At 38.2% G+C, this 72089-nt stretch overlaps 1 protein-coding gene across 1 annotated transcript; it reads right to left on the reverse strand.

The window, feature by feature from the left end:
• Window positions 1-12692: 12692 nt before the first annotated feature.
• RAP2A (RAP2A, member of RAS oncogene family) lies at window positions 12693-56276 on the reverse strand. The gene is made up of 2 exons (XM_081307771.1): window positions 55681-56276; window positions 12693-16434 (listed from the first exon to the last, which is right to left on the reverse strand). The coding sequence occupies exons 1-2, from the start codon at window positions 55992-55994 to the stop codon at window positions 16197-16199; spliced, it is 552 nt and encodes a 183-aa protein (XP_081163897.1). The 5' UTR covers window positions 55995-56276; the 3' UTR covers window positions 12693-16196.
• Between the last annotated feature and the right edge of the window lie 15813 nt (window positions 56277-72089).

Here is a 72089-nt window from a genome sequence, read left to right on the forward strand (position 1 = left end):
ACAATGTATTAGGATTTATCTTTTCTCAATAGCTATAATTATAACAATATATTGTCACAGACTCCTATTTAGAAATGACACAGAAACCCATAAATTAACAAGAGCTTTATTTACCAGGTTTTGCAAATGATGCTTCAGTGGACAACTCTGTAAAATCTTGAACTAATATTTTAATCTACAGAGATTTGGATATAATTCGTGATTTGCAATCTATGAATAGGCTTCAGAAGAAGTGCATTTTTATTAAGTTATAGCTATTTGGGAATGGGGAAGCTGTTTTTTGGCATTTATGGTAATATTGGTGAATCAGAATATTCAGTTTACCAGAAAATTCAATTTCTAACTATTTTAGCTCTACAAGAAGAAAGAGGCAGAGCAGGGTGGGATGACCTGGGGAATCCATTAAGCTTCTGTGTAGTACAAAGACCAGCAGAGGCCAGTCTAGAAAATCTAGCTCCAAACACACTCTCTGGACTTTGAGTCCAATTTTAACCACTTGCTTTTCGTGAGCTCCGTTCTGGACTCAGTTTGTCTGTGTTGCTGTAGATTGAATTGTGTTGCTCTCTTTTCAATATAACACATTTTCAAATTGCATATTGTGTTTTAATTCTCTGTTTAAAACTTTATCCCCTAAATTTAGTTTTCTGGGGAAAAGCCTGAATTTTCCAATTCTAGCCACAGCAATGTCAGGAATAATCTTAAAACAACTCAGGATTTCACTATTTTGTAGCTGAGTAATAGCATGGCAGAGGTAAAATAATGTGACAATATCATACAGTTAGGAAGAAAACTGGAATTTCCACCAAGATTTGAATGTCTCAAGGGCAATATTTGTTTCCTCAATAATATACAAAATTATCCTACGTGCATAGGCACTCTATAATTTTCATTAAGGAGTCTCCATGAATAAGAATTCAAATAACTGTGACCATAAATAATTTTTAATTGAATTTCTTTTTGTAGGAGAAATATAAAAAAATTACAAAACAGTTACATTGTTTGCAGCAATTAAAACAAACATTTATAGATATGATTCTAGGGATTATCCTGTCATTCCCCTAAAAACACATTAGGTCTATTAGTCTATTCTTTAATATTATGAATACTGTAGAATAATTAACATTTTCAAAGAGGACTCTAGGTGCCAAAAATATTAGTTTTAAGTTGATTAAATCACATTGAGGCAGGAGGTAGACATATATTTTATTTTATTTAAAAAATGTTCATATATATATTTTAAATTTTTTGGTTTTTGACAGTCTAACTCTTTGAGATACATTATTTTATTTTATTTTAAAATTATTTTTTTTAGTTGTTGATGGACCTTTATTTTATTTATTTATTTATTTATATGCAGTGCTGAGAATCAAACCCAGTGCTTCACACATGCTAGGCAAGAGCTCTACCACTGAGCCACAACCACAGCCCAAGTTATATTACTTTAAGTAACATGTTTTCTACTATAAAACAATAAATATCTTATTGTAGAATATTTGAAAATATAGGAAAGCATAAAGAAATTCAATAATCCCAAAATAATATACTATATTTTCTTTTGATCATATATAAATATCTATATGGCTTTAATTTGTAAAATTGGGATATTACAGTACATACATTCTTTATCCTTTTCTAATTATTTTACTATGTCACTTATAATTAGTTGCATAAATATCTATAGCCTAAAATACTCTGTTGTGGATAGATCATGTTTTACTTAATGGTTTTCCTTTCAAATATTTGAGTTGTCATACAGCAATTAATACATTTATTTCTATCTCGTTTTTCCTTGTGTTAGATTCTTAGAAATAGGATTACTTTGTTAAGTGATAAAAACTCTTGGCAGGTATTGTTGAATTCTCTCCAGTAATTTTCAGCATTTGACACCCTAGATCTCCTCAATACACCATGCCCAGAATGGGTCTTATTGCAGAATGAATTTATTAATAATATGACTTCATTGTAAATTATTTGCTTTATTGGTTTTCAAAAAAATACCCCTCTTTTGGCTTATGGAACTATAATTGGCATTTATTTGTGTATATTTATGTGTGTTTCCTTTTAATTATACTAGTTTTCTAACCAACTTTCTTTGACTTTCCAAATAATTGTGTATCTGTCTATAATATTTAAAAACATTTTTTACTATGTCTTATCTCTTTTTTGTATATTTCTCGTTTTATTGAATTGGATAAAACTTTGAGAACAGTGTTGAATATTGACAGCATGGTAATCATAAGGGACATTTCTTTTTGTTGTTTACCATATCAGAATTATCACTAGAATTTTGCCATTAATGTGTGTGTGTGTGTGTGTGTGTGTGTATGTGTGTGTGTGTGTGTGTTCACTGTGATAACTATAAGAAGAAAGCAATTGGTGTAAATTCCACCTTGGCTCCGTCACTGTCAGTTTTCAGTACTGTCATGAGCATTTTAATGGGGAATTGGAAACAAGTATATGGTCCCTCAAAGTTACAGCTATTTTAACTCTGAAATTGAACACATAAATTTTAAAAAGATTTTCAACAAATGGTGCAATATATTATTGCCCAATTAACTTTAAAATTCAATTCATTTCCCTAAGCATCCCAGTCTTCTGAGATGAGATTATAATTGGCTTTTCCTAATTAGATTTATCCCACACTCCATTATTTTCCATTATACTTGCTATTTCCACCTCCCACTAGAATTTATAACATTCCTGACCAGGACCCGAGAAAGTCAAACTTGGAGTTATGGAACAAACTCTTGAGCTGAATGCGCCACCCCTTTATGCCCTTGGCTTGGAACCCATTGATTGCTACTGTGGAACAGGAGGCCTTGAATCTGACCTTGTGTCCTGAACATGTACTCCCTGGGTATAGAAACTTCATGCTTCAACCTAGCTAGAGGACTAAAGGGTTGGGATTTCCTGAGGATAAAAATATATGGGCTTAGAGTGGTAGATACATGTCATTGTAGAGTTGTCAAAACCCATGGAAGGTATAATGCCAAGAGCGAACCCTAATGTAAAATATGGACTTTAGGTGACAGTGACATCCACTGTGGGCCGTTTGACTATAGCAAAGGTCTTGCTTGGTGCAGGCTGCAGATAGTGGGGAGTGATGGGTACAGGACAGGGGCATGTGAAAACTCTGTACTCCTATTCATCTGTTTTTGTGAACCTAAAGCTACTCTGAAAAGTTACGTTGACTTCAACATACATTTAGCATTAGGGTCCCAACTGTTACCCTGCTTTCACCCCCAGAGAGGCCTAGGACTTGTCTCTGCTTCTGTTGAATCAGTCTAGCACCTTCCCGTGTGACACCTTGTGTCATTGTTTAGGACCCTACCTGTCATGGGTCTAATTTCTTAGGACTGCTCTCTGCTCCCCAATCTGCCCCCCTCCCTTCCCATTTCTTTTATCAACTTGTATCCCATGCCACGTTCCCCACAGTGAGAGATGGAGGGGTGCCCTGATGTAAAAGAACTCTGAGTCCTTTCCTCATTCTCTACATTGCAAAAAGTTCAATTACCACAGTTGATATCATCTCTGGGCCTGCATCAGGAACAAACTAAAATGCTCATCTCCCTAGACTGCTCTAGATAGACTATTTCAAACTCTGCTCCTTTATAGAAAAGTCAGAAAATCATTCTATGAACATTGAACATTGATAAGAACAGTTTAATGAATAAATAAGTAACAGATCACAAGACTAACAACAGCACAGTCCCACTTTGTAGCCGATGGTCTCATTTGCTTTGTCACACAGGGTGCCCTGCCCTCTGGGGCATCCAGCAGAACATCTACCTCGAATCTCCAGAATTCTTTATTTTTATCTCAAGAACACCATCTACACATCACTATAATAAACATACAAAGTAATAATCAACAAAAAAGACTCAGGTTACAAAGTGAAATGTTAAGAGGTTACTTTGGTGTGATAGGAGGTGTTATTTACTTTCCAAATGTTCTTCAATTAATATATAATTAATAAAAATAAACACTTTAAAAAGAAAAAAAAAGAACACCATCTATAGCATAGTTTCGTTTTCCTCTTGGCTTTGACTGCCAGGAAACTCAAAACCAAACATGAAGAGCTCAGTTTTCAAAAATCAGGACCATTTGGTGTGCTTTTTGTAAAATAACTTTAAGCCCGCCTCCCCCTTTATTTTCCCACAATATATTGACTTTGCCCTTATTTGTAAGTCAATTTACACGGAATAAATTTTTGCAAGTTCCACACCCCGCCTCCATATTGAAACATTAGAATTCTTTTTATATGACATTTCAGTTCTCAGCATGAGTGTCTCGGGCTTTGCAAATTTTCAGTGGTCAGTCTAAGCATGTGCTGCGTTCCTCTGCCATTTGAAACATACCTGCATCATATAAAATCAGGAAGTGCAAACTAACGCACGTGTTAGTTTAACTCAAATATAGTTGGGAATTAAAATTTTCAGAAAAGCACATCACACAATGAATTCACGAGACAGGTGGAAACAACCTTGGTTATTAATTATAGCATTTTTCTAATATGATTATTATCAGCATTATTATGACTTTCTTTTTCTGATTGGAATATATTTTTTAAATATGTTCTTCTTCATAGTGTAGCCCAGGAATCAGCTGGACTTGTTGCACATATCTCTTGTTCTGTTTGAATGTGATCATGGGATCATGGAGAGTAGCCAATAAATCTTTGACGCTCAGGCGGCCTTTGGTTTAACTGTCCTCCTGTATCTGTTGTTAATATTGGGTTAATCGCAGCACGGAATTTGCCAGATGGCGACAGTAGGCGTGTGCCCCATAATTTTTCATTCAGTCTTTTAACAGCATCTTGTCTATAATAACGCTTCAGACTTGTTGAACGAATGGTTGCAAGAATGAAAGAATGGATGAAGAGTAAGACAAATCAGATTCAAACTTAAAGATGAGCTCTGGTCAGGCTGTGGAAGGGAGAGGAATTCCACTGTGGACAAGTCAGATCCACATTAGGAAGCATCTGTTAAGAGAACCTGGATCTTCCCTCAATAGAGGAGTGGCCAGGATGCTGTTGTGGGCTTTTATCAATCCTGGGAACAGATGTTACGTAAAACTGAATCCCCAGTGAGGACCTCTGTAAATCTGGCCTGAAGGATTCCAGGCACCTGAACTGCATCCCTGTGCCAACGGTTCTTCCTTATTTTCTAAAGAAAGGGCTCTGGGAAAGAAGCGATGGCAGAGAGAATCCAGGAGTTCGACAGCCACGTTCCACCCCACATGTGCAGGACCTGCTACATCAGCATAATGTAGACCCATATTTGGGGTCCCTTGTTCAGATCTGAATTTCAGCATTGCAACAGTTAAATGGAATACGGCTTCCTTCTAAGCTCAGGGCCACTCGGACTGCACCTTGCAGATCTTTAAAGCTAGCTCCAGAGGCAGATGAGTTCTTAGTCTCCTATTGTTTCTGAACAAATAAAGTTGAATAGCTCTGATGCACACCAATTTTTATTAGAATGTGGAGTTTTTAATAGAATTTTCTGTCAGGATGGAAGCAGGCTAAATCTGTGCTGTCCAATACATAGCCACTGCCTATAGCCATTGAGCTCTGGAACATGTGGCTAGTAGGACTTAAAATCTGGCTAGTGGTATTGAATAGTTGTATTTTAATTTCATTTTAATTAATGTAAATAACTATGTGTGATGTGGTCAATGACTGCCATATTGAACAGAGCCATTTAATACTCCACAAAACTACAGACAATAAAGAAAATATTTCCATATAGACAGAAACCATAACAAAGAAAAGAAAAAGCAAACAATACCTTTTTTGGGGGGAGAGAGGTACCAGGGATTGAACTCAGGAGCACTCGACCACTGAGCCCCATCCCCAGTCCTATTTTGTATTTTATTTAGAGACAGGGTCTCACTGAGTTGCTTAGCACCTTGCTTTTGCTGAGGCTGGCTTTGAACTCAGGATCCTTCTCAGCCTCCCGAGCCGCTGTGATTACAGGCTTGCGTCATGGAACCCAGCTAAACAATGTCTTATGTTAATGGTTTGAGAACTGACAACAACTAAGTTTGCATGTTCTCCTGGCAGAAAGTTGCAGCACTGCTTCTAAACTCAAACAGAACAAGAAATTTCTTTAAGGCATGAAACTATGAAACTTGGAGGAATTCCCTGCCTCTGAAATTTCCAAAGGATAGAGTTTCCATGGCAATAGACTTTAACTAAATGTAATTACAAACAACTAACTAGGGTATCTATATTGTTCCCTTCTAGCACATTTTACCTTTAATTATATTTTTCAAAGCCACTGGTGTACTAATATGTCAGACAATATTCCTTCAGGATTGAGGCTGACGATTCATTGTAAGGAGAAAGAAAAGAGAACGCTATCATTTTAAAGGAACATTAAGAACTTTGCAGATCGAATGGAACAAGAAGAAAAGATGTATTCTTTGACTATTAGTTGAAATTCCTTTGCATAGTGAGAAAATGAGCTGTTATTTTATGTTTTCCATTTAGGATTACATTTCCTGCCAGGCCTTATCCTCAAAGGACTCTCCCCTCAGGTCCCTTCCAAGAAGTCCCTGCCCTGGCTCCCCAGCCCTTCCTGCCGGCTCTTCCCTGCCACCCCCGCCACCCCCGCCACCCCCAGCCCTCCAGCCCTAGGCCATAGCCACGAGCAGCTTTGAGTGGTCCCAACCAGGAGTCCTGACAGACACCATGGAACAGTAACAATCATCCCAATGGTCATCCTGGCTTAAAGTTAATGCCAAGCAATTAATCAGCTTTGTTGAATATAATATTTATGGAGAAGATGGTCATCATTTAAAATAAGATTTTGTATAATGATCACTGCTGGTATGTGTGAATAAGAATTTGAAAGCATTTTTCCCCTTCATTTTTATTTCATTTTGTTTTAGTTACAAGTCAAATGTCCTTGGGTGTTAGAGAGAAATGCGGGGGCTTGCTGAAGCCAGCTGCTCAAGTGAGCTAATTCCCCTCCCAGAAAATCGTTATTGCAAGATATCCGACCAGAGCGACCACCAGACCAGCGTCATTCTCGGTGGAGACAGAATTAATGACTTAAGGAGCAACTGAGATTAGGAAGTGGAGGAAATCTAGCAGTGGGGGGGGGGGGGCTGCGGAGGGTCCTCATGACAGAGGAGGCAGCAGGAAGGAATGAAAGCAGGGAAGGCGTGGGAAGGAAGAGGACAAGGAAACCAGACTGGTGTCTACCAGGTAAGTCTTGTCTATCTTAATCTTCACTCAAGATGTCTAGGTACATTCTCCAGGTGTTTATTTGCACTTGCCTTTGTCCCAGGGAGGCAGTACCCTGGGCTTCTTTAGTTGGTATGGCCACCTACAGGCCACAAAAAATCAGAAGTCCTGCTAGGTGGGCAGTGAGTATCCTGAGCATCACTTGTGTTCAAGGAAAGCCCTAACTCCTCCGCAGGAATGAGTACAGCAGGCAGAGTCCTGGAGCAGAGAAAGATGAGCCAAACCGATCTGGATGCATTCCCCTAGGAGCGGGACCCCGTTTTCTCTTTTGAGAGTCTAATATGACAGAGGTTTACCTATAATGCACTTGTGAAAGACTGGGGAGCAGGAAAAACGTTAAGAAGCATTGTTTCCACTGTTTTATTTGTTTTTTAAATAGTTGTTTAATTTGATTATACCTAGAATAGCTCCTTTTGCACCGACCATTTTGTCTTTGAACACACTGACTTTTTGAAGTATCCAAAACTATCATGTGCATTTGTCCAATTTCATCCCCATGTCTACATTCAGGTTAAGAATGCCACACAGATGACATGGGTGCTTCCCTTTATGTCACAGAGGTGGGTTTTGTCCTGTTGTTGGTGGAGCTGGGTTGATCACTAGGTTCAGCTAGGTCTTGCCGCTCTTTCCCTTAGCAAATAAAAAGAAGCATATGTGAAGAGACACTGAGACCATGTGACTCTTCTTTCCGCCCAGTGGTCTCAGCATTGCTGATTCCTGTCTGAATCATTTTTGTGGGGGATGTGAAATGATGACTTCTTGATTTTATAAGTCCTTCTAATCTATTAGCTAATATTCTTCTGTAAATGGCTAATCCTCAGTATGTTTTAATATCATTATGAATTCGTGGATTCAGATTTTTCTTAACCTTTTTTCTGCCAGACATTATACCTTTTTTCTTGAGATATTTACCAAATGTGAAATAATAATCCTCTGAGGAGCCAGACAAATAATTTGGGGTATGTAATGTTTCTATCATCTCTCTTGAGATTACCTAATCCATAAGAGCCCATGGAAGACTCCAAGAACCTACTTGACTTTGTTTAACCGAGTGTCTCTCAAATTTATTTGACTGTGGAATCTTTTTTCCTATTCAACACAGACTTAATATTTAATGAAATGCATGTGGGGAACTCTGGCCAAGAGCAAAAACTGTCAGTTAAATGTTTAAATATTTCATCAATAATATGAAACAAAGACTGTTTAATGATGATAGGTGTGTCACTGTTCAACAAATTCTATGATTAAATGAGTTATTCTACTATTATTTTCCTCACAAGGTCAACTCTGCATACCACTGGGGTCAGGAACAATCCTAAAATAGGTATAATTTCTTAAAAAGAACACAAAAACAACTAACCATCAAAGAAAATATGAATCCATTGATTTCATTAAAATTAAGAACTTCTTTTGATCAGAATACACTAATAGGAGCAGGAAAAGGCAAACTTCAGTCTAGGATGGTATATTTAAAAACATGCATCCGGAAAATTTAAATAACTCCTACAAATATACAAGAAAAAGACCAAATAAATCTTCTTGAGTTTTTAAACTCAACTAAAAGGGCAAAAAACACAAACAGGTGCTTCACAAAAGGGGATAACCAATAACCATCAAGCAGATGAATGTTAATGACTTTAGAAAAATACAAAGTAAAAATCAATAACATGCTACTAGACAACCCCCAGCATGACTAACTTGACTGACAGCCCTAGGTGAGGGTGGGAGGTGGGGGTTCTGTGAGGCACCACCTAGAGCTCCCTCAAAGGGCGACTGTTGGCCCAGCTCCAGAGAGTGCTAGAGGATCACTCTGATCCTTCAGAGACTGCCTTGGCTACATCTTGTCCAGGTCACAGTGACAGATGGAGGAAGAGTACAAGGTCTAGCCATCTGGGCCCAACTCAGGATGATTCTGAGAGGCCATCCTAGCTCCCCCTCCCCCACTGCCAGGTTGTCATTGGCCCTACCATGGCTCAGCTTCTCCATCTGCCCAATCTCCTCTTACCACTCGCCCCAGGAGTCAGTCGCAGGGCTCTGTAGTGAACATTCTGCAGAGTAAGCTCCACATCAGCAGGACTGGAATTCTCACGTCTCGGAGGGTGGTTAACAACCACTCAGAGAAAACTATCCAAGTCTACTAAAACCCAACAAGCATACCTGACCCAGAAGTCTCACTCCTCAATTGATATTGACCTAGAAGAGGGCAATGTCTCCACCAAATGTCACGTTTGAGAATGGTCATAGCAGCTTTCTTCATAGCGGACCTAACTGAAAACAACTCAAATGTCCACCAACTGTAGGTTGCCCCTTCCTCCCTTCCATTCTCTCTCCCTCCCCCGTCATCCTTCACCTCCCTCTTGAGACCAGAAGGGCAGCCCTAGGCTTATTGACCAGGTCAGCTGGACAGAGTTTCCACAGCAGGGTTTGGAGGCCAAATACCGAACAGCAGCATTTTCCAAATTTTGCTTCATAGCACATCCCTATGTCTTATCTGAAGACAACACCCTGAGGTCAGGTTAGTTTTGGAAGATCACTAGAATTTATCTCATTTTTTTTTTTTTTTTAAGATGTGGGATGTACTAGGCAGGGCTTCCCAAACTGACTTGATTCTAGAATCATTTTTCTGCAAAATGTCTCAAGGCATAAGGCCTCTTTAGTGCACACTTGGGATAATAACTGAGATAAACAATGTTCGCTGGCTGGAACATCTTGTTGGCAGATCCTCCCCTGGAAGCCAGATTCACAGATTCTGAGTCATGGCTATTTCACTTTCTCACCCTGTGGGAATGACCAACAAAGGACTTTTACATGAATCCCCTAGTAGCTTTTGTTCACAAAAGTGTCATGTCTTACCTAGCCTTACTCATATTTTGGGACTCCCCATAAAAATTCCACTGTTCTTCCATTAGTAGTATTTAATTTCTTGGGTTTAGTTCTCCACCAAACAATAATTTATCTAAATTGCTGTAAATATCTGTGAAACACTCACCCCTCATTCATAAGAGGATGTTAGAAAGCTTTCTCATCTTGACATTTTGAATTAAAATTTTCACTAAAATCTAGTAGCAAAATTTAACTGTAGACATGGATCTAGCATTTTTCTTGAAGGCAGGGTCTGACACACAGATTCCTTGTCCTTCTTCAGCTTTGCTGCTGTTCCCAAAGTGGCTTGGGGCCTTTCTCATAGATCCTATTAGCCTAAATTCTTCCTCAGGAAGTAGACCTGTAGCCCCGCCTACCACTAGACACCCCAAGCTCTCAGCATGGACTAGCTCAGGTTGTGACATGATCCTTGGAAAGAAAGGGGTATAGCAGTAGTCTTTCTACAATTAAGAAAGGTACAAGCCATTTCTTGCCAGTAGGCTAAATCTGTATCTGCCTCGAGAGACAAAGGAGAGACAGACAAGACTAGGATGTTCTTGCTCTCAGGGGTTGTATGTGCCCATGTCTGCTGCACAGGGTGGATGCAGGGTAACCCTCCAGTAACAAGAGCTGGATGAGCCTGGAAAGAGCAAATTCCATCTGCTCAAAGAATCAGCAGTGGGGAAAGGAGGTTCAGAAGCTTGGCTCTGCGCCTCACCTTCACTATGTTGACAGCTGTGTCACCTCTGGATCTTAGTACTCACGGCCACTGTTTCTCCTGCGTTAATAGCAGTCCATTTGTCCTTCTAGCCAGGTGTGTGCATCTGCCCCTGCATATGTACCTATGCGCAGAAACATGCTGAGAGGGATTTGCATCCAAGGCTAAGGTGGTTGTTCTGGGGCTTTGGAAATGGGGGTGCTATTTCCCTTTTTTTCTGTGAGCTTTTCACTAATACTGTCTTAAATTTTTAAGGCTAAAAAAATAATAAAATTTGTTCATTATACGATCATCAATGTAGAACATAATTTTTGATAAGTTTTTGAAATGAGAGGGTCTTGTAAGAAAATCCCCATCAACCAGACCAAGAATTATTGCTTCAATTCCTTTTCCTAATCCACTGATGCCGAATAGTCTCTTTGTATTTAATCTTTCATGGCAGACTGACCTCTACCATTTCCTCTGCTGAAGAGGTCTGGAGAAGTCCTTAGACAGTAAAATGGAGACTATTTAGTCTAAAAAAAACATAGAAAGAAGTAATACATCACTATACCTTGAAGAGAGGCAAGTCTTTTGAAACAATACTTCACATGTGTGCAGGTGAGAACAAAAACCCTTCAGCTAATACTAAAAATACTCTGTATCATTAGTATTTACATGGCAATAGAGCTATCTTAAATTAAGAAATGAGGTCAAGAGCCTTTCAAGTGCTTCTGTGACAATATCTTTTGCTTCACAGGTCCTAGAGGTTAGCTGGGTTCCTAACAGGGTGACACTTCATTCTGTCAGCTATTTAGATTTTCATTCATGGAACTCTAACAAACTATAAATGTAAAACTTGAGAGAATTTCAAAATATTATTTTTCAGGCTGAGCACAGAGGCACATGCCTGTGATCCCAGGCAACTAAGAACCTGTCTCAATATAAAATGAAAAGGGTTGGGGATGTAGTTCAGTGGTAAAGTACCACTGGGTTCAATCTCTAGTATTGAAAACAAAACAAAATACTATTTTTCAGCTTTAAAGACATTTTCTCAATTGAAATTATAATTAGATAAGTTTAAAACATTATTCCTTGATAGTTATAAATAGTTTATGAAAACTTCAAATGAGATTATGAAGCTAACCAGCAGATATTAACTACTAAAATAGAGGCACATTTTCTTTTAAATATCTGAGATTCTGTCTACAGTGCCTCTGTTATATTCATTCAGATTATTCTTATATTCTAAAACAATGAAGCTTCTCAACTGGTGGAATGTTGCCAGGGCATTTGACAGAGTCTGAAGGCAACATAACCAAAAGGCATCATTTAAATTGGCTGAGGGAATGAATGGGAGCCTTATCGCAGCAGCTGAAAGCCGCATACAATTAACATCTGTCAACTTTCACAGGGCCCCAGATAGAACAGGCTGCCTACAGCCCTGCAGAGCCAGCAGCCCCAGCCTCTGGCCCTGCAGACCCACATGGCCTGTTACAGCCTCTGGTTGTCACTAGAACACTGAAACATTTTGGTGATGTAAGCAGGATCATAAACCAACTGCTAATTAATGTTAATTATCTAGAAAAATTCTGTTAACTTTAGCATCAGGCAATCATAAAAAAATCACTTATAAAGATACATTTATATTCATTCAAAATGACTCATCTAAAAATTTTCCTCCTGTTACTTTTATTTTTCAAGGTTATGGAAATGGCCAACCATTATTTGATGAATTCTCAACTTAATTCAGCTTAAATATTTCCTTAGGAAGAGTACTAAATTCATTACATGACAAATTTGTAGTTGTTTCTGTATGAAATAAATAATTTCACTCATGAGCATGTTCAAAACAAAAAACAAAACCAAGAGTTTCATTAAATAAATTTATTTGTTAAAATAATTTAACTCCAAATACAACTGTTGAATTTGCATTGAGTTATAACTACAATTCGTGTTTTAATTGAAATGTCAAGGTTTAACAACTGACATTGTTACAAAACAATAAACTGTTGTTCAATTTTAAATGGTCAGTTGTATTAGAGTTGAACAATTAACTGTGAACTATATCTCTGGGAAACCCCAAATCAATAATGACAAGTCTGTTTTCAAAACCTACTGCAGTCATTCTTGAAACCCTGATCAAGATTTAATAGATGCACAATGACAAGTTAAAAAAAGAACAAAGAAAAAGACCCCCATAGTCTTTAACATCTGATTGGCTAAAGAGACAATTAAAGCTTAACCAGCGCTAACACAGGACTATTGATAAGAATAAAATCCAAAAAATAAAAAATAAAAACCCAACAGCAACAAACAAAACAAAACACTTTCACATTCAGATACTGACAACATTCACACTGGAAAATCCACCCTTTAAAACAAACACCAGACATCCTTAGGCAACATTCTTTTATACCGAAAAGCAAATATCAGTAGTTTTACCACAGAAAAAATGATGGCAACTGCAAAAGTTCAGTCCTAATCTACAAACCGAAGGGGAAAATCATCAAAGCACCTTTCAATAGTTTAAGGGAAGATTTTATGTAATACTTCTGATCAGATGCTGGCTTGTTTTGTGTAAGGTGAACAAAATGAAAGGCATCAGTTACCATCACTATCACAGCTTAAAGGAACCCAAAAGTTGCAACATTAAAAGAAAAAGAACTTAAAAAAATGCTGCCTTTGAATCAAAGTCAAAAACAAAAGAAAACCTTATCACAAGAGCTAAAGAAAAAGTGGGTCTTTGGATCAAACCATAATATTTTTAAGGCATGTTAGAAAAACTTCCACTTAAGTAGTTGCTAGTCTGATCAGGGCATAAAATAAATAGTGACCCACAGTCACCAACTCTCCTCTGTAGCCACTATTTTTTTCATGTGCCAACAAGTGTAATCTTTCTGTTCTTGAGCTTTTTATTCCCATCTCAGCAAACACATTCATTCAGGCCGAGCTGGATTCCTGCCAGAGGAAGGCTGACAGGGTAGAGGAGGGGCTCCCGCTCAGGGACCACTTATGCTCTGTCACTCCCACAGAGGGCTGCGTGGCGGGCGACACTGGTCAGGGAGCCGAATCAGCTTTTAGTAACATCCTTATGGTAAAAGTCCACCTGGTCTGACAAACCCTTCTCAGGAAGCCCCAAATTTTCACCTTTTCCACCTAACATGTTGCCAGACCTCTCATTTTCTCAACCTATTTTTCACATCTGCATAGCAATCCATGATAGAAAAACGTGGAATCTGTACAGCTGATTCTAATATGTAGTCTTAGTTATCATAAATTGCTATGAATTATGAAATTCTAAGAAAATAATCATTACTAGAAGTTAGAGGCTTCTAAACTCAACCAATTCATTAATAAATATTTCTACTTCAGTAGATAAACCATCTTTGTTGAATCTTTGATTTCTCTATGTGTTTGAGTTAAATCAATTTTTACACAGTGAAATCTGTTTCAAGAAAATTGGTTAAAACTTTTTGCCCTATAAACAAGGTGCTTCATAATCGAAGGTTATAAAAAATTATACTGAAGAATGTAAATATTCACAATTCAAAGATTTCTCTAACAACCAAGGCCTGGTTTCACCCACATTATTTCTTCAGTTTTCTTCTCTATGAAAAATACTATCAACCTTTATTTCTATCTGTAAGCCTAATGCCAGTTACTAAACACTCGGGGGCTACCCACGATTTCAATGATGTATAAAAGATACTTAAATAATTTCAAAGGAAAAAATGTTCTCAATACACTATATTCTGCAGTATAGATTCTCAGTATAGGCAATTATCTCCGACTTGTGCCAAATTCTTAGGAACGATAAACACACATGCACACACAAACACACACTCTTCCCTCAGTTACACACATAAGACCAGAGGTTACTTGCACAAGACTGAAACCAAGAAAATGTGGGGTGGTAGGTATATTGCAGGCTCAGTGATATTGCAGTTCTGAAGGCCAAATTTATCTCCAGAGGGCGGGCTCGAGATAATCTCTTCAGCATTTCTAACTCTGAAGTGAGGTGAAAACCCTTCTACACTTGATTGTAAAACTTCGGAATAGGTTTTTCCTGTGCCATTACTCATGCAAATGATAAATACTTCACGGCTATGAAAACCAAAAATTCAGAGCTTGAGCACCTTTTCAAAACAAAATATTCACTCTAGCTTTATTTGCCACTTCAGTAATCAGGGCAAAATTGTTATAAGAAAACCTTTATAGAATTCTCCAGGCAAATTAAAGATAAAAGGCTTTTTGTCCCTAACCTTCCACTCTATAATTTATGTTCTACTTTTAAGCCCAAATTATTTCACATGGTTATTCAATTTTTTAAATGCCTGCAATAAAGCTCTGCTACAGCAAACTGGATTTCCAGAGCAGGTTAGCCAAGGTCACGTCATAACCAGAGCCCTTAAAGGCAAGGAGGAATTGGCTGCTTTAATGAACGTAAAAATGCCAGATATCTGTGCTGTCCTGTGCGGTTTCTGCGAACGGGAACCTGTGGCTGCAACATGGCTTCAGTTTCCTCTCGTGGTGGTGCTAGTCATCTACTCAGTGCTGCTGTTAGTAAGGCTAGGCATCTCCCCCTCAGCTGCTTCCTTCTTGTTCAGTAAGGAAAGGCCAGCCCTGCTCAGGCAATGGAGGCTGGGCTGGGAGTTTTCACTTGGATCCAACCCTCCTGACGGCCTCCATTTCCGTGGCCAAGCAGGTGACTGAACGGATTCTAGAGCCAGGCTGGATTTCCACACAACCTTGTTCTGACTTTTGCTCTATCAAGGATTGATGCACGAGTTAGTTCCATGTCACAAATTAGGAGAACATCTATAATTAAGCGTCAACTTTGAGAGACAGAAACGTGTCAGCTGAGCAAGGCTTCCCTGCGACGCTGTGGCAGGCCAGCTGTTCTCTCACTCGATGGAATTCACTGTTAGAGACTCCATCCCAATTCCTGAAATCAGTACTCTCGTAGGAAAATATTTCTCCTTTACTTATTTTTTTTAAAGAAGACAAAATATTTTAATTGTTAAGTGGTCATAGGAATTCTTCTGTTTTCTCCCTTATAATTATTTTAAATTTATACAACAGGTGCTTCCGTCAACTCAGCGACAATGCCGTCAACGTTTTCAAACGAGATCGCCCTGTAGATGGATGGGCTATGCCTTCAAGTTGCAGATGCACAAAGGAGACTGAGGACGATGGTGAAACTGTAGGTACTGAACCCAAATGTACTCAGAGACATCGGCTGACAGTCACTGCTCGTTTGTGAATAGAGCTGCAGTGCACTGGAGATTCACACTATGCATCCTGCCAACTCTGCGATGCAGTAGACGAAGTTTCTATCGCCTACAATACCGGGCAAATGCTGACCAGGACAGCCAGAGTTGGATGCTATTGTATGTTGCAGGCAGAACAGCACGGATCATCTTTGTCAGGCTGAGCAGCATAGTTCATCTGCCTCACGATTTCTGCAAAGAGTTCGTCCACCATTGTTTTACTCTTGGCAGAAGTCTCCATAAAGGGGCAGCCCCACTCTTCCGCGAGGGCTCGGCCTTCATTGGAGGACACTTCTCTCTCATTCTCCAGGTCCACTTTGTTCCCAACCAAGATGACTGGCACTTTCTCATACCTACAAACAAACAAATCACACATAACGTAGCAGTTAGCATGGAGTTACACAGGTAGAATGAATTTTCTCTTTCCCACCAAATTCCACCATGGTCTCTTCAGTTGCATGAAAAAGTATTTGCACTACTTGGCTTGACACCTACCTGAGGGCATTTTGAAGATGCTCTCAGAGTGGATCATAAAATGAGTTTTTCGAAATGATGTTTTTGATTAATCAATTAAACATCCTTTAAAAGTCAAGTTACCTTTCCAGATATAGTTGGGAAATCATTCTCAGAATCTCAGACTAACTCCTCTTAGATTAATCTGAAATATTTTCTGTTCTAAGAGATGCTTACTCAAAATTTCAGTGATCATGTAATAATTAGCTTTAGTGAGTAAACAAACAATTTATAATTGTCAACATTTTACTATATTCTGTAAGTATTCAAAACCAATAATGTTCTAAGAGTCCCTAAATAATAAACCAAAATAAATGGAAATCATTAAGATGAAAACCACCAAATATGACAATATCCCATCTCTTTATTAAAAGACTGTTACAGATTAGTTAATTGAAAGAGCTGCAGTGAAACAATTGAAAGAGAAACAATTATGGTTCTTTTTAGACTGATAAGTATTAAACATTTCAATCATTAGCCTTATTCAATGTTATTTATCTCTTTCCTTTTTAACTAGAGTGTCTCTGAGTAAATATGTTTGGAAAAAGTTAAATTGATAAAGCTGGTGATAAGAACAAAGAAAAGAGGCCCTAAATTATTTTGAGACATAAAGATGATTGTCTTTATAATGGCTGCTCCAGATGTCATAGTGTGGGAAATACCTGGTGCTGATCTGCACATTTACTGTGCGTCATCTAAAAAAATGCAGCTAATGTATTTTCATAAGACTGTTTTCACCTTAAAGGTCATTTCAAAAGGGTTTTCTGTGTGTGTGTGTGTGCTTTTTGTGATTTCTAGTATCAATGGGGGGGGCAGTGGGGGTGGGGCACGCACCCATGTGTGTTCCCCTAAGCAGAATGCATCTCTGATTTATAGGGGACCAGCAAAACTGCACACCAGTGACACCAAATGTGACCAGACACAGTTCATCAGTAAGAAGAGGAAACCACCACATAGTCAAGACTTTACTGAGGCAGGATTCGTCAGTTTTCATCATTCAGGAAACTGAACAATAGGCAGATAGTTACTATTTGCTATAGTACTTGAACAATTTTATCATCCTATCAAGATGGTTCTGTACTCACTCTAATTTGCTAAACCAAACTCAAAGAATCTCACTTTCTCTTTGGCACTAGATCAGACTAAGAATGGCCTCAACAAGAGGGCATACTGCAGGCAGTGTGCCATTTAGCAATTTAAAACAACAACAGCTTAAAAATGAGTGGGAATAACATCAAGGGTAAATCTTGAATTTGGATATGATCATTTTGTAGGAAATAGATCTGGACAACTCCAATTTCTATCAAAGGACTCTGAATTTATAGTCTATCAACTGTACCTTGTGATTTCTGGTCTTAGATCATGCTGAGAGCTCTGAACACATGACACAAGGACATTGAACATCTTCTAGGACTCTTACATATAAATGATTGTGTGGACCTCTTGGCCTCTAGAAGGACAATTGGCAGAGAGAATGAAGCTGCGCTACAGAGCACCACCCATCAGCTACTCTGCAAATAAGCCCTCTTGACTGACCTGTGCTGCAGAGAAGCTGGAGGAGCTCTGCTGCCAGCCCCGTCACAATGTCAGTTCTCATCTGTTTACTTGCAAAGATATAACTGCATGTCTTTCTCCTATGGAAGCTCACATGGCTCAGCATGCTTTACACGCTTTCCTCATCAGTGAAGTAACTGAAAACATTACTACAATTAAGGAAAATGTATTGGTTGAATTTAAGTTAAAAAATAATTTCAATTTCTGTTAATAATAATTAATAATAAAGAGGAAGGAGATATGATATTACTTTCCATTTTAGTTAAGAAACAAATACTTTAAGAAATACTTCTGGGTTGAAATGCAGTATTAGACCATGTTTTATACTGAAAGAGAAAATATTTCTTATACTCTTAGTTTAAATGCGCAGGATTCATTACAGTATGCAGATTGTCAAAACTTGCAAAAATATCAAATTATTAAGTTGTATGATACAACTTTAATATACAAACGTGTGTAAACACCAAGTTTTAAACCAAGATACAACTTGGTTAAACCAAGAATTTGAGTAACCTTTACCAGTAGTCTTATTCTCAAAAGGACCACCACAACATTGCAAACACAGGTCCACATAATAACATTTAATACTGTAGATGAAAACTCAGTCAGTATCAGAGAACCTGTCTATTCTATATACAACTTAGCTGTCAATGGTCTTTTCTAAAATCAAGATGCTAAAGACACTATAAAAATGCAGATTAATATCCTCAGAAGATTTTTAAAACCAAGTACAATCTTTAGGGGGAAAATTATGTAGATTTCAGAATACCAGATGGTGATAAATTTTGTCTCTCTTTCTGTTAACGTTAAAATTTGGGACAGCAGAAAATATTTTAAACTATGATTTGAAGGCTCTGCTCCCAGCCCTGCCAATAAGAGGTGGCAGGACTAAGCAAATCATTTCCTCCACTTATCTGTATTACATTTCTTCATCAGTGAAAAAGGAAGGAGAGTATCTGTTCCCACTTAACACACAAGGTTACTATGAAGGTCAAATGAGATGATGCTAAGAAATGAAGTACTAGACAAAAGCAGGGTGGTGTTTCTTTTTCTTTTCTTTTTTTTTCCCCCCAGGGGATGTTTCTTTACTCTCAAGAAATGATAAATGGCAAAGGGTTAAGAAGCCAGTGAAACTCATCAAAGGTGATAAAGTTCCTGAGGAGGAGCTAAGCAAGTCAGGGAACTGGAATGAGGTAAACTAGGCAAGAGAGATGGAGTTCAAAGCAATACCAAAGCACTGGCCGGTCCCTTCTCTCTCATACCTGTTGAGCCTCATGGTAATGAGGAAAAAGAGCAGAGAAACATTCTCAAAAAACTGGGGACTTAGGAAAGACAACACTGATACTTATGGGGAGGGAGCTCAGAAGTCTTCGGGTTGGCATGACAGATAAGGTCTGGTTGGGAAGTAAGATCTGGAAGAACCTGGATCCTCCCCAAGAAAGGGGGTGAGAAGAGGCAAAGCCACCTGCTGAAACAACAGAGGAAACTGGTGTTGCTGCAGCAACATGGTGTTTCCTTAAAACCCCCAAATAAGACCAGGACTTCAGTCTCAGAAGTGTCTCTAGCTAGCGCTGTGAATTTAGATTAACTTAATCTCTTGGTGCCTCAGTGTCTTATAGTCTAAAAGGAGCTAGACTAGATCCTTTCCAAGATGGGCTGAAACTCTGCGGTTAAAAATCACTACAGACGTGGGGGCCACACCTACAATCAACACCTATCATTTACCAGCTTAATGGCTGAGGGCTGGGTCCTGTTCTAAGAACAACATCCAACAGGCTCATCTTTAGAAGAGATAAGTGCACAGGAGCGAAGCCAAAATGTAGGGGACCCTCCTGAGCTCTTGTGGGGCCAAAGCGTTTTCGATTCTACCAGTAAAGCAGCTGCTGCCAGGGCACTCCGACTCACAGGCAGGAGTCAGAGATGCACCAGCACCTGAGCCGGCATGCTTCCCTGACAAGGTCGCTCTAACACAATTATGGGAGATGTTTATAATTAAGTGAATACCAAAGGCCACACTGAAAACTGACTGATGTGACATACCTAACTGGCGGTACACACTCAATGAATCATACACTTATTCTTCTATTTAACACATACCTATTTGCTAAAAGCCTACTATGTGCTAGTACCATTGTCCCCACTTATAACATGTCACACTGATTATAGTCTAGCAGAGGACACAGACACCAACAATAAACGTAAGTAAATTACAGGTTTACTAAAAGGTAAAAGGAAAAAGAAAACAGAAATGCAGATCAGGGAGCATGCTGGGGGCACAGGCCCCACTGGGAATGTGGCATGTGAGCTAGGAAATGAAGGGTGTGAGAAGCAGGGACCAGGGAGAACACTGCAAGTGGGCTGTGGCTCAGACTCTGTGGAGCTGGTGCTCATGCCTGGTGATTCAAGGAAGGGCAAACCATTCTGTGAGATGATGTGAAGAGCCCCTCACAACTCCTGCAGGGCTCCTGTGGTGTAGGAAACATGTTCAGGATGGAGGATCTGGGCACCAAAAGTGGCCTCAGAAGACAAATATGACATCGAGGGCAGGGCCTGCTCTTATTATTTAGGAAGACTGGGCACTTAGCAGCGATGGCAGTTCTTTGCACTTCATGTTCTATTTTCATTAACGAGTTTGTGGGCTGTTTTTATTTCCCTTCTCTTTCTAAACTTTCTGGCAATGAAACCGAAAATGTAAAATTCCCAAACTACTCAAATCAATGTCTTATCGATAACCTGGTTGTGAGCAGGATCCATCTTGCCTGCATCTTGAGCATTAGCAGGTGTCTCAACAATGGCATATTGTCCTTGGTGGTGCCCTCAAGAGCAAGACCAGGGTCAGACAGTGGCTGTCCAAATCACGAACAAATAATTCTGTTCATGGTCTATGGACAAACATTTGTTTTATTGACATGAATCTCTATACTGTTTATTGTATTCATGAGCATGAATAAATAAAAACAGTTCTTTTAATGGGTGCTTAACCGGTTGAATGAAACCCCACTTAGTTGTAGAACTGATGGTCCTCTCCGTGCACAGCTTTGTAAATATCAATACCTCAAAAGCATCTGATGTGTCATCAATGGACTTGATTTTCTCCATCTCATTCCTGTCCTGATGTGTGTGTGCATATGTATACTGGTGGTATCTAAACCTGGCTGATCATCAAAACAACCTAAAATTGAAGAATAATACTGATTCCTGGGCCCCACTCTGGAGTTACTAAATCTGAAGGATCAAGAAATATAATACACACACGCTCTGAAGACTGATTCTGAGCTTCAGAAAGTTTAGGAATCACTGGTCGCATCTATGACCTTGTGACCTCAAACATTGCATGTGTAAAGCTTATGGCTTTAAATTGTGGCAACTGCAGAATGGATTCCTCCTTCCCTTCATTCATTCACCAGTGATCAACTGTAGTCAGATGTCACCACTATCAGCTCTTTCCGCTCTCCCTTTAAAGGCACGAGACATGTTAAAAGGCTGAGGCAGAAAGCCAGCCTCAGCGAGGTGCTAAGCAACTCAGTGAGACCCTGTCTCTAAATAAAATTTAAAAAGGGCTGGGGAATCTAATCATAGAATTTGGAGGGAAATGGATGGCATTAGAGCAGATTATGCTAAGTGAAGCTAGCCAATCCTTAAAAAACAAATGTCAAATGTCTTCTTTGATATAAGGGGAGTAACCAAGGACAGGGTAGAGACGAAGAGCTGGAGAAGAAGAATAACATTAAACAGGGATGATAGGCGGGAGGGAAAGTGAGAGTTAAGGGAAATTGCATGGAATTGGAAGGTGAGCCTCAGGGTTATACACAATTACATATAAGAGGAAAGGAGGAGTAGGAGAAAAATTATATAAGTGGAAGAAACGATTTATAGTAGAGGGGATGGAGAGAGAGAAGGGGAGGGGAGGGGAGGGGAGGGGTGAGGGGACAGTGGAGAATGGGATAGACGGCAGAATACATCAGTCACTAGAAAGGCAATTTGTAAATCAATGGAAGTGTAACTGATGTGACACAGCAATCTGTATACGGGGTAAAAATGGGAGTTCATAACCCACTTGAATCGATCTGTGAAATATGGTATATTAAGAACTATGTAATGTTTTGAACAACCAACAATAAAATAAAAAAAAAAAAGGGCTGGGGATGAGGCTCAGTGCTTAAGTGCCCCTGGGTTCAATCCCGGTTACCAAAAAATGAAACAAAACAAAAAAAGAATGCCATCCTTCATGAGAATTGTGTCCTACTACTGTATTCTTCGTCATATGCAGGCTGAAGTACAATTCTCTTTGAATTGAGAAATGAGAATCAGAAAGGCTTTTCCAAGTCCCCTTGTTCAACTTTCCACCCAGTGTTAAAATCTCAGACTAGGAGAAAAGTCAACACACCTGATGCTTCAATCACTTTCATGACACCCTTGCCTAAAGGCAACCTGCTTTGTCCTTTCTTCCAGTTTTGTTAAATGTTAGTAATAAAAGTCAGAGTTTAACTTTGCCCCTGAGTAAGGAGACGTGGTCTGTGACACCCTGTCCCTGCTCATGCGTCCTAGTTCTTTTGCCCTCTAGTAGAAAACTTTTCTTTTTTTTGTGCAAGATTTAAAAAAAAATAAATAAAAATAAGAATGGTTGGAGAAGAGCCACCTGCATGGTCAGGTTTGGCCTAGACCACAGTTGAAACCTTTTCTTTACCCCAAAATAAAAACAGGTTTTCTTCTTTCTTTTCTCTGCACAAATTAAACAACATTATCATGATTAAAAAAAATCCTAGCAATATTTACATAGGAAAACAATCTCAGTTTCACTTTTGTGAGAATGATTGCTATAAATTTTTTGTTGTATATCCTTTCAGACTATTTTCCTACACACATCTATATAAATGCAGATATGCATTTTATAAAAAAATATATTGCAATTACTTTGATAACTTCAATTTTTACTCAATATTATGGAGTTTTCCATTTCAATAAATGGCATATACTATCTTAATGGCTGAATAGTATTCCAATTTATAGAATCCATAACTGTACCATAATTTAGTTATTCTTTCCCTTTTAGTGTCATATAAAGCTTCTCTAACCACCTTTTGTCTAATATAAACGGCAATCTGATGAACTTACCTAAAAGTATGACTTCTGTCTCAAAGACATGTAAAATGTATGTGTATATATACATGTATGTGTGACTTCTGCATACTCTGTGAACCAGAAAAACCACATTTCTAGGTGAGTGCATCAAATTGTCCACACACACAGCTTCAGTGGACATCCAGAAATGTATACTACAACCAAGAGTGCTTAAGTTTTCAGAGCTGTTTCTCTGCCTTCAGGATTGATATTTTTCAATCTTCCCAGAAAGCATTATGGGAGATCTGAAGAGAGGACTGCTTCTGGCTAGCACTCGAATGCTCCTACCACAGCTTGCTAGCAGAAACATCAATACTCTTTTAAGAGTAGAAAACATGCATTAAATAAGGCTGGCCTCTTCCTCCAAACTTGTTTTGAAGTGACTACATACTCCACTGAAATAGGGCTGTTTGAGTAACTGAATAATGGAAAGAGTCTTTTGCTCTTTCTCTTATTCCAGAATGCATGCTGAAGAAGAACCAAGAGAAATTTGTAAATGTTATGTAAAAATTATGTACCAGGAGTAATGATACCAAGAAAATATTCAAAGATATTAGAGATATCACACCAGTGTAAAATAATCTGCTTTCATAGAAATTACTACAGTTGATATTGTACCAAAGCAGATTCCTACCAGTTTTATTGACATGGACCAACTGATGATAGAAATGCATCTCACAGGCACATTAAATGCTGCATTAAAAAGCCACTTGAGGTTTATGGCCAAAATGGCAGAAGTCCACAAAAGTCTTTATCTCTGGCTGATTTCAAATAAAAATTCAGAACAAAATACTAAAATCAAATAAAAAAGAAATCTGTTTTTCTGACAAATGAAACTGGGAAAGGGCTCCCTAAATTTCATAGGGTATTTTCCCCCTTCTCTTTCTCCTTCCCCTCCCCCCATTTTTGCCTAGAAGATGAACCCACTTGTGGGACCATATGGCAGTGCAGAAAGCTAAAACTCTGAAAGAAACACCACATTTTTGGCTAGAAGGGCAGGAAAATGAGCCTCTGCGGTCTGAAGCATGTGGGAGGAATCTAAGAGAGGACAGAGGTAGAGAAAGAGATTCTTAATTCTGTGTTAATCAACATGAGCTCAAATGATTTTTGTATGAGTGGGATAGACTAAAGGGAGTATAATAAAGGTTTTGAGGACTGAACCGAAATTTAAACCACTGCTTGAGTCTCAAATTAGCTCCAGAGTGGTGCATGCACAAGACACGACAGTGAAGGTTTTGAAAACAAGACTGACACTGGAACATTCTCCTGAAGGAGAGTTTGAGTTTGCACTCTGAACTGAAGTGTGTTGGTTATCTGCTAAAAAAACCAAAATTTTCCAGAAGACTGCCACAGGACCAAGAGTCTAAGCAACATAATACTAAAAATGTCTAATAGGATCTAAAATCACCAAACATACAAAGAACCAGGAAAACATCACTAATTCTCAAAGATAAAGACAATCAGTAGATGTGACATAACATAGAGGTTTATATCCTAGATCTTAAAGAAGCATCCTAATCCAAAAATATGAAATCCAAAATTCACTAACATTTGAAAATCTTTGGACAACAGTGGAGTATTTTTTATTTTGGGTTAGGAATGTTCAACCAGTAAAGCCTATGCAAATATTCCAAAACCAACAACAAAAACACCCTCTGAAATGTGAAATATTTCTGGTTCCCATCATTCAGATAAGGGACACTCAAATGGAATAACTATGTTCCTTGAGGGAAAGGCAAACACTCTTGAAAGGAACAGAAAGATAAGATGTTCTCAGTAGAAATTGTAAATAAGAACCAAATGACAATTTTAAAACTGAATATTATAGTATTTGAAATAAATCATTATTGGACGGGAAGAATGGGGTAGACAGAAAGAGCTGGTGAACTTAAAAAGAGAGAATAAAAATTATCCTCTTGAAAAATAGAGACAAAAGATTGAAAAATAGACAAAATGGACAGAACATCAGGAATCTGTGGGAAAATATAAAACATTTAACACGCATGCCATTGGAGACAATAGAAAGAAACAGACTGGTTCAGGAAAAAGAAAAAAAACAATGAAAAGAAATAATGTCTGGAAACTTTTCAAACTTAGTGAAAAGGATAATTTTACAAATTACTGAAGATCAGTGAGTCCCAAACAAGATTAATTAAAAGAAAACCACTGTGAGGCACAGCATAATCAAACTACTAAAACCAAAGATAAGATAAAATCTTGAAAGCTGCCAAAGAAAAGAAATGTATTGCTTATGAAAGAACAAACAAAATAATCAGAGTTCTTACCAGAAACCACAGATGCCAGAAGACAGTGGAACAATACCTTTAAAATACCAAAAGAATAAACAAAAACCTTATCAACAGAATATTGTATCAGTAAAAATAAGAACATTCTCAGATAAAGGAAAAATAAGAGAATTTATCACTAGCAAATCTGTTCTAAAATAAATGCTAAAGAAAGCTATTCAGGCTAAAAAAGTGATATCAAAGGAAAAATGAAATTTCTGAAAAAAAAATTAACATCATTCGGGAATGGTAAATACCTGGGTAAGTATAAATATTTTTCTCCTCTTAAGTTTCATTAAAATATACATAAATGCTTAAAACAAAAATGATAACATAGTCTTTTGGTGGGGGTTGATATAGGCAGATATATATGAAAACTACCATTCAGGGCTTTGGTCAAATTTTGTCTTTAAAATCATCCCTTATTCTCCGTACTTGGTTCATTTGTCTGAGCTTAGATATATATGAGATAATTCACACATATATATTCAAATACACACACATGCACACACACACACACACACACACACACACACACACACCTATCTTTTGTGGGGGCGGTATACTGGGCACTGAACCCAAGGGCACTTTACCACTGAGCTATATCCCTAGCCATTTTTTTTTTTTTTTGGTACTGGGGATTGAACCCAGGGGTGCTTTATCACTGAGCCACGTCCTCAGCCTTTTTTAAAAATATGTATTTCTATTTGTTGATGGGCTTTATTTTATCTGTTTATTTATATGCAGTGCTGAGACTTGAACCCGGTGCCTCATATATGCCTCATATATGCTGAGCCACAACTCTAGTCCAGAAATTATTATTATTATTTTTTGGTACTGCGGGTTGAACTCAGGGGTACTTCATCACTGAGCCACGTCCCTAGCCCTATTTTGTGTTTTATTTAGAGTCTCACTCAGTTGCTTAGCACCTTGTCATTGCTGAGTCTGGATCTGAACTCGCAATTCTTCTGTCTCAGCCTCTTGAGCCACTGGGATTACAGGTGTGCGCATGCGCACAGTGCCCAGCCCAGTCCTTTTTAATTTTTTATTTTGAGATAGAATCTTGCTAAATTGCTTAGGGCCTCGCTAAGTTTCTGAGGCTGGCTTTGAGCTTGCAATCCTCCTGCCTTAGTCTTCTAAGCTGCTGGGATCACAGGCATGCACTGCCATGCCCAGCTTATTCATATTTTAAGTTACAAATTTGGTGTTAACATGTTTTCATGAATTAATTTCCTAGTTCTCCATTAATCGACCAGGCAAATAATATAACTAAAGATGTGGTAGTCCTTACCAAGAAAATAATGATTAATATGTAGTAACATGGATAGACCAATATTTCATGAAGTGAGCAAAAATGATTTTTAAAGGAAGTAAATTCTAAGCAGAGACTTGAAGGTTGAGAGTTGAGTTAGCCACAGGAAAAAACTAGGGATGGAATATTTTAGACAAAAGGAAAAGCAAATGTAAAAGGAAAGGAAAGTGCTAGGTTTATTCAAGAAAGAAAAAGGAGAACAGCTGGGAGACAGCATAAAGAGGAAGGGAAAGAGAAACAGAAAGGATAATGGAAGAAAGAATGTGTGGTCTCACTGACTAAAGTAAGGCACAGATTCTGAGAACAGGAGAAAGCTACTGCAGGTCTTTAAGCACGGAAGATACATGGCATGTGTGACAAGAGGTCACTGCGGTTAATGAGAAAAAATGGATTTTAGATGCACAAGAGCAGAAGCAGTAAGACAGGCGATGATGCAGTGTTCTAGGTAAGGGATGATGGGGCCTGGAATTGGCATGATGACCAATGACTGTGGAAAGAAGTACAATACAATCCCGTGTCTCTCAGTGATGGGGACTTGTTCAGAGAAATGAGTTGCTGGTGGGTACAGCCATCTACTCACTGTGCTTTATGGTATACTCCATCCTCTATGTGGTTTATCACTGACCAAAACATTGTTATGGGATGTGTGACCACAGATTTTGGAGGCAGCACAAAGATATGATAACGGACTGGTTAAGGGATACAAAGTAGGGAATGGTTTAGACCACACACACACACACACACACACAGAATAAAAAATGATTCATAGGTAATTATCAATTTTACAAGTATAGCTTTATCTCAGGACTAAAAATGTTAGACTCCCAAGGGGAAATACTACATGCCTCTTATTCTTATTACCTGCTGTTTCAAATGCACTGTGATCGTATTTGAAAACTGTATTTGTTATACAAATCACAACTTACAAAGAAATAGTGTATCATGGAGTTCTTAATAAGTACGCTAAAAAATAACCTTGTCCTAGCTTAAACTTCACAAAATAATTACTTTCTTATAGAAGTGGCTATTTCCTTTCTTGGGTGAATAATCTATAAAAGTTTAATTTTTCACTTATGCTAATATATTAGTCAACTTACTTCATATTGACCTTAAGACTATTTCTGGATTTCTCCAGCTGTCTATACTGATCATCTGGGAGTCTTTTTAAAGATGTTTCAAGATAGAAACTTTTTATTGTGTAAGATGAAAATCATTTGCCGGTACAGTGGCTCACACCTGTGGCTCGGCAGGTTGATAGGCAGGAGGATCCCAGTAGAAGCAGTAAGACAGGCTTTTTTTTTAAAAGAAGTCAAAGTCAGCCTCAGCAACTTAGTGAGACATCACATGAGTGGTCCCCAAAGGAGATCCTTGGGCTACAGTTTCCCATCAGGGACTGGCAAGCACTATACCCCACTTCCAGCAGCTCGGCCCCTAAGACCAATTCTCCCACCCGAAAACCTTCACTATCCTGAGGGTGGAGATATCAACAAACAACAGACAACCCACCTATTGGATAATAAAAGTAAATAATACAATAAAAAGTAAAAATGGTTCGGGATATGGCTTAGTAGTTAAGCGCTCCGGGTTCAATCCCTGGTACAAAAAAAAAAAAAAAAAAAAAATCATTTACTTCTCAAATTTTGTCTTGTTGAAAGTTTATTTTTTTTTCCACAAATTTCTACTAATAGGAAGAGAACAGGATTTTAACCTTCAACTTTTTCCAAACATTTGGGCATTTCTTTCATTTCTAAAAGTTAGTAAAAAAAATGATTAATTAATTAATAGTAAAATTAATAATAAAAAACAAATTATCTTTTTAATGTTATTTCAGAATTATTATTTTGATTAAGTCTTTAGAAATCTTGGGAAAATATTATATTGATCAACAAGGAGCCTCAAATCTTTTTTAATAGAAGGGATAATATAAGAAAATAAAAACTTCAACACTTTCTTTTTAGGCCCTCTTAAGAAAGAAAAAGTAATTATTGTGGTATATTTCACTATGGGCCCTTTCAATATTATGTTCTCCTCAGGCCAAGCATTCAAATTTAAAAAGGATAGTTTAGAAAATTTGGGTGTTGGAGAAGCAGAGTTCAGAAGAGGAGAGGGCAGTGAATTGGTAAGTGCAATATCATCATCCTGGTGTAAGCTACAGAAAAGGTGTTCAGTACCCTACCTGACCAAGTAGGGTTTATTTTAGGGATGCAAATCTGGTTTAAAAGAAACAAAATCAAAGAATCTACCAGATGAACAGGCTAAAGAAGAAAACTCACATGATAGTATTGATTGACACTGAAAAACATGATAACACCATACCTGTTCAAAATCAAAGCTGTCAGAGAAATAGAATAGCAGGGAACTTCCCCAATTGGATAAGAACATCTACTATCATACTTAGTGGTGAAAGACCATTTTCCCCTTAAGACCAGGGACAGGGCAAGGACATGCACTAGCATCACTCTTACTCTCCACAGCATGGGGAGCCCTAGCCAATTCCACAAGCAGAAACTCAAGGAAAGAAAATAGACATATGAGCCAGATAAAAAGAAGTAAAACTGTATTTCCAGATGACACTGACTGTCTATTTGGAAAATCCCAAGGAATCTACCACAAAACAAAAATAAAACCTCTCCTAGAACTAATATGTGAGTTCAGATTGAGATGAACACACAAAAATCAACAATATTCTTGCAGAGTAGCAATATAAACATGTACAATGAAATTAAAAATTATACCACTGACAATAACTCCCAAATCATACAGGCATAACTCTAACAACCATGTGCTGATCTTGTATGCCAAAACTATACAATTCCTGAGAAAAGAAATTAAAGACCCAAATAAATGGAAAGACATACTATGCTCATGGACTGGAAGATCTGACATAGGAAATAAGTCAATTCTCCCACAAACTGATATATAAGCTTAACACAATTCCAACAAGGTTTTAATTTTTTTTTAGATAAAAGCAAGAATTTTCTTAAATTTACATGAAAGGCAATTTTGAAAAGGAAGAATAAAATGGGTAAAATCATTATACCACTTTCAACGCATTTTATATACTGCTCAGTAATCAAGACTGTGAGATATTGGCTGAAGGACAGACATTGATCTATGAAACAGAAAAGAACCCAGAAATAAACCTATGCAAATATGAAAATTAACATTCAATAAAATTGCAAAAATAATTCAATGAAGGAAGAATAGCATTTTCAACAAATGCATGGAACAATTGGTTATGTTAAACTAACTATACAAATGTCAACTCAAAATGGATCATGACTTAAACATAAAATGCAAGATGATAATACTTTTGGAGAAAAACAAGAGAAAATTTTCTTGAGCTAAGGCTAGACAAAGAATTCTTACACTTGAGATTAAAAACAATGTATAAAATGAAAATCTGATAAATTTGATTTGATCAAAATCAAAACTGTGCTCTGAAAGAACAAGATGCAGACTGGGACAAACTATTTCAAGCTACACATCTGACAAAGGACTAATATCTAGAATACATAAAGAACTCTTAAAACTCAACAGTGAAAGCAAACAATCCAATTAGAAAATGGGAAAAAGGAGTTCTTGTAACAGTCTCTTCAACAGCAAGCAGAAAATCAGTTGACAAGAATGACAGTGAGCTCAATTTTCACACATCTCTGCCTTTTCCCAAGAACAGGAGGAAATGGCCAAACCCCAGAGGTAAAAGCCAACCGAGCCTTCATAGGCAGTGGCCACAGGATTGAAACGGGGCATGGGAGAGACAGTCAGGACCCACCCGTTGCATTGGTCACCCGGCAAAGGGAACGAATGGTCACCATTTGCATGGGATACCACCATGGCAGAGAACTGACATCACGGGCGGAGAATATAACTTCATTGAAACCGGCGACAGCATTAAATAAATGTATAAGAGTAAACAATAACTCAGCAGTCAAACAGAACAAGAAGTAACATGAGCAGCATAAAAAAGCAAGGAAGAAAAGGAGTACAAACAATGCAGGACAGCCTAAATATTCAGGAGGACCTAGAGTCATCAGAAAAATGGTCATATAAAGAACTCAAGGAATACCTTAGACAGATGGAATGGAACCTTAAAGAGGATACGAGACAGCAAATTCAAGCAGCGAAAGAACACATTGAGAATGAATTACATAAACAGATAAAAGAAGAAGTTAAGCATCTTTATCAGGAGATAGAGATTATAAAAAATAATCAAACAATAATTCTAGAAATGAAGGAAACGATAAACCAAATTAAAAACTCAATTGAGAGTATCACTAACAGAGTGGAGCAGGTAGAAGCCAGAACGTCAGATAATGAAGACAAAATATATCATCTTGAAAAGAGTCTATCCAACTCAGAAAGGCTGGTAAAAAATCACGAGAAAAACATCCAAGAGTTATGGGATAACATAAAAAAATCAAACTACGAGTCATCAGGATAGAAGAAGGGACAGAGATTCAAACCAAGGGAATGAGTAACCTGCTGAATGAAATAATTACAGAAAACTTTCCAGAAATAAAAAAGGAAACAGATATACAAATTGAAGATGCATACAGGACACCGAGCACACAAAATCACAGTAGACCAACGCCAAGACACATTGTTATGAAGATAGCCAATATACAGAACAAAGAAAAAATATTAAAAGCTACAAGAGAAAGGAGGCAGATTACATTCAGGGGTAAACCAATAAGGTTAACAACGGATTTTTCATCACAGACACTGAAAGCAAGAAGATCCTGGAACAACGTATTTCAAACACTGAAAGACAATGGATGCCAACCAAGAATTCTGTATCCAGCAAAATTAAGCTTCAGGTATGACAACGAAATAAAAATCTTTCATGATAAACAAAACCTAAAAGAATTTGCAGCCAGAAAACCAGCATTGCAAAGCATCTTGTGCAAAACACTACACGAGGAAGAAATGAAAAACAACAACCAAAATCATCAGTGGGAAGTGCCTCGGTAATGACAGAGGGCGGGGGGGGGGGGAAGCTTATCATGGAGAAACAAACTAAATTTAAAAAAAAGATAAATAATCAAACATGGCTGGAAGTACAAACCATATATCAATAGTAACTCTAAACGTTAATGGCTTAAACTCTCCAATAAAACGACATAGGCTGGTAACATGGATTAAAAAAACAAATCCAACAATATGTTGTCTCCAGGAGACACATCTGATTGGAAAAGACATAAACAGGCTTAAGGTGAAAGGTTGGGAAAAAATATACCACGCACACGGTCCTCGTAAGCAAGCAGGGGTGGCCATCCTCATATCGAATAAAATCGACTACAAGACTAAGTTAATCAAAAGGGATAAGGAAGGACATTATATACTGTTAAAAGGAACCATTCACCAACAAGACATAACAATTATGAATATTTATACACCAAATAATGGTGCTGCGATGTTCATAAAGCAAATTATCCTCAAGTTCAAGAATCAAATAGACCACAACACAATAATTATGGGTGACTTCAACACACCTCTCTCACCATTGGACAGATCCTCCAAACAAAAGTTGAATAAAGAAACTATAGAACTCAATATCACAATCAATAACCTAGACTTAATTGACAGATATAGAATATATCAACCATCATCAAGTGGATATACTTTTTTCTCAGCAGCACATGGATCCTTCTCAAAAATAGACCATATATTATGCCATAGGGCAACCCTCAGTAAATATAAAGGGGTGGAGATAATACCATGCATTTTATCTGATCATAATGGAATGAAACTGGAAATCAATGATAAAAGAAGGAAGGAAAAATCCTACATCACATGGAAAATGAACAATATGTTACTGAATGATCAATGGGTTACAGAAGACATAAAGGAGGAAATCAAAAAATTCTTAGAGATAAATGAAAATACAGACACAACATATCAGAATCTATGGGACACAATGAAAGCAGTTTTAAGAGGGAAATTCATCGCCTGGAGGTCATTCCTCACAAAAAGGAAAAACCAACAAATAAATGAGCTCACACTTCATCTCAAAGCCCTAGAAAAGGAAAAGCAAAACAACAGAAAATGTAGCAGAAGGCAAGGAATAATTAAAATCAGAGCGGAAATCAACAAAATTGAAACAAAAGAAACTATTGAAAAAATTAACAAAACTAAAGTTGGTTCTTCGAAAAAATAAATAAGATTGACAGACCCTTAGCCATGCTAACGAAGAGAAGAAGAGAGAGAACTCAAATTACTAACATACGGGATATAAAAGGCAATATCACAACAGATGCTACAGAAATACAGAAGACAATTAGAAATTATTTAGAAAAGCTATATTCCAATACAATAGAAGATAGTGAAGACATCGATAAATTTCTTAAGTCATACTATTTACCCAGACTGAGTCAGGAGGATACACACAATTTAAACAGACCCATATCAATGGATGAAATAGAAGAAGCAATCAAAAGACTACCTACCAAGAAAAGCCCAGGACCGGATGGGTATATAGCGGAGTTTTACAAAACCTTTAAAGAAGAATCAATACCAATACTTTTCAAGTTATTTCAGGAAATACAAAAAGAGGGAGCTCTGCCAAATTCATTCTATGAGGCCAACATCACCCTGATTCCGAAACCAGACAAAGACACCTCAAAGAAAGAAAACTACAGACCAATATCTCTGATGAACCTAGATGCAAAAATCCTCAATAAAATTCTGGCGAATCGAATACAAAAACACATCAAAAAAATTGTGCACCATGATCAAGTAGGATCCATCCCTGGGATGCAAGGATGGTTCAATATACGGAAATCAATAAATGTTATTCACCACATCAATAGACTTAAAGATAAGAACCATATGATCATCTCGATAGACGCAGAAAAAGCATTTGACAAAGTACAGCATCCCTTTATGTTCAAAACATTAGAAAAACTAGGGATAACAGGAACTTTCCTCGACATTGTAAAAGCTATCTATGCTAAGCCTCAGGCTAGCATCATTCTGAACGGAGAAAAATTGAAGGCATTCCCTCTAAAATCTGGAACAAGACAGGGATGCCCTCTCTCACCACTTCTATTCAATATAGTTCTTGAAACACTGGTCAGAGCAATTAGACAGACGAAAGAAATTAAAGGCAGAAAAATAGGAAAAGAAGAACTTAAATTATCACTATTTGCGGAAGACATGATTCTATACTAAAAGACCCAAAGGGTCTACGAGAAAACTACTAGAACTAATAAATGAATTCAGCAAAGTGGCAGGATATAAAATCAACATCCATAAATCAAAGGCATTTCTATATATCAGTGACAAAACTTCTGAAACAGAAATGAGGAAAAACACTCCATTCACAATATCCTCAAAAAAAATAAAATACTTGGGAATCAACCTAACAAAAGAGGTGAAAGATTTATACAATGAAAACTACAGAACCCTAAAGAGAGAAGTAGAAGAAGATCTTAGAAGATGGAAAAATATACCCTGTTCATGGATAGGCAGAACTAACATCATCAAAATGGCGATATTACCAAAAGCTCTCTATAGGTTTAATGCAATGCCAATCAAAATCCCAACGGCATTTCTTGTAGAAATAGATAAAGCAATCATGAAATTCATATGGAAAAATAAAAGACCCAGAATAACAAAAGCAATTCTAAGCAGGAAGTGTGAATCAGCAGGTATGGCGATACCAGATTTCAAACTATATTACAGAGCAATAGTAACAAAAACAGCATGGTACTGGTACCAAAACAAGCGGGTGGACCAATGGTACAGAATAGAGGACACAGAGACTAATCCACAAAGCTACAACTATCTTATATTTGATAAAGGGGCTAAAAGCATGCAATGGAGGAAGGATAGCATCTTCAACAAATGGTGTTGGGAAAACTGGAAATCCATATGCAACAAAATGAAACTGAATTCCCTCCTCTGGCCATGCACAAAAGTTAATTCAAAGTGGATCAAGCAGCTAGATATCAAATCAGAGACTCTGCGTCTGATAGAAGAAAAAGTTGGCTCCGATCTACATACTGTGGGGTCGGGCTCCAAATTCCTTAATAGGACACCCATAGCCCAAGAGTTAACAACAAGAATAAACAAATGGGACTTACTCAAACTAAAAAGTTTTTTCTCAGCAAGAGAAACAATAAGAGAGGTAAATAGGGAGCCTACATCCTGAGAACAAATTTTTACTCCTCACAATTCAGATAGAGCCCTAATATCCAGAGTATACAAAGAACTCAAAAAATTAGACAATAAGACAACAAATAACCCAATCAACAAATGGGCCAAAGACCTGAACAGACACTTCTCAGAGGAGGATATACAATCAATCAACAAGTACATGAAAAAATGCTCACCATCTCTAGCAGTCTGAGAAATGCAAATCAAAACCACCCTAAGATACCATCTCACTCCAGTAAGATTGGCAGCCATTATGAAGTCAAACAACAACAAGTGCTGGCAAGGATGTGGGGAAAAGGGTACACTTGTACATTGCTGGTGGGACTGCAAACTAGTGCGGCCAATTTGGAAAGCAGTATGGAGATTCCTGGGAAAGCTGGGAATGGAACCACCATTTGACCCAGCTATTGCCCTTCTTGGACTATTCCCTGAAGACCTTAAAAGAGCGTACTACAGGGGTACTGCCACATCGATGTTCATAGAAGCACAATTCACAATTTCTAGACTGTGGAACCAACCCAGATGCCCTTCAATAGATGAATGGATAAAAAAAAAAGTGGCATTTATACACCATGGAGTATTACATAGCGCTAAAAAATGACAAAATCATGGAATTTGCAGGGAAATGGATGGCACTAGAGCAGATTATGCTTAGTGAAGCTAGCCAATCCCTAAAAAACAAATACCAAATGTCTTCTTTGATATAACGAGAGCAACTAAGAACAGAGCAGGGAGGAAGAGCAGGAAGAAAAGATTAACATTAAACAGAGACATGAGGTGGGAGGGAAAGGGAGAGAAAAGGGAAATTGCATGGAAATGGAGGGAGACCCTCATTGTTATACTAAATTACATATAAGAGGTTGTGAGGGGAATGGGAAAATAAACAAAGAGAGAAATGAATTACAGTGGATGGGGTACAGAGAGAAGATGGGAGGGGAGGGGAGGGAGGATAGTAGAGGATAGGAAAGGTAGCAGAATACAACAGTTACTAATAGGGCATTATGTAAAAATGTGGATGTGTAACCGATGTGATTTTGCAATCTGTATTTGGGGTAAAAATGGGAGTTCATAACCCACTTGAATCTAATGTATGAAATATGATATGTCAAGAGCTTTGTAATGTTGTGAACAACCAATAAAAAAAAGAAAAAAAAATAAAGGTCCATCAACAACTAATAAAAATATTTAAAAAAAAGAAAAAGAAAATGGGAAAAAGGAATGAATAGACATTTCACTAAAGAGGAATTAAATGGAAAATAAGCTCCTGAAAATATGTTAAAATATGTTAGGGAATTAGGGAAATGTAAATTAAAAGCACAATGAGATATTTTGACCCATTGAATATGTAAAATAAAAAACAGAGACAACACCAAAATGACAGCAAGGCTGGAAAGAATGTAGATCACTCCTACATCACTGGTGGAGTGTAACAGAGAAGAGCCACTTCAGAAAACAGTCTGGCAGGTTTAAAATTAAACCTGTAATTATCATATGAATGAGAAATTGTACCCCTGAGCATTTATTTCAGAAGACTTCTGTTCACATAAAATCTTTATTCATGACAGCCCCAAATCAGAAATAACCAAGGTATCCTTCAACAAGTGCAAAACTGGCAAATCCATCTGAGGAATGCTACTTGGCAATAAAAAGGGATGAACTATTAGTACATGTAACAGTTGGACAAATCTCCATGGATTTAGCTGATAGAAAAGAGCCAGTCTCTGAAGGTTACATTTCTATATGATTCCAATTATAAAACTTTCTGAAATGGCAAAATTACAGAAAAGAAAAACAAATGGTTGGCAGGAGTTAAGGGTGGGGAGAGGAGACAGAGCTGGGCTGGGGGCGGGGCGGGGTTAGAATGGCTGCAAAAGGGAAACCTGAGTGACCCTGTGGAGATGCAAATATCCTAGATCAATGTCAGTATTCCATGATGTTGTACTACTGTTTTGCAAAATGTTACCACTGGAGAAAATTGGGCAAATGGTACATGGAATACATTATTTCTTACAATTGCATGTGAATCTACAATTATACAAGCTTAATTTTAAAAAGGTATGATAATCATGTAAATTATGCTTTATAATAATAAAGACTTAAGTATAAAAAGGAGGAAATTTTACAATTAAGTTTCCAGTCAGTACAAAAAGGTAAAAACAAAACAACGTGGCTATAAATTTTCTTTCTTTTTATGTGTGTGTGTGTGTGTGTGTGTGTGTGTGTGTGTGTGTTTTGCTGGACTTCGTTAAAATTAAGAATTTACTCACTAAAAGAAACCACTAAGCTGGGGCTGGGTTGTGGCTCAGTGGCAGAGCACTTGCCTCGCACATGTGAGGCACTGGGTTCGATTCTTAGCACCACATAAGTAAACAAAATAAAGATTTATATATATATATATATATATATATATATATATATATATATATATATAAAAGAAACCACTAAGCAAGTGAAAAAGTAACGTAAGCCAATGATTGGGGAAAGGTGATTGCAATATATATACATATGCAAACACACACACACACACACACACACACACACACACATGATAAAGGATGTATTAGAAATATAAGGAATGTCTACAAATCATAAAAAAACACAATCCAATTTTTCAGATGGGCAAAAGATGACACCCAAATAACCATTAGCATATGAAAAGGTGCTCAACATTTTTACACCCAGGGAAACAACATCTAAAATCACAATGAAATATCTAGAATCCCACCAGATTAGCCAAAGCTAAAAGACTGACAATATCCATGTTGGTCAGGATGTGGAGCAACTTTAACTTTTACTAGTGGGAAAGCAAACTGTTTACAACTACTTTGGAAAACCATTTAGTAGTATTTACTAATACTGGACATATGTATTTATGAACTAATAATCCTATTCCTATATATATGGCCAGAGTGTACAGGTATTCACCAAAAGACATGTACTAGGATGTTCACAGCAGGTTTACTTATAGTAAGCCCCATCTAGAAACTACCCAAATGCCCATCAACAGAACAATCATAGTGCGTTCACATGAGGGGCATACCGCTCCTCAATTAAATAAAATTAATTACCACTACTCACAACAACATGGGTAAATCTCAAAAGGAGGACTTGAATGACAGGAGTTCAATAATAGGTAAAACTAATCTATGATGGTCTCTGCATATGAAAGTAACTGGAACGGAACATGAGGGAGCCTGCTGTGTTGCTTGAAACGTCCTAAGTCTTCATCTAGGATTTGGTTACACAGCTAGATGCACACTGTGTGACCAAATCTCAAGATTTGTGTTCTTGAGAGGATAAAAGTTACACCTCAATTAAAAAATTGAAAAAAATCAGAAAGATAAGTAAATAAAAAATTTCCTCATTTAAACAGAATAAACTTCAAGACAAACTGAGGGCATATACATGTGAGTAATGGTGGTTAAGCTGTGTAAGCTACATGATTAGGCTGATCAGTTTATTACTCAGCCAACAATGCTAATCAATTTTAAATTCTGTCCAAGTCTTGCACTACTTAATTTATATCAAACAATGGCTAAAGATTAAAAGCATAAAGAATACTAACATTAAAGGACAGCATGTTACTACTGGAAATAAAAATGATAATAATTTGAAACATTTTCACCACTTTCAGATCTATAAACTGCGTTCACAATTCCTTTCATGAGTATCAAAATACCACAGTACTCCAAAAGTCTGTTAAAAAGAGAAAATATAATGATGATTACATTTAATTTGGTCTTTTATTATTAGAAGCAAACACAACCCATGCAGAAATGTGTTATTTGTAAAGAAGTGTTTGCAACTAGAAGCCTAAAACCTTGTCATTTAGAAACCAAATGCACGAACTGTCTAAATAAGCTAGTTGATAGTCTCTCTCTCTCTCTCTCTCTCTCTCTCTCTCTCTCTCTCTCTCTCTCAAAATACATAATATTTAAGATATCCAAAATACGATGGCAGAAAGCAGTTGTTGATCTATATTTGGTACCTACATGTGTAGCTAAAATCGACATTTTAATGACTTTCAGTCACCAAATCAAAAACACATCATTTAAAAATCTGCCAACAAAGCATGCTGCTTCTTATCTAAACAGCAGGGGAAACCCAAGCTTGGGCACATACACAAGGAAGAGCAAATAGCTTTCATCTATCCAAAGGAAGAAGGTGTTCAGAAGGTGTTCAGAGGTGAGACATGCATTTATCTTCAGTGAGAGCTGAAATCTGAAACCTGTGCATTCAAAAATAGGCTTGACTACTGTACTTGAAAAGACTGAGTTATGGGTTTAGGAACATGCAAGCCATTTGAACTGTTACCTAAATTTATATCTGGATTAGACTATAGTACATATCTTCTCAGAACCCTTCATTTCAGAAACCTTGACAAAAATGTTTATGGAAAAAAAAACACATGTTGGCCTGTCATGGTGGTGTATGCCTATAATCCCAATGGCTCAGGAGGCTGTGAAAGAAGGATTGCAAGTTCAAAGTCAGCCTCAGGAATTTAGCAAGACGCTGTCTCAAAATTTAAAAAATAAAAAAATGGACGGGGGATGTAGTATCCCTGGGTTCAATATTTGGTACAAAAAAGAAAAAAAGAAAATCACATGCATAGGATACACATTTAAGATTCAATTACATTTACTTTTTTTTTTAAGCTATCCCTAAATGAAGAAGACTTAAAGATGTTTCAAAATTGGAAGAGCTAAGACTTTCGGTAACTTTTAAATTACAAACAGAAAAATATTTATCTGGGAGACTTATTGTACTGTTACAACAGAATCTCAAAATATGCATTTCCAAATCATTACGAACAAATAGCACCAAATAAAACTCCTTAAAAAGCCTCAACATTGAATTTTTACAATATAGCTTTCTGGAAAACTAAGGTTATGACACCAATGCAGTTAACATTCTTCTTCACAGTGATAAACTCAGGAGAGGAAGAAGAGCACATCAATTTATACATGACATGTTGTACTTGGCTGGGTCACTGGCATGAGATTCACTGGTGGTGTCTATTAAAAAGGTCTTTAGACTTAAACCAGAACTATCAGGCTACAGATGGCAAAAGCAAACAAATGCACAGGGGAGAAAGGAGACAGTATGGCCCTTGAGGGCAGTCAAAAGAGAGTGGCAGGTTACAAATATTCTGGCACAGTTCAAGCCAACACTATAGTCAAAGAAGTTAGAAACTGTGGAGCAAGGGAGAGTGGGTGGGAAGCCAAGGCTCTAACAGCCTCTAATTGCCATCAAGTACGGGAGAGGCTGTAAGGACAGGTCTAGCTGGGCAGTGATTACAGGGGAGGGCAGAGCAGGAATTACTGGATGTGAGAAACTCTCTCTTCATTTTCAAACTCATTACAAAAAGCTTTTCATTTCCAGAATAACTCAAACCCAACGTACTACAAGTTTTCTAACTGGTTTCATCTCCATTTCTCAACCCTCTTTCCTTATATGCCACTTTCACAATAATTATCTCAAAATACTGCTTATATGCCCCCCCCCCGCCCCATACCTACCCTGTGAAACTAACTATGTGGTGGGTCTCCAATGCTGAGGTAAAGGCCCACCCCTAGGTCATGGCCAAAATCAAGATACAGTGCACTACAAGCCAGTGAGAACAGAATTTGGATTTGGAGAACCTAGAAGTCCCAGCTCTGCTTCCATGAGTCTGTGATCTGACCTTTGTGAGTTTCAGTCTTCTTATATTTGAAACAAAAATATTAATATATTAAGAAAGAAGATGACAATAACATCACTAATAACAGCTAGGATCTATAGAGGGCCTGGTATGTGCCAGACTCCGAGCCAAGCAGTTTATATGAATTATCCATTAAAGTATTATGGATACTGTAAAATACTACAGAAATGCTAATTATTCTTTTCTAAATTTTCTCAAACCATCTGTTAGCAAGACAGTTCTAGAATCTTAATTGTAGTGATACAAGCTATAAAAATGTACCAAAACTGTTACTTAGTATTTTATCTCCTATATCTGGCTTCCATTCCCCAGCCATGTATGGAAACCAAATCTGAAAGCCATTAATCCCTGTGGAAGACTTGAGAAAAGAAAATAGGTAGCATTCCCCTCTAATATTATAAGTTGACAATTTATATATTCTCCAAATACAAGTCTCTCTCCTTATTCTATTGATCTTTCTGCTCCAAAAGTTGCTCAGTCACTAGATAGGAACTACAGCTGTTAAATTACTAGACAGAACCATAGCTGTAAAGTGCTAGTAAGACCATGTGGGGTAACAAAAGAGGGGAAAAATGAAAAAAAAAAAGAAAGACAGACCACCACAACTCTATACAGTATTAGGAATTCTGAGTTTAAGTCTTATTTCTGCCATAAACAAGCTGTGCTGCCTTTTGAGTTACATCTGAGACTAAGGATGGTGAGACACATGAATGTTTCATATGTTGCTATGTCCCCATGTTGGAACTGCTTCTTGATGCTTATAGACACACAAAATAGAGGGAGATAATGAGTGACAGTCTTCTAGTGTGACAAGTTTTTTCATGTAGTCCACAGTGTTTCAAGTAACATGCAAAACTTATCCAAAGGTCACCAGGCCAGTGCTATCCAGAATGCTTTATTCATTTTCATTATTCCTTGCATTAGATGCTGGAATGCTCAAATTGATTTGAGATGTAAAGAATCTCCTGAGATTTAGAGGTGGGGGGATGGTCAAAAGACAGAACCCAATGACCTGAAGGGAACTTTGATCATAAATTCAACAAATATTAACTGGTGTTTTCTATGTTTCAGGTGCTGAATGCCAAAATTAGAGCAGAGTATCACCAAATACATAGGTTTTTGTTGTGGTTGTTGACATAAATGGAATATGTCAACTACTTTTTTTTAAATTTTTTTGTAGTTGTAGATGGACAGAATGCTTTATTTATTTTTATGTGGTGCTAAGTATCAAACCCAGTGCCTCGTACATGCTAGGTAAGTACTCTGCCACCTAGCCACAGCCCCAGCCCTGTCAACTGCTGTCATAAACAATATACATAATGGGTGAAGAGAGAGAAGGCAATACAAACTATTATAACCAGTTGCAAAGGGCATACATAACCTTAATATGTTATCTTCTTCATAAAATTAAATGTGACCTTCAAATCATAGTCGTTTGGGCAAGAGCAGAACAACATTAGATATATAAATTGCAGGGGCAGAACGTAGGTGCCACCTTTTAAGAGTTAAGATACAAAAAAAAAAAAAAAGATACATTCATTCAAGTATCACTTATTCATCTTCAACAAATATTTTTGTAAAGATCTTTAAGAAGAAATTCAGAGTCAATAGTACTCTTTCACCAAAACAATTTCTAAAGTATCAACGCTTACTGAAAAAATAACCCAAACTAATAAATGCTGCATTAAAAACTACCCCAAAAGCTAATGGCTTCAAATAATAATTTTTCTATGTTTCATAATGTTGTGGGTCATGAATTTGGGCAGAATTTAGTTGGTCAAGTTTCTGTTCTCCATCATACTAACTTGGGTCACCCAGAGGTTCAGTTAGGGAGAGTGGGGCTCCGCTGAAGGCTCAAAGTTGGCTCTACCTCAGGCTCAGCACAATGGCAGAAACATCTAGAAGGCGTCTCCGTCCCCCTAGCATGTATTCGCAGGGGAGCTGGCCTTCTTACAAGTCATCTCAGGCTTACACATAGGTGGACATTGCTAGTTCTTTTAGAGGGTAGGTCCCAAACTGGCTTCCATCACTTCTGCCAGACTCTTTTGTTCGAAGTAGACACAAAAGAGGGAGAAAATACTTTCTGCTTCTCAATGGAAGTTGTATCACAGAACCTGTGGCCACTTTTAATCCAGCACACTTAGTGAAAGATGTTCCCTTTCAAAACTGAGCAGAATTTCCAGTTCATGAGGACTAACAAATTAACAAAAGCAGTAGAGGTTCTGACAAGGTCAAAGAAATTGTTTATTTAGACTAGTTAACACAAAATCATATGGGAAAATGAAATTTTCTGTCAAGATTCTAAAAACAGAATTTAAGGTAAGAGTAAAGAGTGAACATATAATTTTTCATCCAAAAAAAATTATCATCCAAACTGAGATATTTTTGAGATGGAAAGGGGTACTGTAGATGTATGTGGAGGACAACAGGCATAACCCTGAAGAGTCCCAAGTAAAAGAGACATACGGTTACCTTTAAAGAAAAATAAACATGGCACTTACTCAGGGGCCACTCGTGGGATTGTCAGAAGCCACTGGGCATGGTCTACGAAGAAAAGCTTTAGAACCAGGATATGCTGATGAGAGCAACAGAAGAAACCTCCTTCCCCAAGTAAGTAGTCCCTACCTCCAAAAACATACCATATTTCTTTCAATGAAGTCAGATGATGTGCTCTTGGTGGTCTTAGGAATACACATTTTCTGTCTTAAAAAATAGCATTTAAAAATGTCACTGGGAGGCATCTGTCATAATTAAGATACTGGTTTGTTAGGCAGCACTCTGGCTGCCTCTCTTAGGGTAAATACTGTGTGGGTTCCAGGGCTCTCTGTGAGCCCACACACAGCGCCAGAGGATCCTCCAAGCCTAGAGCATCGGTAGATGACACTCCACTTACATCTTTCCTCAATAAAGGTCACAGCACTCCAAGCCATTGAGAACAAGGGCAGATAGACAATTTACACAAATATTACTGTTCCTTAATGCCAGACTTCTGAAAACAATGGAATTACCCATTGAGAAATTCTTTTCTCATTTCCTCTTAAAAAATAAACTAAAATATTAAATCTTGTTAATTCTCTAGCTTTCATATATGTACATATTAACTTTCTAGTTAGCTTTTCTCATGTATGTATGTATATATGTATTTCTAGCTAGCTTTCAAACGTGTATATATTGAACTACTTAACAAACAGCATCTGGTCCTTCACTTTACCAAACAATATTGCTCATAGCCAAAGTTTGTTTGGATTATTGGTTCCAAAAGCAGAAAAAGAAACAGAATAAATGTATGTTGGTCATCTGTGGAAGAGGAAAACTATATTTTGGATAGGAAGGAAAATGTACTAAATATACTACTGTGTTCTGAATGTTTGTCACTCCAAGATTCCTATGTTGAAATGTAATCCCAAGGACACAGAATTAAGAAGTGGGAACTTTAGGATATGATTAGGTCACAACAGTTCTGTTCTTATGAAAGAGATTAATGGTTTTATGAAAGAGGCTTGAGGGAATCATTTTGCCCCTTCCATCATAAGATGATGCAGCAATAGGTCATCTGTGATACTGAATGTGCTAGCACCTTGATTTGGCATTCCAGCATCCAGAACTGTTAGCAAAAGATTTCTATTGTTATAAATTATCCAATCTAAGGTATTTTATTACAACAGCCTGAAGAGACTAATACATATACTAAAGATCTGTCATTAATCCTTTAGACTAATTTCTGACCTTCCATAATGAGTTAGAATGAATGAAAAATTCCTTAGAAAAGGTGGCCTAGAAAAGGCAGTGTCTTTGGTGGAAAAATATTTTTAATCTTAGAAATCAAATTATTTTAAAAACTGTATTTCTTACAAGTCAACACTGTCAAATATATATTCATCAATAGTACATTTTGGCATATCAAGTGGATAAAGATAGTATCTTGTACTTATTTTGTATAATGCCCAGGGCAATGTTATGCAAATGAGGTGGCTTAAACCATATTTTTTGATGTTGACAACGATGATGATTTTTATTCAAAAAGATAAAACTTTTCTGAAATTGATTTATTAAAAAGCTGTCAACACTTAACTATATATAACTAGTCAGAGAGATTACTAAAATTATCTTCATTCCATGCAGTTTTTAGTATTCATAAAAGGATCTACTGCCATTATCGACTTTTTTAAAAAAGAAAAACATTTAATAAATACTAATGTGCTGATTACTTTTCTCATAGTGTTTTATATTTAAAATACATGTACTAAAAATCACTGCAATCACATTTGGTGCTAGCACTTAAAACAGAGAAGAAAACAACAGAGAAAAATGGAAATGTGGTGCCAGGTTAGGTATATAATTTGTCTAGATACAATAAAGCTATTAAGTCTTATTCCTAAGAAATTATGTGGCAGCACAATGTTTTATATATAAAGAATCCAGTCACAGAGGTGAAAGCCACTAATCCCAACTACTCAGGAGGCTGTGGCAGGAGGATCACAAGTTTGAGGTCAGTCTGGACAATTTAGCCAGGTCCTAGTCTATGGACACAGCTCAGTGGTAAGTCGCTTTCCTAGTAAGTGCAAGGCCATGGGTTAGAATCCCATGGGGACGTGGAGAGATAAACGCTTGTTTGTATGTTTTTTTCTATTTCTGTGATTTTTTGTTGAAACCTTATTGTTGATATTTTAGGGTTACTATGTAAAGAAACACTTTATGTTCACTATTTATTATATCATACCCATATTACAGATTAGGAAATTAAAATGCAGAGAATGTTAACTTGCTTCTAATTACACAATTAATAAGTGTCAGATCTCAGCTTTAACAATATTAACACTGCCTTTAAAGATGAGACCAACATGTACAATAAAATACTGTATTACAGAATTATATACAATAGTTGTGAAGTTCATTGGAAACTTGAAGATGGACATATTTAGAATTCTCCAATTATAGAGGAAAACACTCTAAGATTTCTTTTAGAGATAGCAATAAAGACATCTAGTAAAGAAGAAAACACTAATATGTATTGAATTATTAATATGATGTAGGAATTCCACATTTGAATTATTAATTTTAAGGGGATGGAATGCATGAAAAATAACACTTCTAAATGTTTTAAGTAGAGGTTTATAATGTTTCTCTTGGGCAATTTTATGAAATGACTTTAAGATATCAATAATCATGATCTTCATTTATTTTACAGAATCAATACCATCTTGGACCAATGCACCAGACTTTCCCAATCCTTCTCCCAAGTAGTTACGATAATGGAGAATCCTGCAATCACACATTTAAGCCTGAGTATTAATTACAGGTTGCATATTTCTTACCCCAAATGCTTGGGACCTGAAGTGTTTCAGATTTTAGAACTTGGCATATGGTATCCTGGGACAGAACTCAAATCTAAACATGAAATTCACTCATGTTTCATGTACACCTTATACATATAGCCTGAAGGTAACTGTATATAATATTTTTAGTACATCTTCATTTTGACTGTAATTAGTCACATGGAGTTAGGAGTGGCATTTTACACTTGTGGTGTCACATTAGTGCTTAAAAAGTTTCAGATTTGGGGGCATTTCAAATTTTGAATTTTGGGGTCAGGAGTGCTCAACCTGTACCACATCCCTTAAAGTTTCCACAATGTATGGGCTATTCTGAATGAACAAGATTACATGAGAAATTCATCCTCATATTTCTAATATGCACAACAAAGAACATGCTAAATGCTTCCTCAAAAGACATAATTTGTGTATCTTTAGTGATTAATTCTACCTTTCCTCTGGTACCACCTGCTAACTGATGTCAGGGGAAGTTTCATTTTCAAATTCTTACATAGCATAGTAGGATATTGCAAAAGCAGGAGGGAGAAGATAAGAATTGTTCCAAAATATTAAACAGCTCTATTTAGTGTTCTCAGAGGAAAAGGATACAGGATAGTAGCTTCCAAATTATGTGTGATGAGATTACTTTGATGGAACTTAAAAACAGTGAATAAGGGGAAAATGCAATACAAGCAATATAGCAAATTTAACAACTATTTCATGAAACAATGGTTTCAGCTATATAGATTTATACTTGCATGTACACTGTATCACCATATCAAAAGTATTTCCCACCAAGGGCCCTGATAAGGAGATGTGAAAACCATTGCTGAGTGGACAACACAGGTAGGCAGAGTTTTTAAAATACTTTGGTTTTTGACACATAACATTTAAAACATGAAAATCACCAATTACCCTATTGTCCCTAAAATATCATTTTTGTTGTTTTAAAAATGTAAATATATTAGAAAAAGCAATCGACAAGTAAAAACTCCACATATCCAATTCTACCAGTGAATACGTTCCAGCAACATGAATAAGAATGTATAAAATTGTGCTTACTTTACCAGCTGTAATTCATTTTAAACAGCTTATTCAGAGAGTTTTCAACCATGTATGATTAGCAGTAAATTTCCAACATTAAGTAAGTAAATGTATCAAACTTCCAAAAACTTCCAATAATGATCTGCTATTAGTCTTCCCAAACCATGACTTCAATATGATAAGCCCATGATAATTCAGATACCCAATAACCTGTTATGATCACAAGCTTAAAAATCTTATTTCATATCATTAGCCTTCAATTTAAACTAAAATTTATTAAAAATCTGGCTAATGTGATTTTTTAAATTTCTTTTCTTATAAGAAAAAAAAAACAGTGAAGTAGTTAGAATATTAGGCCCAATATTCCTAGAAAGATTTCAATCTTTTAGAAATACAAACCTAACTCTATTTAGTGTTAAGAATATACCATGATAAGATCTTAGCAACTTGAAACATTCTTTTTCAGATATTTTGATTTCTCTAAACTTTACCAACATACTTACACACTTTAATGAAACACAGTTGTCTAAAACCATTACTGATATCATTCTACCAAAGGGCTCAGTTTGATTTGGTAAAGCATTAAAAAATGTTAAGAAACTAAGTCTCTCTGTGTCACACTGAGAATAATTTTTAATGAAACAAACCACAACTGTGCCAAGTAAATACAAAGGCAAAAATATATAATAGATGGCATATATCTACACACCATTAAAATCTCATGATAGGGGTTAGGGTTGTAGCTCAGTAGTAGAGTGCTTGCCTTGCATGTGCGAGGCACTGGATTCAATCCTCAGCAACACATATAAATAAATAAAGGTACTAAGTCCATCTACAACTAAAGAAAATATTTTATGATAGAGATTTCCTACAAAATACTATGTCTATAGATCTATAACTATTCAGTTTCTGTAAGTTTTATCGTGTTTGAGTCGACTCATATTCAAACTCTAATAATTTCCCCAAAATGATTTAAAGAGTTTTTCATTTTTTTATATGCTATAGGCCTGAAAAATAAATGTAAGAAACAGTAGGTAAGAATAGATAGGAACAGATAACAAGACAAAACAGAAGCAAAGAAAACCCAATAGAATGAAGTCTCACATCCTTCCCTAAGGGAATTCTGAAGGGATAATTACTAAAAGAAAAACTGTGAAAATAAAAAATATCCTTGAACAAATTCCCTAAGAAATCAAGTACAATGTAGATGGTTTTAGGTAATGATCCTTGCTTCTTAGAAATATGTGTAAACATGTGATATATGCACTTTAATGTGTCCTACACACTTTCCCTTCAGCAATGAAGCCACTCAGTTGTTCTGCCCCTGGGAAACAGGCAAATGAAAAGACTCCAACAGTGTGCCCTTTCTGCTGGTTGTCTCTAGGCTCTTTTTCCTTCATCAGTTCCCCTGCCTCCTATTTAATGTTTATTTCTCATCTGACTTTTCCTAAAAGAAGGCCAGAAATTCAACAGTATCCACTTGCTGGTGGCCTGAATATTTCTTTCAGTGGACAGTCAATGTCACCTTTCAAAACATCCATTTGTTCTTCTTACCAGAGGATCTATCAATATGCGGGGAGATTGATATCTTTGGTTCATGTGGGAGAATGGTTGGCTATTTTTGCTTATTTCCACTTAATGATTCCTCTGGTTATAGATTTTGTTGATAGAATTATCATTAAATCTTAACTAAGCAAGACTTGCAGGTCACAAGCTGAAAATGAATGAGGGGTCATTATTTAAGAGTTCATTTATTTAAGATTATAAACTTTACTCCTTCCCTCATAACCTCAACAAGAAGGGCTCTCACAGAATGTTAGAGCTGAAGGGATATCATTTCCCCAATCTGCAAAGTGAAATTTTCAAAATTCCAATCCTGGGATGGCAAATAGAAAACTACTAAATTATATGTGTTAATTTTATAAAACAGCAAAATAAAAGCTCCATTTCAGAAAAAAAAAAAACTTTGTGGACCATAAAAAGCAACTCATTGTATGAAATCTTAGTTATGCAATACAAATAAGTCCTAGGGCCCTACTATACCATGTTAGCATGGCATGTATGGTTAACAATAGGGTACTCTATACTTAAAAATTGCTAAGAGGATAAACCTTACGTTAAGTGTTCTTACTACAAAACACAAAAAAGAATGAATGAATAAATGAATCTATGACCAGAGTGGGAGGAACATTTTGCAGGCAATGGACAGGCTCATGGTATAGATTAGGGTGATAGTTTCATGGGTGTATGCTTATTTCCAAAAAAATCATATTGCATACATTAAGCCTGTACAGTTTTGTGCATGTCAGTCATAGTTCAATAAAATGGTTTTAAAGTTTATGAAAAACATCAAGCTCTTGAAATTCTTGAAACAAATTTCATTTTTGACCATGTGAATTCTTCTAGTAAAAGATGAGGAACTGAACATTCATATTCTCTCCTCTTCCTATTATTTTATTTTATATTGTCCATGTTTTTAACACGAATATTTTATTTTGTAATCACAACTGTCTTTAAATCTTAGTTCTGTATTTAGATGGATACAGCTCCTACCATTAGTCCTATCCTCCATACTCAAAATCTTGGTTATATGATTGACTGTCAGGAATTAGTCATCAATTTTTCATGGAATATATTTATTAATGCTAAAAAAGTGACTCATAGCTATTAGGTTCTGTATCTTGGAGGCTCAGCTTTGGATTAAACTTTGGTGTCTGAGGAAGGAGATGTCTGTGGAGGAAGAAGGAATGGTAGCAGAACTCCAGAAATTTCACTTACTTGGGACAAACATCATTTGATATATTCTCTGGTTTTAGCTCTCCACCCAACTGGTCGTGATCTATGTGTAGCAACTGGCAACATGCTTTTGTTTTAGAGTAAGTTTTTACTATTACTCATTGTAAGAAGAAAAGTAAAATCAGCTAGATCACTTAAAAGATGTGAAAAATAACAATTTTTATAAAGTAATAACTTCCTTTGGGGAGTGCGAATCAATCCCTTTCCCCTAATTCTACAACACCTCTCGCCTTCAGCCTGTGCAGTGTTATCAAGCCTACAGCTCTCAAGTTCTTTCCTTGACTGTGCTCATTTCTTGTTTCTATTCCTAGCTATTCACTTATTTCTACTCTACTGAGTAGGTTTTATCTACTCTCAACTTGAACTATGTATGTGACACTGGGTCTTTATATTCATATATAACCTGATCATTGGGGCTTTCATTCAAATATTCTAATTACTTATTAGGCACAGCTATCTATATGATTATGATCACCATCTCCCAAACTGAAATAATCTCTCCCAGCTATTCCTCTCTAATCTTATACACTCGTGTTCAAAATGTCAAGGTTACTTTTGACCTTTCTTCCTCTCCCTGTTTGATTAACTCATTCTTTTTATTTTTATTTATTTTTTTATTTTTTTAAAGAGAGAGTGTGTGTGGGGAGAGAGAGAGAGAGAGAGAGAGAGAGAATTTTTTAATATTTATTTTTTAGTTCTCGGCAAACACAACATCTTTGTATGTGGTGCTGAGGATCGAACCCTGGCCGCACGCATGCCAGACGAGCGCGCTACCGCTTGAGCCACATCCCCAGCCCAACTCATTCTTTATAATATTACTTGCTTCTTCCCTTCTGATCCTTCAGACACCATGCTAATTCAGAATCTTTATACTTCATATAGATAACCACAATATGTACAATGATTCCTCCTGTTATAAAACAGAGCTATTTCCATGAAGCCATCTATTAGATTAACTCCCTACTATTTCTCTAACATTTTGAGTATAGTCCTTGACAACAGGATTGAGTCTAAAGTCTTTAACCTTCTATAACTTAACTTTAAAAAATTTTCCCTTACCTCCCCTCACACTTCTATAAAAACTTCTAGTTTAGCCAATCTGGTCTATTTATCATCCAAATAACATAGTCTATGCATTTCCCGTGCCATATCTTCCATCTGGAAGACATCTTGCTCCTGATTCTTGGAGGTTCACCTTAAACTTTCCTATACCCTTGCTGCCCAACTAGAAGTACTCTCCAGGAAAGTTAGCTAAGAAAGATCAACTCCTTCAGCTGCAAAATCAACTTCAAAAAACCATCCCCTCCACCTATACCACTAAAACATTTGGGGGAAACTGAGACCAAAGGACAATACAAACACTCTTCTTTCCGAACATTCTTTTTCAACATATTTTTCTTGATCATTTCCTACATGCTAGAAGCTGTGCTAGCCACATGGACTTAAGTGTTTTGTGAGAAAGACTGACAGTATATAAATCATCACACCAGTACATAAGTAAATGTTGAGGAGTACACAAAAAAAGGTGGGGGGAGTACAGGGTACACTGATATTTAAAGTCTGTGTGGCTGAGGGAAGGGTGAGGTGTGAAGTTAGTCTAGTGTGGGAAGACAGGAAAGGGATTAATTCAGTTTGGGAAGCAACAGAAGGCTTCCTTAAATGGGGGAACCTGTTAAGCAGGGGTGAAAGAATGATTAGGAATTAACTCTGCAAAGAGGTGGAAGAGTTCTACAGGAAGGAGAGCCAAGAGAAAGGCACTTTCAAGGATAAGGTCAAGGTGCTAGAGTACAATGAAGACTGTAAGAGGTGTGGCTGCAAAGGCCAGGAGGGACAGGAGCATGCTGGGCTTTAAAGGTCCTACTGAAGGTTTCTAGGGTTTATCCTAAGAACAGTCCTTGAATAGAATGTCCCAAGATTTGAAGTTAGATCCATGGCTGACCCTGGGATGAGTAATAAAGAAGTAATTCTGAAATCACAAAGAATTCTAATTTTATTACAATTAAAACACTTTTGCACCCCATCACTCTTCTTTGTGTGTGTGATCTCACCTCAAGTCAAGTTTAAAAAGCATATGAATTTATACATATGGCCATTTTCAGCTGGTCAACCTGGCTTTGCCAAGAGATCATGTACACTCACACACACACACACACACACACACACACACACACACACATGTGTATGCACCTTTAATACTTAAGGAAATGTGGGCCAGTTTTATTTTTTTAAAGCAAAATATTCCAATTAATAACAATCCAATGTCTGGCTATGTTAAATGTTCATTCTCTTGCCTTTTTTCATAGGATCCCTCATAAGGCAATATAAGTTTTAAGAGAATACCAACAAAATTCTTGCCAAAGATTGTTTTAATTCTAATTGTTTTTATCCTCACCTGTCTATACTGGTGAGGATTTGGAAAGAAGATTATTTGTATTGTCCTTTGGTCTCAGTTTCCCCCAAATATTTTAGTGGTATAGTAGATGCCTGCTATTCTACATTTCAAAATGCAATTACAAGTTTAAGTTATTTCTTCTAAAATTACAATTATATCACAGAAAAAAAGTTAAAGAAGTTAGGGTAACAAAGTAAGTAACAAAAAGACAGCTAGCATTTTTTGAGCAATTTCTGTGTACCAAGTAGTTTGTTGAGCACCTTAATACACATTATCTCATTTAATTCTGAGAGGTGCCTGCTATTCTACATTTCATAAACACAGAAACTGGGGCTTATAGAAATATGCAAGCATTTCTCCATAATATATATACCTTAGACTTGTGCTATGCAGATTGGCCTGTGGTCACATGAGGCAACTAAACATTTGAAAAGAGGCTAGTTTTATCAACTTGAGCTGTAAGTATCACCATATTTCAAAGACTTAGTATTTAAAGATACCTTTAATAAATTTTTGAATATTGATAATATGTTAAAATCACCATATTTTGGATATAGTGGGTTAAATAAAATGATTATTAAGATTAGTTTTACCTAGGTTTTTAATCAACTACTAGAAATTTTTAGATTACCTATGTGTTCACATTGTGTTTTTATCAAACAGTGCTGACCTAGAGACCAAAGGTTAGGAGCTGATTTGGCCAGCAAACACCAAGTTGAAAGACAAACTAATACAGAAAAGGATACATTGATTCATAAAGATACTGGTTTTAATCTCCTTTCCATCAGTGAGTGGTCTTAGATAAGTTACCAAATATCTTGGCACTTCAGTTACATCATCTGCATTATGGTGATATTAAATGTCCTCTAACTACTACTTCATATAGTATATAAAGCAGCTAGTTGGTACACAATGAGCAAAGGAAGCAATTACTGAATACCTACTATAGCAATTGGGAAGTTTAAAAATTGGCTCGCAAAAGAATACAAAATTCCCCCATTTGAAAATCATGTTTTATTCTTTTTCAGTGAGGAGTTAGAGAACGCTCGCTAGCTTAATATATGCCTTACTTTTAGACTGTATTAGAATATAAATCATTTATAGCCAATCCTCTCTCCCATTAAATTGTTTCTAAGATGGGTGCAGCAGCGCATGCCCATAATCCCAGGGACTAGGTTGTGGGGACATGGTGCTGAAGCTTTAGGATCACAAGTTCAAGGACAACCTGGATAACTCAGGGAGAACCTGTCTCAAATAAAAAATAAGGATTGAGGATGTAGCTCAGTGATAGACTGCCCATGGTTCAATCTCCAGAACCCCAAAAATAAAGCTTCTAAAATGTCAGATTGAGAAGCCACAAGATGAGGTTAGGGTAGGTATAAAAAAAGGGGACATAGAAGTAAGGGCCTAAGTGTTCTTGAGTATACAGTAGTTAAATTCCAGTGAAAACAGTTTTGAACTCTAATTCAGCTACTCAATGGCCTTTTAAACATAAAGAACTAAGACTAGTGAGTAAAGTGGCAACTGGGAAGTAAATTTTACTCTATTTTCTTTTCCTGGATCACAGTGCAAATTATTACAGAATACAGACTATTTCATTATTACAACTGAGAAAAGTAATTTGCACTATATTACAAGAAACCCAAAATACAAGGACCATGCTATCTAATACTTTGCCATATTCTTTGCCCTAGGCTTCTGCCATGTTAGCCCTGTATCCAGGTTGTACATGCACTTTATGATGTATTATGTATGCACTTAAATGTGAAGGGTGGGATAGCTGAAGCATTCACTTGGATTATTTGATATATGTATCTGGTCTAAATTGACCTGAGACAATGAATGAGACTACCTATTCTTGAGTCTGCTTTCTTTTTAATTGAGTGGTACTGGGGTAAGGGGATAATAATTAAGGATTTGAGCTACTTAAATGTAGCTCCTTTAAATCATATACATAGATACCAAAATTGCTCATCTAACTACAAAACAACTTTAAGATAATGAGACTGGAGAAATAAAAAGCTATCAGATGCACAGATTTGAGAACAAAATAGAGACCGTGAAATAGTCACTGTTTTAATTTGGAATTTAACACAAGAATTTACATACAAAATTTTAGTTTTGCTGTTAAGAGTGTATACTCAATGAGTTGCGGGTGGAGTAATGAGAAAGGACCTTCCCTTTAATCTCATATGTAGCACTATCCATCACTTGCAATGAATTGTAAGCATCCCCTGAATATGAGTGACTTGGCCCTGGCTCTTTCAAATTAATAGACTCACACTGACTTATAATGTGATTGTGTCTATAGCACACCTATCTTTCAGTAAATGTCTTCACATTTAGAACTATGGGTAGAATAAGCCAGGAAAAAAAAATGACACTAAAATTGTTGGCAACATTAATAATGACCAGATGAAACAGTCACATGTAATTAAAGAATAATTAGAAAAAAATTACCAAAACTCTACAATAATATGTTATTACATTTCTGATGCTTAAATTATAGGGAAAAATATTCAGTAAATTTAAGAGAAAACAAACATTTTAAACCATTTAAGTGGTCAACAGTATTTCCAAAACACTTTAGGAATTTAACAGGAAAGAATTTATTTGCATAAACTTTAAATTAGCTAATACTTCAGTCGCACTTTTGAAGAAACTGCTATTTTGTTTTGAGAAATGCTTTTATCCCTCCATTCTGACCCCCACCCCATCCCACCGCCTGAGGATAAAAGTGAATGGATTAAATAAGGAAAAAGTTAAGATGCATTATTTTACTGTGAATGGCATATTTGTACTATCATATGCAAATACTCTCGCAACCCCATTGAGCTGTTAGGATGTCTTCAAATAATTTGATAATCTGTCTTTAAAGTTTCGCACTAAATTAGAGTTCATTTTTGCAAAACGCCCTGGCAGCATTAAATCTTTTCTGAAAAGATAAAGATCTCCTTCTTCTCGAACTGACATCATTACAGGATACATGTGTGAAAATTTTGCTGTCAAACATTGCAAAGGTAGGGGTGTGTGTGTTTGTTATCTGCAGACGTCTCACCTACCCTCGCACAGCTCTCCTCTCCTGGACGCACTTACCCACCCGCCTCCCGCCCCCCGGCAAGTTTCAAACTTTGTTTCCTTTGGGGTTCTGCACCGGCACTACCAACAACATCCAAAAGACAAAGGGCTCTGCCGTGGGTTAAAGGAATGCCAAATTTTAGCAGTGAGACCAAGCACTCAAATTTGAGCTTCGGGCGGAGCGGAGAATGGTAAAGCCCAAAGCTCGACGCCCTCTCCCTACACAGCTCCCTCCCCGCGGCCCGCTCGGGGAGCTCAGGCCGCCGGACTGCGACTCCGAGCTGCAGCCGCCAAGCCCCCAGCACCCTGTGGGGCCACCCGGCCGGCTCACCGCTTCACTCGGATGATCTGGTCCCGCATGGGCTTGATGTCCTGGAAGCTCTGCTGGTTGACCAGGCTGTACACGAGGATGAAGCCCTGGCCGTTTTTGATGTACAGGTCCCGCATGGACGCGAACTGCTCGGTGCCCGCGGTGTCCAGGATCTCTAGCACCGACGGCGACGAGTCCACCTCGATCTCCTTGCGGTAGAAGTCCTCGATCGTGGGGTCGTATTTCTCGATGAAGGTGCCGGTCACGAACTGCACGGTCAGGGCGGATTTGCCTACCCCGCCCGAGCCCAGCACCACCACTTTGTACTCGCGCATCGTCCCTCCGCGGCTGCCGCCGCCGTCGCCGCCCGCGACATAGACCTCCGCCCGTCGCGCTGCGCCCCGGACCCTGCCCCGCGGCCGGCCCCGCCGCCTTCTGGGGAGGTCCCCACCTCACGGCCGCGGCGGACCCCCGGGCCCCGGCGGCGGGCCCGCAGCTGAGAGAGCAGCGGCCCTGGGCATGGGCCGAGCCGGGCAGCGAAGCGACCCCGCGGGCGCCGGCAGAGACTGAGGGCGAGCTGGAGCGAGAGCCGCCGGAGCCGCCGGAGCCGCCCGAGCCGCGGGCCCGCAGTGCCGCCCGTCCAGCCCCGCCCCTCGCGCCTCCACGCCCAGCTCCCCGCCCGCTGCCGCTTCCCCCGGCGCCAGAGCGCGCGCCCGAGCCCAGCCGCAGCGCTGCTGGAGGCGGGGTCGGCGGCCGGGGCGGAGCCACGGCGCAGCCCCGCCCCCAACCCCTGTCGCCTAGGCAACCGGCCGCGCGCGCTCCCGGGAGGCCCTGCGCCGCGCAGAAGCGTAGTCTCGCCCTGGGATAAACAAGCTTCACGTCCGCTCGGCAACACCCAACCCCGCACACCCGCGGCAAACCCTAGCGCCTGCGAAATGCGCGTGCGCTCTTCCCGCTTGCGGCAGGGGCAAAGTCCATTTGAGACTCCCACGCTCAGAATTTGGCAGAGAAGATGAGGTAGAGGGGCCATGGGAACTTCCAGGGTGGAAGGTGAGAAGACTAGATGCGCGATGTCCAAAGGGAGTCACTGAGTGCCCCTGCTCTACACCACCCAGAGTATTCCGGGGGTCTTCGTTCTTGTATAAACAGAACGATTTGAACCTTTGTTTAAGGAGAGAAGCGCCTCCAGGTCTCTGCCTGAGGCTGGTGAAACAATGAGATGTAGCTTGGTTTCAAACGCCCAGACACTGAGGAAGGGGAGAGCGGGCCCTTCGGCCCTACGCCCTAGAGCTAGTCAGGGGCGCCCAGACATCACGTAAGCCAGGTCCACGCCCGATGACGTCCTCCAGACCCGCCCTTTTTCGGTGCCCTGACGTCGAGCTCTTCCCACGCCCTGACAGCCACCGGCGCACGGAAAACCTGGAAAACGGAGCTCCCACCGGCAGCGGGAAGGCTCGGAGATACCTCATAGCAACAGCCTGCTGGGGACATCTAGTAGGAAGCTGGGATTCGTTCTAACCAATTAGATCAGCCTCTGCACCCCACGGTACCACTCACAACCAATAGAGAGATGTTTGGTGCTATATGTTCCCCCCACCGACCAACTTCAACCAATGGGGAAATCCCTAGTCTAGACTCAGCCAACCCACCTCCCAGAGCTTCACCAGGCTGGGCATTTGCTCTTGCGCACGCTCTGCCAACCAATCATAGGTGAGCTGATGAATGACGGAGGTTTGGGCTGAGCCAACCAGAACTCGCAATTCCCTTGCCTCCGAGGCCTGGTGGTATGGAGACCGCGCCAAAGCTGGCTGAGTCTGGGAGGGGCGGAGATGGAAGGGATCGTTGCCGTGCTCTGTTCTGGCAAAGGAACAGGGTGCGTTGGCAGGCGAGAGTGATGAATTCTGCTTTTAACGTCGTCTCCGTGGCATTCTGCCTGAAAGATGGGCATGGAAGTGGTGCTGAGGGATGTGGGCTGAATCGTGGGCTGAATCGAGAAAATAGGGACTTTTGTCTTTAGGGTGAGAAATTTTCCGGTCCTTAGGAGGCACCGTGCTGCGGTCGCATTGGTCTTCCGTGCGTGCCTTCTAAAACATTTATTTTTTCTTCCACTACTAAACATTTAGCACTGTGTCTTTGATATTAGAACTTAGTTGCACACCTTCTCCCATACGATCATATTTAAGAAGCTTTACATCTTCAATCATCCTCGACTGAGGGTTTTTTTTTTTTTTTTTGAATCATTGATTGCTGTATTTAGCTTTTCTAAAACATTTCCTTCTCGAACAGGTCTCCCCGTGTCCACTGCTATCTCACATTTCTTGAGAACAATACATTTCTGTAGTTCTAATGTTAGATCCTAGTATACCTACCCACCATTCTTCTTTCCCACAAGGTCATCCTAGAGAGGATTTTGATCTGAGTTTCTCTAAAAAACAGATGTTCCCCACCTTTTCTATCAACTATCAAATTACTATAAAGGTGTACTCGGATTTTTCAGTGTCCTCCTGCTCTGATAGCTCCATTATATGATTATGTTAGTGGATAACTAACTATGTTTGCATTACCTTGCTGTAGTATAACAAGCACCAAGTTTTTGTTTAAAATAATTAAGGACAAATATCCTGTCAAACTTAAAATATAAATTGCAATTGTTCCTCAGTAAAATACAGTTGTCTCTGATAACCAGAAGATTGTTTTCAGAAAGGATACTCACACACACACATCCCAAAATCTGCAGATTACATAACATGGTATATTTGCATATAAGCTATACACATCTTTATACTTTGTCATTTCTAGACTGCTTATAATGCCTAATAGAATGTAAATGCTGTGCAAATAATTGCTATATTGTATGGTTTAGGGCATAAAGACTAGGGGGAAAAGGCAGTACATGTGGGTACAGATGCAGAATTTGATCTGTGATTGGTTAAATCCGACGTTGCAGAACCCATGGATATGAGGACTGGCAGTATAATTCAGTTATTACTTCTTGGTTACATATTGACAAACTATGAGTAGTTAAATCTGAACTACCAGAATCGTGGTGAAAGCACTCTGAGAAAAATAAAATATCAGAAATGTTAACTGACAAGAATCATATCTCAATCTAATCTAGTAATGTAAAGAAGTAAATTTAAACATAGAGCTTACATGGATATGTCATACCTGAGCAACAATGGCTATAATTCAAGAGGATCTTATAGGTAAATACAATGTTCACCTAGCTTTATAGAAGTCTCATATTTTGTGTAAAACGGATATGTGTTTTTATGATTAGTAGCAGCTTCATTTTTCTGAGGACAGACTGTCTCTTGTAAGCCGCAAATTGTGCATCTTGATAAGAAGTTCCTATGCTTGCTGAGGATTAAGTTGAGTCAAGAATCATCAAACTCTGTCTGTAAAGGTCATGACAGCCCATGTTGAACCTTGCATTACAGTAGTACTGACAATTCATTCACTTTGCAAGGGATAAAGGTACCATGATGTTTCTTTTTTTGAGAATTTTGCATCGGGGTTATGGATACTCAAGGTAAATTTAGGCATCTGTTTTCATTATTCCTAGGTCCCCCAAAGTCGGGAAGCTCTAGATTGTAGTGCATCTAATAGCAGTTGTTACAAAAATAGTGAGGGGGCAACCTAGCACCCCACTTAGAATACATTCCTCAAGCTATTTTCCCTGACCTTTCATCATGTTGACTTTTTCAATAGGGAGAAGTGTAGAAACTGCAGCCCATGGAGTGATTGCGACCATTTATGTTTCTCATATGACAGTTTTCATTCCCATTCATTGCCATAAAGCAAAAGAAACACAATGGGTGATAGTTTATTTTTTGTATCTACTTTGGCTTGGATATTGGTGGTATGGAGACCAGGCCGATGCTGGCGGAGTCTGGGAGGGGCAGAGATGGAAGGGCTCATTTGATTTGTGGTTGTGTGTAGCATAGTGGTTAAAAGGTTAGCTGCTGTAAGAAGGATGTGAGGGCATTTAGAGAATTTGAAGATTTGGGTGGGAGATGGGTGTCTATTTCCTGATCCCTTGATCATGTTCATTTATGTGTCTGTATAACCTTTATTCCAGGCTTGATTTTAGAAATAAAAATATATATCTTCATTTTTTGTAGGAAAGAAAACAAAAAAGAGATAAGGTGAAAATGAATTTTCTCCCCCAAGAGCAGTAAATCTTTATGACAGTAGAAACTCAACACTATACACTGACACTGTCGGGTCCCTGCAGTTTCAGAAGTATGTTTCTGTGAGAAAAGAGAGGGAGAGGAGGAGAGAGAGAGAGAGAGAAAGAGAGAGAGAGAGAGAGAGAGAGAGAGACAGAAAAACTTCATTTCTTTTCTCCCCACTGGATCTGAAAGGGAGTTATCTCACCTATATCCAGATACCCTCAATTGTCACACATGTGTTACCATAGAAACCGAGCTTCTTTCTTCCTTTCTGTGAAAGATGTTGGAAAAGGTGAAACAAAGTGGGAAATAAAATACACTGTGTTCTGGGACTTCCTGATTCGCACAAGAAGCAAATACATAAAGAAATTTAGTACAAATAAGTTCAAAGAAGATGTTTGTAATATGACCAGTACTATTGGCTCTAAAACCCTGATTCAAATTGCTTCCTTTTAATACGTGCATGTCTCTGATTAATCATAAAGAGAAAGGACATATAAAGTACATTCAGCACCTGTGAAGGGCTGCTGGCAATTATAAAAGGAACAGATGAAATTTTCCTAGCCTCTGAGGCTCCTAATACATTGAGAAACAAGTCCACATGAGGAGTGGAAAGGAAGGGGCAAATAAGCTTGCTCTTCTTTTGAAAATGTGACATGTCTTAGTGCTTTTGGAAAGAAAAAGAATTAGAGTGCAGACACTGAATGCATATGTAAACAAGTCAATGAAGAAACCTGTTTGTTAAGAAAGCAAATGTTTCAAAAGACAACTTTAATCAGAAAACATTTCTAAAAGAAACTGCTTAATGATTAAAATGTAGGGAAGAAAACGAAAAAACCCTGAAGAATCTAAAGAGCTCAAGGGTTCTGAGGGAAAATGGGAAGAACCTAGATCCTGGCTGAGGACATTGAACCTCAAGCCCATCCTGGAAATGCTCTCCTGTGGCTTATGGCTAAGTAAACATCCAGTGTCCTTTGCTGTAAGTCTGTAGTAGATTCTTTGTACCCTGTAGTCAGATACATCTCAACTCTTACAGAAATTGGGAGGAATTCCAGACAAAATGGTGTTTTAAAAAAATTCAGCAAGCATTTGTGACTACTTTCATTCTCTTGAATGAAATGATGAATGGTGTGATAAAGATATTTATTAAACACTCAGTATGTATATTTTTCTGAGTTCTGAACAGTAAATGAATAACCAAATGAGCTTGTGTTCTAGCAGGAGAGAAATACATTAATAAACCAATCAAATTATGTAAAATTAATGCCAATAAGGGAAAATGAGAGAGTTTAAAGGGTGTGTAATAAAATATAGATAAATAATAAAAGAAAACATAATTAAAGAAGGGAACAAAATTATAGATGCAAATGCCTCCTAAGAACATGATAATATAATGTCTACTTTGTACATGAATTCCTAGAGGGCAAGAGAAACAGGAAGGAAACCTGAGTGAGACAGTCAAGGAAAGCTGAGGCCAATTCATACTGGAAACACCTTTTGAAGGAGGTGGACAAAGGAAAGGCTAGATGGAACCGATGGGAGGATGCAGGGAACCAGAAGAGCAAAGGAAGAAAGCAGAGATTGAGTCGGAGCAAGATGAGGGAGATTCCAAATCACTGGATCCATAATCCCCCTCACAGTAGCGTTCCAGGGATGCCACTTGGGAAATATCAGAAGTTAGAACTCTCGATGCAAGATTATAAAAGATGCAAAACTAATGTAAGGAAAAATAATACAGGAGAAAAAGTGGGAGTACAGAGTGCATTTGAAATTAAGGCATTATTCAAAATAATGAATAATTTGAAATGTGGGCGTCATCAAAGAATTGTCATGAGAAGTAATCATGGACCCAAGGGCACTAAGGAGCAATTCAAACTTTCACAAATAAAATAAAAATGAAGAGTAGAAAAGAAAGTACAGACAGGTAGGATAAAAGTCTTGCTTATGGTTATTTTTTATGGTAGTGATTATTGACGTACATTATGTAAAAATGGATTTGATGGAAAGATGCATTTCATTAGCCTAGTAATATGTAAAGGTGGTCTTTTTGGTAAATAATGTAATTTAAAGTGTTTTCCTTGGATTTTTTTTTTTTTTGTAACTTGCTGTGGAAAAGTCTTTTCAGCAACAAAACCATAAAGAACAATAATTTACATGTAAGTGAAGCATTTGGGCAGTAAAAAGAAAAATAATGTAGATGTGCCAGATGTAATAGTAGAGCAATAATAATAATAAATACTTGTAGTGAAAATCAGAATTTTGTTAGGCATAATGTGGTTTATGGTCGAGTATAGCTAAGAAAATTTTCTGGAAAAAAAAAAAAAGCTACAGTGGCCAATGAACACCTTGATGTTACTGGAGGTAGAATTTACCGTTCACATTTGTGACCCCAGGTGTCACCTGAACAGATATTGGCCTTTACACCAATAGCACATCGAGTAAATTGGACAAAATCCTCTACATGATTCTGATTTGCCCTTGGGTTAAAAATCAACAATATCATTAAATATTCATTCTACATTTTCTGAAGTAAAAAATCAAACTTAAAGTCAATGGTGATCCTGAAAATGTCTACGAGGATACAGAATAACAAGATTACATACTTCAAATCCAGAATTTAGTTTAAATTCTTCCTCCCCATTTGTCCCTTACACTCGAATTAATCTCTCACCAGATTCCCCACTTTTTACCTCTCTTCTCATGTGTACCACAATTTATCTTGTATTATATTTATCTCCATCTGTCATTTTAGCTGGTTTGGGGACCCATGAAAGTTGGGGGAGGGGGTTGAAGCTATAATGTTTCTGTCTTTCTAATCCCTATACTGCTCTAGCTAGTATTTAATAAGTATTGATTGAATTAGATTGAATATAAAATATTAAATGGCATTATAGTTATAATGAATTTCCATGTTATTGAATTATTGCATTCTGTCTATTAAAGGATATTATTTCTAGTTTCATAATACTTAAAGATCAATGCTATTTTTCAGCTTTGAACTTAAACTCTAAATGAAGGAAAACTGTAACTGTGAAATTTCAAATAGCTGTAATTCCTCAAAGAGCAGTGACATAGGCTTAATACAGAACAATTACAGCTGGGCCACATCCTTTAGTCAGTCATTTGTTTTTCTTACCAAATCCTTGTATTAAGACAAACAAATTCTGGATCTGACTGAAGATTTTTATGTGAAATGAAAATAAAATTTTCATTGCATGAAATTTCATTGCATGTGAAATTACACTTTAAAATAATCACATCAACTTCTGTTTCAATAAAAAATTTATTTCAATTAGATTTAAAAAACAATAATAAAACAAATCACCAAGGCAAATAACTTTTAAAAGATAAAAGTCATTGAGGTTAAAGAATATTAAGCTAATTTATAAAAACATAAACATACTCTTGCTATAGTTTTTTGTCTTGTGTCCCCTTAAAATTTCAGGAGTGTTTCTTGCTTAGAAATCAAGGATGTCTGAGTGGCAGGACTTGGACGAGCTGCGAAGGAAATATTTATGTTTTTAATTCCCTTATTAAGGATCCTGTCTTTCATTCCAGCCTCAGGCCTGGTGTAGGCAGGACAGGAAAGCTCAGAGATGGTGGATGGGTACAGAAACTTCAAGATTAGTCAGATGCAGCAAACAGGGTGGAGCACTGAGGACACCAGCCTTGTGAGTCCCCAGTGGCTGCCTTGGTTAGGGACCCTGGGCATGATGCTCACTAACTACACAATCCAATCTACTCCCGTACAGATTTTAGAAGCACAGTTGAATGTGCTAAAATGGAATTCCTACCCACTCAGAACATTATACTTCTGTGTGCCCATATGCCCAACTTATTTCCAAATGTATTTGGGAAAAATAAACTATGGCTTCTTGGTACTAAAGAGATAGAATAAAGTGCATGTGACCATTTATTTTTGTAGTTTCCTTTGGGGTTTTTGTCAGACTCTAGAGGACTTGTGTTGGTGGCACATGTGTTCCCTGTTCTAGGCATTGGTACATCATGCCTTGCTCATGGGCCAGTCAGGTCTGTTTCCTCTTGAATTTAGAATTGGCATCCAGAGGGATGGGCGTTCAAACTATAAAGTATGAGAAAGCTACACTGAGCCTTCATCATCAGAGAATGACAACCTACAGGAAATGTCAACAAAGTAGATTCTTAGAATCAAGAGAAAAGCAGTGGTGACTCACCTAGTTCAGAGGTGGTGCTTCACTTAGCTCTGGAGACCATTTCTCTTTAGGAGGAAACCAAAGTGCATGTTCCACTGTTGGCATGTGAGATCCCTCCTCCATGCCAATCTTCTATGAAATTTTCCATTAAGTTGATATCAGTGGGCTTCTGCCACTCACAACTAGATTCCTCACAAAGGCAAGTTTGTTCCATTGGAATGTGTTTCCTCACACCCCCGTTAGCTTTGCATTGGAAACCAATGGCATTCTATTGTCAGTTTGTCACTGTTAATCAGGTATTATGGCCCAAGTATTTCTCAGAACCTAATTGCACATGATAATAATGGCACATGATAATAATTGCATTGATAACAATGGCTTCTGGAACTGCTATGTGACAGTGTGTCACAGAGGGTTCTGCCAGGTAGTTTGTCCTTTCTGCAATGAAGGAAATACTTTCTCTCAAGCAGGTTTAATAACAAAATGCAGTGCACGAGCTACAGATAATAGCCAGGTCTTGCAATGTAAAGCTTGGGCTGCAGCCTAGCTCACAGATCCAGGCATAGAGCCCAGTGCCAGCCCTCCAAAGAGTGGGCAATCCAGGAGCATTTGAGTTTTCCTGCAGCTATTCAACAAATACACAAGGAGGTGTTCTGCTTTGGCTTACCATTTATTGTAGTTCTTATGCAGCAATAGTTTTCTAGTTGTCTTCTGTAGAAACTGAAAAGCCATATAGAATCATCTAGTTCCTCTTTCAGACAGTACCTGACTTGCCCAAAAACAGGTGGAGCTTCTCCCATAAATACAAGGCCTTCTTTCTTGCCTTGACTGCAGTGAGGGAGATTTGGCACTTCTGGTTGATAGTCTAGGTCACATTTGGAAACTTGCAGTCTTCTCTAAGATAGCTTTACACTTAAATTTCAAATCAATTGAAAATGAAGCTCTTGACCATCTGTTTCATCATCTAGATTTGGATACCCTTGAGAGCAAAGAGGGATGCTATTAATAATAAAGACAGGACAACAGGCCTCGGCCTGACCCAGGCAAACTAGATGATGCTGTCAGCTTGCCCTCAGGTTCCACGCATGGTTTCTGAGTAACTTGCATACTGAGAAGCCTAAGGATTCTTGGTGTCATTTTTGACCTACCATCATTCTCAGGCTCTGAACTCTCACTGGGTCCTGTAGCCCTGTCGACAGCTTCAGCCTCAATTCATACTTTCCACTCTAGGTTTGAATTTTTTCTCTACTTTAGTACACAGTGATTTCCCATTCTATCACATAATCTTGGCTTTAAGGTAACTACATTTGATATATTATATCCAGCATTTTATAAGTGTTTGGAATTGGACCAAGGCCCCTTATTCATCAAATTAGTTTCCAGATTTCATTATAAATGAGGATTTGACTTTCCCTGAATTTCACATACCCAGAATGCCATTTCTGATGTTTGTCATGAGCAGAATTGACACACAGGAAAGCACAGCCAAAATCTAAATCTGAGTTCATCACAAGGCAGAAAGATTGTCTAAAAAGAAAAATAAAACTGTCTCCTACCCTAAAATATTTAATATTTGAACTAAAGTCAGTCCTCTGATACTCTGATGGCAGTGTGGCTATAAGTTTTAAACTTGGGGGAGGAACTGGGATTATTTGTTTTACCCTTTTTTTCAGCCAGCTTTCTGTCACTATAAGAAAATACCAGAGAGAAACAACTTAAAACAGGAAAAGTTTCTTTTGTCTCATGGTTTCAGACTATAGTTGGCTGACTCCGTTGCTTTTGAGCCTGTGGCAAGGCAGAATATCATGACAGGAAGCATTTGGTGGAGCAGTGGTGCTCTCCTCATGGTGGCCAGGAAGCATGAGAGAGAGAAGGGGCTGGGGTCCCAGTGTCCCTTCAAGGCCACACCTCCAGTGACCTATCTTCCTTCTACTTGGATCCAACTCTTGACTGTCCCATCACCTTCCAATAAGTACCACAGATTGAGTACCAAGCCTTTATCTTTAGTGACAAAAGGTTAGGTGTTATTTGTGGACTGCTCATTTTTGAGTAAGAATTTGGGGGTCACCGCATGACATTGGCCATTGACTGGAGCCTCCAGGAATGTGGAGCACGTGCCGGGAAGCTGAAGTCCACATGCCTTGCAGGGGCGGGAACCATCAGTGGGCACACTTCTCAGTTCTCAGATTCCACTGTCTTCAAGCAAGTCTCTTACCCAGTACCCTTGGTCACAGGACTTGGTGCCTTAGCTCGGAGGCTCGGTGGCAGTGCTGCAGCAGTCTGCACAGGGCTGGGCTCTGACAGGGACTGCTGAGGCCCCGGGGAGCAGGGATGTGCACAGACTCACCATGTCATTTTTCTTTTGGCATTTGAAAAGTGTCAGATTATACTGTGGACTGATCCACACTGGAAGGTTATTAAAGTAAATAAGCAGAAGGCTGCCAAACACATAAGATAGCCTTTCTCAGGTTTCCTAAAGGAAAACTGGCTGAGGATTGTTGGAGGATGCTGGATTTCCATCTCAAGAATCGAGCTCTCTCTGTTCTGCAAGTAAACCCCTCACACATGTCCACTGTCCCTTCTCACCATAACTCTCAGCACTGCTTTGTCCAAGATCAAACCAATCCAAGCGTCCACCAACAGGAGAATGAATAGGCAGCACGTGGTACTGTATAACTATATGGTGAAATATTACTCAGCCATGGAAAAAAGGGCATGCTGATGCATATTACTATGTAGATAACCTGGACATGTGGAAAGTGAAATAAGTCAATCACAATGGACAAGTTCTGCATGATTCCATTTGCATGAAATATCTAGAACAGGCAAATTCATAGATATAGAAAGTAAACTCAAGGTTACCAGGGGCTGGGGTGGAGGAGGGAGTGGGAATTAGCATTAAATGGATATAGAATTCTACTTAAGGTAATGAAAAAAGTCTGGAGCTGCGTGGTGGTAAGGGTTGTGAAAGTACTTAGTGCCACTGAACTGTACACTTAACCTGGTTAACCCAGCAGATTTTATGTTACATGTACTTTAACACACACAAAAGAAAGAGGGAGAGAGAGAGACAGAAAGAGAGAGAGGCACACACTCCCACTTCTGGAGAAATGGAGTGGACATACTTTCCCCCATTTCTTCTAAGTACAGCGAAAGCTCTGCACATGGCAAACCCAAGAAGTGACCCACCTGTGAGTTTCCTGGGTTTTCTTTTTGCCTCTTACACCCTAGGTGTGGGGCCAAGAAGTCAGCCACCTGCAGGCAACAACAGTTGTTGGGAAGATGAAGAAGAAAGAAGCCCTGGGCCGCGGGCTTGGCACTGAAGGTGCTGGTTTCAGATTTGACAGGTGAGGAAGGATCTGCCATAGGGGGAACCCATCTTTGGGTCTGGGGATATGGTGACCCCGTCTTTGGGTCTGGGAGCAGCTTCAGATCGGTGGATGCAAAGCTTCGGGTGGGTCTCAAAGCCACCCATCAACTCCTCTAAACTCTCCAAATACAAAGCCTATGCTGGGGTCTAAATGTGACCTCTTGACTCATTTCTAATCCTCACTGGAAATTTTCAAAGACCAACTGGATCCCCTAGGTGGGGTCACCTTGATTATGGAACTCATTATCGTGACTGCAGAAGCCACCCAATCTCAGGCAATTGTTTCCAAAGTAAACAGAGTCACTCAGGAGAACTTATGCCCAGACCTGTCATTATTCCAACACTTTTATACAAGAACTGAGTTTCTAAAATTCAAACTCTTATCCCTAGTAAAGATTAGTTAACTGTTAATCCTGTGAGAAAAGCAAAAATTAACACAAAAAGGAACCCCAGTGGCAAGTCTCTCTGCTTCCTTGTAAACATCAAGATAAAGAGTGAGGCAAAGGCTGGAGGTGAAATTTCATTTTCGTCCCTCACTTTCTTTGCTGTGCTGAAAAAAAAATACTCAGCAAAACTCTCTGTGCCTTTGTTTTCTTATCTGTAAAATTGGAGTAATGCTAATAATAAAGAATCTAAAAATTATTAAAAAGTTCACTGCATACAATTTTCATCTCAAATTCATAAATCTTGGAACGCAGGGACTCTCTTCATCTTTAGAACATTCCAGAAAAATCTAGTCTGCTTGCTGCCTTATAGACATGCTCAGGGAGGGCTTAACTGACCAAAGCTGAGTATTCAAGTTCTCTGGAGCTGCAGGGGACATACACATCTCATCTTTGCATCCCTGGGGCTGAAGAACTATGTCCCGGGGGCCACAGGTCCTGTTCTGGATGGCTTAGAAATCTACCCACTCCCTAATCCTGGGCTGGAACGTCCCAGTGGCAGGGCTGATGTGTACAGTCCTTCATTAGAAGTTCTGAGAAACAGTCATCTCTCATTTATATATCTTCCTCAGAGTTTCAGCCTTATCTTGGCTTCCTGAAATCTAACTAATCTAGCCACAAAGCTACTCGATGAAGAAGTGGAATTTTTAATCCCTAGGTTGCAAATTAAGAAACCTGTGGGGAGCAGGTTAAGTGGTTATGTCACTGGAAAGCATTCAATTTTTTGGTGGTGCTGGGGATTGAACCCAGGGCCTTATGCATGCCAGGCAAGCACTCTACCAACTGAGCTATATCTCCAGCCCCTAAAGCATTCAAATAAAGTTCAACACTTACTTCATATGTTATCCATTGAGTTCTATTTGTCAGGCACCAAAAGAGAAGGATTTGACATTCATATTCTTTGCCTGTATTTCCTCTCCCTGAATGATCTGTGTAACTTTAATTTTCTAAATCACAAGGTGGTAGGTTAACTTTAGGTCGTGTAAGAAAAATGTAGATCTGGAGAACACCTTTTGAGAAGTCTGTCTAGATATTTAATAAGAAAGTCTCTCATTAAGAAAACAGGTAACAGAATTTTTAAATTTTTACCTCAGTCTCAAGTAGTCAATTTTTAGTTAAAATGCATTTACAGGATATCCTAAGTCAAGGGTTAATGAAATTTGTCATTTATTTCACCTTCTGTAAGAGGATTACCACAAACTTTATTCTTGGGTGTCTTGCTTATTATTTATCTTATGTCTTGAAATTTAATACATGTCATAGAGCTGCAGATTACACGATCCATCTTGGGTTTTGTAGTTTGCTGTCTAAATGGGTAATCAATCTCAGCTATTAGTTTTATTTATTAAGCCCAGCTGGAGAAGTAGAAGTTTGACCCCATCTTACATTATGCTAAAAACAGGAATGGTTCGTCCAGAATGTTAAAGGCAGTGCAGCTAAAGGCAAAACCAATTTAAGTGAAAGATAAATTAATAAATACTGTGCCAATCCTTCGTGTCAGGATTATAGGAGGAGATTAATGTATTGTCCCTGTCAAGACAGAAACCAGAGCATGCTGCCCAGCAGGGAAAAAAAAAAAAAAACCACTGAATTATATCCTGGTTTCAAGAGTCATTCTGAATCAGTAAAACAGACTTTGGAAAGTTTAAGAAATAAACTCTCAGATGGCAAGACTTACCAGTTTCCTTTTGTTTAATTTTTTTCCCATAGTATTGGTCTATCCTAAGACCTTCAAGAAAAATGGTCAGAATGGTCTAAGAGTCGTCTAAGAATAGTAATGCTGAGAAAACTGATAGTGAGATCAGTGTTTCTGAGTTACTCTTTGTCTGGCTGCCTTTCATTTGAGCGTACAGAGCAGAGGAAGATTTAGGCACTGTGGCCAGGCCTCTGGGCTTGGGGGGTTTGAGGGGAAGGAGGATGGGTTACAGAATAAGAAACTAAACTCAAAAATTTCAGCGCATACTCTGCTATTCTCATCTTTTTTTCTTTACCTCATATTAAAACTTATATTTATCACCCAAATTCTTAACCCAGTTTTTACTTTTAAACTTTCCAAACAGCTAAATACTTAGCTTTTTTGTGAACTAAAAGAGTATGCAGAATCCCAGAACCTTGGCTACTAAAAAATACTGCAGAAAGAGAATGTGGCGTGCTGTGGTCGTGATGATTGAGTCTTAAGCGCTGTGTGTGAGTATCATTTCTCCGGCAGCGGGGTCTCTGCGAGTCCTTTTTTCTCTGCTAGAACGTTGTCCTCCCTCACCCCCTGTGTTGTACGGGCAGCCTCTAACTCAGTGTCCCAGTTATTTGGGGGAAGTTTTCTAAGTCTTCAGAGGAACCCAGGTTCCCTCTGTTCTGGAGTCTCATATCCTGACCAAGGACTAACTTTGACGGCAGGAAAATTGACATTACGTGATTGGTGTCTGTCTCTCCCAAGGGAAAGGGGCCCCTGGGGTCAAGGGCCTTGCTGCCTTTCCTCCTCAGTTTGCCTCCAGCTCTTAGCGCAGCACTTGGAGCTTAGCAGACCTCCATTAATACTTGTTGAATCAATGACTGAGAAGTGAGAGCAATTTTGCTTTTGAATTGGTGAGAAAAGGGATGGGAAACACAACTTTTGTGCCTTCCCAAACCATCATGGAATGTGTATTCCTGAAACCACTAAGAAGGACGATTTCTCCCGGGGGTTCTAAGTGCAGGTCTGACTATGTTCAGCGCTGGCTGAACTGGAAATTATTAAAAATGGTGCTGAAAGCTTCACTGTTGTGCAACAAATGTATAACTGGCTTTAAAATTGACATCGATTTTCTATCTTGCAGTGGGAAGAAGGAGGAAGGAGACAACTGAGATGAACCTCACCTGTATATTGTTGGGTCACTCCTGCTTCTCCCACTACTGCAGCATCTGCACAGCTTCCGGGACATGTTCTATTGCTCCAATTCAACAGGAGAGATCAACAACTGGGCCCAGTTTGTAGAGACTGGAAAACAGGATTTCCTTTTGTTTTATGACCTCAGTTTCCACCTCCTCCACCTCTGTGGCCTCTAGTTCCTCTTTCCTTTGTCAGGGAAGGTGTCACCTATGGGTTTCCTCCTCAAAATTGCAAAGGAAATTCAAGATATAGTTCCTTTTCAGTCTGCATCTTGGCTTCGTGACAAAACTCAGCTATTGTTTTGAAGAGAAATATAAAATGGAATAGTAAAAATTGAGATCTATGCAAGAAGCTCCCTCTAGTTCATTTTCATCTTGTCTTCAATTAGCTCAACAATATGTGTATTGCACATTTTGAAACAGAAGGCACTGTGGTATGTGTCAGCTAATAAAAAGCATTCAGTCTGTAGGTAGCGATATAAGACAGACAGTGGTAAGTATGAAAATAAAAATACCAAGACAATGCTACTGGAGGACAGAGAAGGCATTGATTGATTCCAGTTTCAGTATTTGGAAGACGTTGAGAAGGTTCTGAACCTTGAAAGATAGACCTTTAATTAACGTGGAAGATTTCAATCAGAGGGAGAAGAGAGACTTCCAGGCAGAAGAAACAAGGGAAAGCTAGACAAGAGGGTGGGAGAAAAGAGAATGTGCTAGAGATATTGGGTAATACTGTGCAGCTAGAGTTACTAATGTCTGGACAAATAATGAGAAATAAGATTATAATGGTAGATTGCATCTGATAGAGGAGGCCTCGAATGCTATGCAGGCCAGCTGGACTTTGTTCTGCAGATGGGATCTGCTCAGGAAAGGTTACATTTATTTGATTTTTATTAAGTTGTGTTTGGTGTGTTAGTAAGAAAGCTAGAATTCTATTCTGGTGAAACAGAGATTAACAGGGAGGCTACCCAAGTTTCTAGTACCATTATGTCTTGCCCTGTTACTTCTTAGGGGTTTGGGCTTGAATCTGCTTGTGTGGAGACATGGGCTTTGTTGGCCAGAAGGGGGTTGAAAGACACTCAGTTTGCATGAAAACATACCTGCAGAAGAGGCTGGTTGCCCTGTGCCTTGCTGGTAATGACTCTGGGTCCTTAGCCTGTGGGGGGCAGTGAGGGAGGGGCAGGGTGTCTTCCTGCTTTGGCAGGAGCTCTTTCCAAGACTCCATGTATGATTCAGTATCACCCCAGGATGTTTATGTTCATTTCAGCTTTGTGAATTTAATTGGTGCCATTTCCTCCTATATTCTGGCAATCAAGTACTTGATAGTCCTTATTTTCATTCTTTTTTTCCTCCTTCTTTGTGTCATATACATTTTTATGTAAAGCTGAGGAAGGGTGAATCTTGG

Source organism: Spermophilus citellus, assembly GCF_964194105.1.
Source record: "Spermophilus citellus genome assembly, chromosome: 1".
Classification (NCBI taxonomy): Eukaryota; Metazoa; Chordata; class Mammalia; order Rodentia; family Sciuridae; genus Spermophilus; species Spermophilus citellus.

Excerpts from the sequence above, each read along its gene's own strand:
- RAP2A (XM_081307771.1), bottom strand. The coding sequence starts at position 55,994 with ATGCGCGAGTACAAAGTGGTGGTGCTGGGCTCGGGCGGGGTAGGCAAA. Across the intron at positions 16,435-55,680 it reads CAGATCATCCGAGTGAAGCG|GTATGAGAAAGTGCCAGTCA; the intron begins GTGAGCCGGCCG and ends GTTTGTTTGTAG.